We start from the raw sequence: 72,089 nt of genomic DNA, 5'->3' as shown, positions 1-72,089 counted from the left end.
TTAATTTCACCTGCCGCATCATATCTATGGAGCACATTTTCTGCCGTCGTGCTGCTACTTCGGGGGTGAATATGCCGCATCGCTACATTAGACTTTCGGGCAAGCACAAGGCTTGCTGCATTACCTTGTTATTTGTTGTTAAAGTTTGAATTGTTTTGTGAAAGCTGTGCATGTACCAGGGGTGGAGAATTCCATTGCTGATGCTTTGTCTCATTTTCAGTGGGACAGGTTCTGGAGGCTGGCCCCGGCTGATGGTTCCTTGTCCCGAACATCTGTGGAGACTGGCATTGCAATAGTAGGTGTCCTAGTGCAACAATCAGTGAGTGAGGATACCTGAGCAGCATACTCATTAGTTTGGAGGGAATGGTCCAGATTGGTGAGTTCCGTTGGGGGTTGCCTTTTGGATCAGGACAGATTTTTTACTGCTGTTATATTTTATTGGAAAGGAGTTCACCTTGGGTACATCTGTATCCAGAATGAACAGGAGGTTGGGCACTTCAACTTTCCTTTTCAAGCTGCATGGCCTGCATGATGTTACAAAAGACTTTATGGTGCAACAGGAAATTAAGGTGGTACTGCATACAAGGTGCCCGGTGTTGTTTGATTTGCTGCAGGTGCTGGTGGGGATTTTGCCCTTATTCACGGCAGCTTTTGCCTTAGCTTTTTTTAGGGCACTGCGAATTAGAAATTGGTGTACAAGAACAAAGGTGGTGTAGGTTGGTTGACGATAGTATCCAGCTCCATATCAGCAAATCGAAAACTGATCAGTTAGGAAAAGTTGTGGCTGTGACATTGTTCAAAGTAATTCCGGAGACAGTCTGTCCGGTTCTTGCTGTACAGTTGTACAGGTCAGGGGGTCTATACAGGGGCCTTCCTTGTCACGTTTTCAGTTTGTGCCCATTTTCAAGCATTGTTTGGCTAAGAGGGGAAGAACAGCTTCCCAGTTTAATACTAATTTCTTCCGTGTAGGGGCAGCTATGGAGGCACCTCGCTGGGATTTGAGTCATCAGGTGGTGAGACATATAGGGAGGTGGGAGTCAGACAGTTTTATAATTTTTGTCCGCCCCCATCTGCTGCAATGTCGTTTGTTGTTCTTTTCTTGTTTTTTTGTGCTTTTCTTTTGGGCTTTATGTTTTTTCTTTTCTAGTTGTTTTTTTCTTGTTGCAAGATTTACACAGGGCCTTGTGTGGATTTTGGGAGACTCTTATGTCTTCTAGGGGGTGATCCTGGTGAATGCATGGCCTGAAGTGAGACAACTCGGCATTCCACAGAGGGAGGCTGCCCTAAAATGGCTGAGTATTAGGGGCATGATGTGGGGTCATGTTCTCCCCAAATTCCATTATTGTTTTAGAGTTGACAGGCCCCCTGATGTTTTGGTGCTCCACGTGGGGGGAGGATGACATGGGGGTTAGGGCCACAAGGGATCTAGTAAGAGATGTCAAATTTGACATATTGCATTTGATGCGTGAATTCCCCAGTGTTGTCATTGAATGGTCCGACATTGTGGCCCAACGGATTTGGCACCATGCTGGCTCTGATGAGCGAATGAATAAAGCCAGGATTAATGTGAACATGGAGATATGGCAGTTTGTGTCTCATCTCTGGGGCTTTGTGATTCGGCAATAGGAACTGGAGGATCAGACCATCCGTTACTAGAGGGACGATGGTGTTTTTTCTGCACAGATGTCTGTTTTTTGGGCCTACAAGGGGGAGTGCAGAGGGCTCTTCAGGTGTGGAGGGACTCGCTTGAGTTAGATATCACTCATGCTCACATTGCGGGTCAGGGGGTCTTTGGGGGGTCAGTGAATAAAAATATTGTTAAAGAATTGAGGGCCCATCTAGTGTATGGCCCTTGCACCTGGTTGGTTGAAAGTCTAAAATGTGTGAGTCGAACATCCTTGAGCCAGATAAGGGCCGGCTGAAGACGTGCTCGATTATAGTCATAAAGTGTGCCTTAAGGACACCCAAAAAAACTCTTCTGGTTGCATTGTTGAATTTGCATTGTTGAAATTATTCTATTTCTGTCATTTATTCAAAAAATTCCTGCTGTGGTCGCTTAAACCCACGTCATGCAGTTTTGTGTCTTTATTATAAGTTTGAGGACCAAAGGTTGACAAATCCTCTAATGTATTTCTGGCGTGGTACAATCCAGTTTACTTGCATTATAGATTTGGTTTGTTTAGCCCTTAGATAGACTCTTCCCTTCTTCTTCATGTCCCCTCAGTAAGTTACCAGCCTGTTACAAGCTGTTACCAGCTTCATAGTGGGCACAAGGCTTAGAAGATTATTGTCTCTTTATATTTCAAATAATTGGTCAACATCCCATATACTGAATTTTAACAAGTAAAGCCACATTTGTCTTATCGAAGAGTTAAAATGATTGTAAAGTCCTGTTTTTTCTATTAAAATAACAAACATGTTATACGTACCTACTACTGTGGAGTGGTTTTGCACAGGGCAGCCCGGATCCTCCTCTTCTCGGGGCCCTGGCTGGAGCTCCTGGCCCCTCCCTCCTGTTGAGAGCCCCCACAGCAAGCTGCTTGCTGTGGGGGCACCCAAGCCAAGCTGCAGTTCTGTGTATCAATTCAGACACAGATTTGCCTCCCGGCCTGCCCCCTCTCTCTCCTGATTGGCTAACTGAGTTTGATTGACAGCAGTGGGAGCCAATGGCACCATTGCTGTGCCTCAGCCAATCAGGAGAAAGAGCCTCTGAAGGCTGAGGCACTCGTTGACATCGCTGGATAGAGAGGGGCCTCAGGTAAGTATTAGGGGGTGCTGGGGGGGGGGGGCTGCTGCACACAGAAGGCTTTTTATCTTAATACATAGAAAGCATTAAGATAAAAAACCTTCTTACTTTACAACCCCTTTAAAGTGGTTGTTAAGCCACTACCAAAAAATAATCGAATCCCCTCTGTAATATAACACTAAGTGCTCCTTTGTCTTATAGAAAAAATATGTGATCTGTCCCTTTATGAGAGCGTCTCCTGGTGATCAGCTGATCCTTCGGCTCTCTTCTCTGCCTGGCTGACAGTTCCAGTGGGCGGGCCCGAGAACTGCAGCTGACGTCAACTGGGGAGGAGGGGAAGAGAGGAGAGAGAGCCGAGCGGTCATGTGATCACTGGGAGCAGCTGTGATATAGGTACAGATCACATTTTTTTTCTATAAACCAGGCACAGAAGCACTTAGTGTGATATTACAGAGTGGATTTGATTACTTTATAATAAATATGAGAGCAGCAGGAGCAGAGGGGCGGGCGCTGACACAACAGACAGGCAGAGGGAAGGGAGGGAGGGGGACAGAGGAGACACAGGAGACAGAGAGAAGGGCTGGGGAGGAGGGGAAGAGAGGAGAGAGAGCCGAGCGGTCATGTGATCACTGGGAGCAGCTGTGATATAGGTACAGATCACATTTTTTTTCTATAAACCAGGCACAGAAGCACTTAGTGTGATATTACAGAGTGGATTTGATTACTTTATAATAAATATGAGAGCAGCAGGAGCAGAGGGGTGGGCGCTGACACAACAGACAGGCAGAGGGAAGGGAGGGAGGGGGACAGAGGAGACACAGGAGACAGAGAGAAGGGCTGTGGATGACGGAGGCACATAGACTGACCACGGTGTCAGGGCTCAGAAGCCATGATATACCATGGTCAGTGTGCAGAGGGGAAGGTGGAAACTGCCAGGATCAGCCAGGTTTTTTTTAGGTGTTACAGGGGGCCAAATGACACAGCACAAGCACAGTGCTGTATAACATGCTTTAAGTAAACAGTATCTGTTTTTTTATTTTGTTGTTTTTTTTAGGGTAACAAATGCTTTAGGCTGTCTGTGGAGAATGTTTATTCAGCAGGTGGCCATACTGGCTGGATGCCCAAAGGGTATAAAGGAGGTATGTCAATGCATAGAGTGGTGCTTGGAACAGAACAGTCATAGCAAGAGCATCGCCCGGACAGAAATAGAGGGAAAATCTTCCAAGTGGGACATGTGGTATAGTGATGGTTGTCTCAGTGACAACTCTTACTTTGGAGAGATTTTCTCTCACTTCTTGTGTCCAAATGACAGGAAGCAAAGGGAGATCCCACAATGGGACACAGATAGAAAAAAGAGCCCAACATCAAGTGAATGCAACCTAATCAGTGTGCTCGGCATGTCTTTCCTGTTTTCTCTTTTTCTACATTCTGCCTGCTCCACTTTAATACTAATAAAGTGGTTCTAAAGTAGAAGGTTTTTTTTTTATCCTAATGTATTCTATGCATTAATATAAAAAACCTTCAGTGTGCAGCACCTTCCCTCAGCCCCCTAATACTTACCTAAACCCCATCTCGATCCAGCGATGTTGCATGAGAGACTCGGCTGTCCAGGACTCTCCCTCCTGATTGGCTGAGACACACATCCAGTGAGCCAATGATGTGAGAGGGGGTGGGGTTGAGCCGTGGCTCCATGTCTGAATGGAAACACAGAGCACTGGCTCACCTCAAGTGCCCCCATAGCAAACTGATTGCTGTGGGGGCACCCGGCAGTAGGATCTGGGCTGCTGTGTGCAAAACCACTGCACAGAGCAGGTAAGTATAACATGTTTGTTATTTTTAAACAAAAAAAAAAACAAGACTTTAGTATCACTTTAATTTCCTGCTAACCCCCCCCCCCCTTTTCCCAATCCTACCCCCTCAAAGAAGGAAATCCCTCTGCGACCCTTTGGTACCCTATCTTACACTGAGTGTCACAGGACCTTCCCATCATTACTACAAGGTTTCTCTTAGGATTGTTCCATCTAGGACATGGTTTCTCAACCAGAGTTCTGTGGAACCCTAGGGTTCCTCCTGAGGTTGCTAGGGGTTCCTTGAGCAATGGGCAAGTTCTGCCTCTCAGATAAGTTTCCAATGACACCATTGTTCCTTTTAGCTATCTGTAAGGGGGTAATTCTTACCAATGATGACAAGAGTAAGGAGCATTCTTCCCACTGACTGTCACACTAATGTATCATGAGTTGTAGATTTTTCATTTTTAGCAGGGGTTTCCCAAGCCTAGAAATTTATTTCAAGGGTTCCTCTGTGTTGAAAAGGTTGAGAAAGGCTGATCTAGGGTATTGGTTTAAACAGATATTGTAATTTTTTTAATCAGGTGACTTGTATGTTTTTGTACTTTTTCATCTATATGGTGTAACAATTTGGGGTAACTTTGTATCTGTAAACATCTCTAAGAATTTACCAAAAAAAAAAAAAAAAGCCTAACAAGGGTTTTAACTGTTTCCAACTATATGCAAATATTTTTATATACTTTAATTTTAGATTTTGTCTGGAGCATATTTACCTATTCCTAACTTACCTTATCTTACCTACCCCAATAATTGGACAAAACTTTTTGTATTCAAATCCATTGACAGAATGTTTTGATCGCCTCAGAAAATGTAATTATGTCCATATGTGTACATATCATAGACAAATAGCATAGAAACGAAAGGAAGCATTTGGCGATCATACGTTTATAAAATAGCCAACCGTCTTTCTATCTAAATGCATTTGGTTCTCATCCAAATGAACTTCAAACGATAAGCGGTAGACACAGGAGGATTTAGAGAAGCGCTCCGGCAATTACAAATAAAGGAGTATTCAGGGATTTCTTGTATGTTTTTATTACTTTTTCCCCCTCCGCATCAGTTCTTCTACACAGAATTTCGAAGGTTGTAAAAAAAAAAAAGATCGTAAAAAAGATAAAGAGAAATAACAGGCCTACATTAAAGGGAACAGCAGCACCAAATGTGTTCTCCTGCACTTCTTACGGTCTGTGCATGTAAATATTATGGCTATCATAAATATGATATATATTGACGTCCCTGCGGAGATAGTGCTAACGTGAGAGCAAAACAACAGAATTATCATCATTGCAGAGGGAGAAGACGAATGTGGTTTACAGAGAACGGCCATTTTGTTTAACATATGTTGGCCCTGTTTATTACAGGGTACTAAGTTTTATTATTCTCTGCTTCCTATCCAAATCAACAGCTATAAAAGTAGTCATTCTAGTTAAAATATACAAGCCTACATGTGTTTTTGAAGTCTGGCTTAGAGTCAGCATAAGCCGGTTTTATCTTCTTGTTATGTTAAATGAGTCTATTGCCTGCTCACATGTGCAAGTGCAATTTTTACACATTTTTATTTTAATTTTTAAGGGGGACCCTAAACCCAAAAACAAAAATGTAATTTTTATTCCTATATGTGGCAGTTGCATTATTTATCTTTATTTTATTTTTTTTTTTATTTAAACTATTTTTTGGCAGTAACGCACTTCAGGAAACATGTATATTCAGATGCAGGCGGGCAACTGCAGACTTCATATTAATCTAACAACAGGTTTCCTTTTAATGCCAGACACTGAAAGATGAGTTTTACAGATCATTGTAGTTTGTAAATTGCTCTTTACCAGGAATTAGCGAAATTATGCTGACATTTTGGCCAAATTGGAAATGTTTTGACATCATTTTGCCATCAGGAAAAATGCAAGTAAAATTAAGGTAGTGCTATTGCCTTACATAAAAAGACATGCTGGAGCACTTGATTTGAAGTGCTAGGTGCTACCAATTCAATTGTGATGTCAGCCAACTCAAGTGACAATATATAGTATAATACTCCTCAAAAGGTAACTGCATAAAAAGTAATGTAAGAAGGTGAAGGGAGGAGCGCAGGAGCTGGGACAGCAAAGATATTCATATTAGACTCTACCAAAAGGTGATAGGGCTTTGACATGCAATATGGGGAGGGGGGTGTGCTAGGGGATTTACTAGTCAAATTTTCATGTTCAAAGGCAAATATTATAATATTATATATATATATATATATATATATATATATATATACTACTCAAAAAAATTAAAGGAACACTTTGAAAACACATCAGATATCAATGGTGAAAAATGTCATGCTGGCTATCTACTGTATACCGATATGGACTGAGTAAAGTGTGAGGAACGAAAAGATCATGCATCGTTTGATGGAAATGAAAATTATCAACCTACAGAGGGCGGAATTCAAAGACTCCCCAAAATCAAAGTGATAAAATGATGCAGTAGGCTAGTCAATTTTGCTGAAATTTCATTGCAGCAACTCAAAATGGTAGTCAGTACCTTGTTTGACCCCCCCACGTGCTTATATGCATGTCTGACAACGTCGGGGCATGTCCCTCAGAATTTAGCCATCTCCTCCTCCTTCCCCCGCCACCGGGCCAATTAGAAAGAGTGGCATGCTTTGCGTATGCACAGTAGGGAACCCCCATGTGCTTATATGCATGTTTGACAACGTCGGGGCATGTCCCTCGGAATTTAGCCCTCCCCTCCTCCTTCCCCCGCCACCGGGCCAATTAGAAAGCGCAGCATGCTTCGCGCATGCACAGTAGGGAACTGGCTGTGAGGCCTAAATGCTTCACTGTTTCCCTTACAACTAATGGCAGTGGCAGCACCCGGCAGCGGATCCGAAAATTGGCTGGGGTGCCGACATTGCGGGCTCCCTGGACAGGTAAGTGTCTATATATTAAAAATCAGCAGCTACAGTGTTTGTAGCTGCTGACTTTTATTTTTTTTTTTCCCAGCTGGAACAATTCTCCAACACAGTTTACAATTCTACAGGTATGATTAAACACAGTGAGTGAGTGTGTTCACTGTGTTCTTTTAAAAAAGGAAGGGGGTGGTAAATGACATATTTCCTAGCCCCCTTCCCCACTCTCCATCCATTCTGGGAGAGAAACATGGGGGGGTTGCCCAGGCAATAGGGGGAATCGGCACAGCACGCGGTGATAAGGGTGTGCCCAGGCACCCCCTGCTCATGCCTAAGACCACCATGTTGAGACCACTTCCCCATGTACACTAAGTCTATCCTTTACCATGTCACAGGACCCACAGCTGAGGTTTAGGGGAATCAATGTGCTTTTCTATAGTATACCAGTCTCCTCCAAGTGTCCCTAATATAGGCTTGCCAAGCCAGGCACACTACCAGATGGAGTATGCTTCCCCAGTTTTCCACTACTACTCAGAAATGCTGCTCCACCTCACTGAGAGCTTTCTGACAAGGAGGGACAGAATAGGAACACCGCTGCTGACTCCACTATACCTTGGATTTTAGGACTGTGATAAAGGTTTTGGATTAGTAAGCAGGTGCAGTCTACTTTATCCATTGTAGGTGGCACTCTCCCACAGTAGCACCACACCTGGAGCAGAAGTCAAGGGGAACACAGTTCCTCTATGTTTTCCTGGGTCACTGGGGAAGCACCAGATTGGATACTGACACCCCATGTGACTCAGCAGCCATCTTGTGTCAGGCAGAGCCTACTTAAGGCTCTGGAATCCAGGCTTGGCACCCTTTTCTGCGAGTGATAGAGTAGGAATATGCCTGGTAGGGATAAAACTAGCAATAGGGAAAGGTTTCTGACAAGGAGGAAACATGTAGGGTTGCTACTTCTTGGGACATCTTCCCACTTGGTGCACTGGATGGAAAGGCTGCATTTCACTCTCTTAACAGATGCTGTCCTCCCAGTTGACACCTGTCATCTTCACATCGTTGGAATTTGTGAGAGCGCCTGGTTGGGCAGGTGTCCCTCTGGGTTGGTGTAAGCTGTCATTACTCTACTTCTAAAACAAGTTTTCTACTACACTTGTCTATGTGAGTTACTGCTGCTGTAGACGCTGCACCATACCTAACATGCTGCTGCTCTAGTAATGTAACCCTTAACAGAGTGAAAGCCCTAGTGCTGGAAATACTCCAATGTGCCACTAACATTGCTGAGAACTTCTCTACCTATGTTGACTGTGTTACTGAGACCCAGACTGAGCCCAACTGTTGCCGCTGTTCTCCATGTGTTATGTGTTGCCTTCATCTAAATAATCAATAATTGTGCCACTTTATTGGATCTCTGTGAGCCATTATTCCTTATTGATTACAACTAACTGGCCTTGCCCACATGAGGTATGTTTAAATATGATTGTGCAATCCAATAGTGCAATCCAATGGAGTTTGATTGACTAGACTCAGTAATCAGCACTCAGTAATGAAACTGACCACAGATCCCTCTTTCCTATTCTTTGCAATACATGTCTGATTATGAGAGGTGTTGTTACTTAGCTTTGTCAACATTAGTGAAGGGTGAATATGCTCTGGTTCGATTCACAAGCAGGTTCAACAAACACATTCGAAAGTCCGCAAATTGTGAATGCTAATACCAACCAGACTGAAGCCAATGGGAGGAAAATCCTAAAAACTAATTTCTCTTTCCCTTTTAAGAGTAATAGGCAATAGGCAAGGGATTGTTTTTAAAGGGCCTGTTCTGTATGGTTGGCCACTGCCCTTGGGAACATGGGCCAATGCAAAAAAAAAGTCCTTTAGCATGGAGAAACTCATTTAATGGAGCTTAAAACAAAATTTGCACACATTTTAGGGAAAAAAGCATTTGCCACTAAATTACATTTCCTTTTGTGTGACTTTTTTTTTTTTTTTTAATGGCATGATTTTGGACCTCCCCAAATCAAACAAAGGGCATTAGGAACTGGGCACTACCCTGGAGGACTTGTACCAATGTGAAAAAAATAAATAAATAAAAACACCCTACAGTGTAAAACAGCTCTTTTTATAGGGCTTAAAGTGAAACATTGAAAATACAGCCCTAACCCACCAAATGAATTGGTGAACCTGTAGGATGTACAAGTGACATTTCAGAAAAAAAGCATTTGCCACTAAATTACGTTCTTCTGCCAGCTTGTATTTTTTTTTTTCAGAAAAACAGTACGGGGACCTGCCAAAATCAAACAGAGAATGGGGATCTCCGCCTGGGGGGGGGGGGGGGTGGGTTACGGGGTATGCATCAATGAAAACATTATATGCATGCATCAGCTCTTTTAATAGGGGGAAGTACAGTCAAACAATGAAAGTACAGGTACAAAATTCCCTTCATTTACTTAAATTAACTTGCCTGTAAAGTGCTGCACCTGTAGGATGTATGCAATTAAAAGTGACAATTTAGAAAGGGAAAAAAATAATAAATAGCCGCTATTTTTTTATTTCCATGTATGTTGGGAGTCAATTGATCTATGTGGAAGCAGCTGTCTCGTTGCAGCAGTCTGACATGCCCTCTGCAGAGTCAGTTCTCTAATCCGCAGGGAGTGTGAGCATGCCAACTACAGAGCTGTAGTTCTGACTCCACAGGGGTCATGGTCAACCTCTGCAGGGAGACCACTGTTTCTACACTAGGCAGGGGTTTTTCTTTAAATTGTTTGTTTTGATGCAGCTGGAATGCATTTAGTTGACTTTTAACTAAACCCAGTTTTAGCCATACCTTTGGTAAACTCTTGGTTAGACTATGGAAGTGTTAGAACCTTGGTGATATCTGCCACCTGGACAGGAAGTGAAAGTGAAATATCAACATAAAACAATATGATAAGAAACCACAAAGGTAACTCTGATTAGGAGATGCATAAGAAGGATTCCACAGTGTGCAAATATAGAAAAAAAACTTTAATAGGGAATAGTTCCCTACAATTTGGCATGAATTATGTCCAAACAATGGACTGTACCTCCCAAAAGACACACACAAATTAAAAACACAAGAAATTACAATGTTGTCACAAAAGGCACCATGGAAAGGGCCCCACCCACTCACTCATGCACTCATAGATCAAATAGGCTAACCAGGCCTACTAAACTGTTTCCAACGCTCAAATACCTGGGACTGGGGCTCATAAGCATACATGCCCAAGTGAAGGCTTGTGTATGACACAGTGAAAGCACTGGAAGTGCAATGCAATCACCAATAACTTCCAGATACACATTATTGGGCTTGGGAATAGGGAATGAATGTCCAAGTGGTCAACTGCTGGTAATTAATTGTCCTGAACAAGGAAGCAGTGCGTAGAAAATAGTGACACCCCTTATTTCTTGTTGTGACACCTGCCAAACATAAAGGAAACTTCCTCAACCAAGAAAAAGACAGCATTAAAACTTTATAGAGTTTTTAATCCACTCCCTCTCTACCCAAGTGTGATGCACCTGTAATGGGCTGAGGATTAGGCGAAGATGTGATCAGGCAGGCTGGCTGAGATCTAGATGCGAGGTACAAAGTCGGGATCTGGGAAAGTAGTAGGGAGGAGGGCAGAGGCCAAGATACGAACCAGCAGCAAGACACGAACCGGCAGCAAGACACGAACCGGCAGCAAGACACGAACCGGCAGCAGGACACGAACCGGCAGCAAGGTACAAAATCGGCAGGCAGAAAAATGTTCAGGAAACAGGCAAGAGTCATGGTGTAAATCCAGCACATAACACAGAGGCAGCTCAGACAGGAACGAACGCAAATCGGGCCCAGAGCACAGGAAGTGTGCCGTATTTAAAGCCTGAAATAATTGCAGACCTTCTACAACTGGTTGGCAGGTGGAGCTAAAGTGTCCATAAGGAGAGCTGCATAGTACAAAAAACCTGTAACACAAATCAAGACCTTCCAGAGGCTGAATGGCTTGGTCTGTGCACTTTTGCTCCAGGACCCATGTTCATACCCCAAACCGGAGCTGATCGGACAGGTATGTGACACCAAGACAATAAAGTTTAAGTCTCTAGTTGGGGGATGATACAAATGATTGTCCTTATGTGACCTGGTGTGCATAAAGGGGAAGGTGGAATGACGTACTCCATTCACTGGAAAGTTACTGTCCCGATAACTTAATTTATGCTACTTTCTTTGATGGATATCTTATGACTTTACACCCACACTCCAGTTTCTTCATTAGAGAATTTTTAGCTGCAAGAGGATACTATATTTAAATGCCGCTAATTAAAAACAACCAAGGGCGCCAAAAATGAACATCAACTGAGCCATTTACATTGCACAAGTGTGAAGAAAACCTTGGGGTTTTTCATGAAAGTTTCTTCACAGGCGAAAACATTTAATATTTGTTTTTGACAGATGTCCTGCCAAACAGCTGTCCCATATAAAGTTAAGACAAGCCAATTACTTTCTGATCCCCAGAAAAAAGAAGCATGTTGGGAACTCATTGCTATGCTCAGACAATTTATCTGGGTGCTCAAGCTGCACAATTGTTCTGATGTTGATTAAAAACACATTTCAGTGGGCGAGATAATTTCAGAAATTCTGTCATGGTAGTTGTGGTTTAATCTCCTTCGTGCCGGTGGGACTTGTAATAGAGCTTTCTCTGGTGGTTCATTGGTCTTTGAGGCATCGTGGAATTAGCTTTTGGTATATTTCACTGTATGAAAGCCAGCCATTGCTTATGATCATTAGACTACAGAAAATAGAAAATTGTTAAAGAAAATAAGTAAAAATTGAGGTCTGTGGATGACTATTAGAGAGAGGTAAAACAAAAGGACATATTCATTATAGTCATGATTATTATTATTTTTGGAGTAAACAGCAAGTATTTTTCTATAAGCCAAATACAACAAAGGAGGTAAATAAAAGGCTTAAAATCTCGTAAGTCAAAACCGTTTTTTCACTTTGGATTTAGTGGGGAAGGGTTAGTCTAGTTATTCTGGTGACAGTTGTTACTGGAAATGAAATTGGTGGAAATCCTAAATGTTACAGTTGTTACAAAAACAGAAACAGAGGAGTAGTCTTCCAATGGGGACACCTGCTTCAGTAACAAATGTTTTGAGAAATTCCCCTCTTTTTCTTGTGCCTCTGGGAGGAAAGGAAGGGAAATGTCCCCAGTGTGCCAAAGACAGCAACACAAATTTCAAAAGTTGTTTTAGCCATTCTTTTTTTTTTTTAAGTGCTTTGGAAGCCCCTTGTTGATGATGTGGACTCTTCCGAAGCATGGGGTCTGAATAATAGTCAATCTTTATTAGAGGTCCTGAAGGTGGAGATTGGCCTGGTTTACTTCACTGCAGACTGTCACCAGATTATGGTCCTCAGGTTCACCCCACCAAGGGGATTGCAGGAACAGAATGGCTATGATGTGGACACTAGGCAGCAGGCAGGAGAATAGTTAGGTCCAGGAAAGATCAAGAAAAGTGACAAGCAAGAGAGTGGTTAGATCCAGCCAGGCAAGTATTATATCTCTTTGCACAAAGGTAGCTCAGTGCCTGTTCATGGAACTCAGGAAGTCCTGGCAGGGATTTTGGAAGTCCTGGTAGTGATTCTGAGAGTAGGAGTTCTGGAAGTCCTGGCAGGAAATAAAGCCTTTTTTTTATGTTTTTAATAAGTAGGGAAGAGTTATAATTTCTATTAGGTTTTGGGACCTGTTGCTTTCTTGATCCAGGTTTATATCTGTTTGTGTCCACATTAGGGGGATTTTTCCTTACTAACTGTCAATCATTGACTTCCAATCATCCCTATGTGAGGGCCACCAACTGATATTTTGCATGGCTCTCAATCAACTGCCAGTCACTGACAGCCTAGGTTCCTACTAGACATGAGCAGAACAAAAAAAATTGTTTCATTTCGATTCGGTATTTTACATAAATGAGTTTAGTTAAATCTGTTCAATTTGTTTATTCATTTTTGGAATTTGTTTTGTTTATTCAAATTTAAAATTAGACTCAAATTCAATTTAAATTGAATTTGAATTTAATTCCATTTGAAATCAAATTTATTCTATTCAAAATTCAAATTTTGGTTATTAAATTTAAATTTGGTTATATTGTTTCTATTCCATTCTTTTCTATTGTTTTTTTTCTCTATTCTATACTTTTATATTGTTTAGTCTATTCTTTTCTTTTTTTTCTACTCTATTATTTTCTATTCTATTTGTATTTGAATTTATTTTTTGTAAAATTTGAATTTTGGAAAGTGATATTTTTCCTATTTTATTCTATTCTTTTTTTCTATTCTATTTGAATTCGAATCTGTTCTTTTTAAAATTCAAATTTCAGAAGATGAATATATTCTTTCTATTTTATTCTATTGTTTATTCTATTCTATTCTATTTTATTCCGTTTTTTTTATTTTCTATTCTAATCTTTTCTATTCTATTCCTTTTTTCCCTATTCTATTTTATTCTTTTCAGAAATTCAAGTTCGATTTGAAAACTTAAAAAACGAGCAAAATTCGAAAACTATTCAAATTTAGTTTAGTTATTTCTGATTTGTTTAAATATATCACTAATATATTTAGTAAATTCGGATACATCTGAATTTCAGAATAATGAAAAATGTGTTTGAATTTCAATTCGGAACAAAAGGAACCACACATATCTACTTAATACTGATGATCGAGAACCAGAACCAAAATCAGAGCAGGCTGAGGTCTTTATTGAGAAAAATATAAAAAAGACTTCAGACTGCAGATGAAAACTGCTACCTTCAGGCTGCAGTGGCATCTGCTGTAGAAAATGTTTAAGGTGGTTCTAAAGTCTAAATTTGCCCCACTATGTGTTTCCTCTCCACATTCCTAAACACTTATCTGACTCTTTGCATCCAGCACTGTCCCAGCTGCAGCACAGCTCATCTATTTTCCTGGTCTCACAGGAGGCTCTTTTAGCCATAGGCTCCTGCTGCTGTCAGTCAAACTCCAGTGAGGAGGGATGGGGAAGTGGCTTACGACCCTGTGTGAGTCTATAGACACACACAGCTTTGCCCGGAAACGCCCCCCTCCACTGGTGTGGTGCCCCCTTAGCACGTGGCTCGTAAGGGGGCACCTGTAGGAAGGAGTAGCAGAGTGCGCCAAATGGGGACTCCACAAAAAGATGTTAGGGACCTCTCTGCAATACCATTGCGCAGAGCAGGTATGTATAAAATCTCAAATTGTGTGTTCTTTTTTCGTTTATTTAGCAAATAATAAAAAACCCAGTGGTGAATAAATATACCATTGAAAAAAAAGCTCTATTTGTCATTCAAAGTGTGACAGCACTGAAAATTAGCATGGGCAGGAGAAGAAGTTAGGGACCTCTCTTCACCATTGCACAGGGCAGGTAAGAATAACATCTCAAAATGTGTGATCTTTTTCCATTTTTCGTTTATTTAGCAAAAATGTAAAAACCCAGTGATAAATATATACCTTTGAAAGAAAGCTCTTTTTGTCATTCAAAGTGCGACGGCACTGAAACCTGAAAATTGGCCTGGGCAGGAAGGGGGTGAAAGTGTCCGGTACTGAAATTGTCAAAGACTATTGTACTATAAAATAACTAAAAACAACCCTAATTTCACTTTCCTCATTGACTCTAAGGCCCCATGCACACAGGGCGTTTTTGCAGCTGCTGTTAGCAGCGTCAGACCTTTTTTTTTGCAGCTGCAGAATGCCCATCCATGTTATTCTATGGCCTCATGCACACATAGAGCTTTTAGGAGCTCCAAGTGGCATAGGCGTTTAAAAGCTGCAAAAAAAACACAGGACCAGTGCGTTCTGGAGCTGCAGCGTCAAGCTGTAAAAACGTCTGACGCTGCCAAAGGCTGAATAACGTTGCTTAATGTGCGTTAAGCCACGTTATACATTTTTTGTTTTCCGTTCAAAATCAATGGTTCCCTATGGGAGCCTATTGATTTGAATGGAAGGCGCATCGCAAGTCGGATCAGGATGATCTGACTTGCGGTGCGACTTGCACTGTGAGAATCTTGAGGGGGAACTCCACGCTGTTTTTTTCCCATTTTGGCATAGAGTTCCCCCTCAAGATTCTCACAGCGGAAGTCGCACCGCAAGTCGGATCATCCTGATCCAACTTGCGATGCGCCTTCCATTCAAATCAATAGGCTCCCATAGGGAACCATTGATTTTGAATGGAGGCAGAAAAAAACGCTGCTAAAAGCGACGTGGCCAAACGTGCAATAACGCCAATGGAAAAAGCTACTGAAAGCACGTTTAACAGCTACTTTTTCCTGGAGTTAGAAGTGGCTCTGCAGCTCGTTTTTTCTGACGCCCTGTGTGCATGGGGGCTAAAGCATTTTACCAATAGTCGTGATTTTCACAGAAATTTCAACGAAACAAAAACTCCCCAATTTGGACCATACCTACTGAGAACGTTTCAAAATCTAACAAACCAGTTTCTTAAAATGCAAAACAGTACTGATATTTGGAGTTCCCTGAAGATTGTGTTTATCTGATATTACTCACTCCCTGAACCTGTACATGACATTATGGACATTATAATTGAACAACGATAATAAAAAAGGTGAAGAGCATCAGCAAATCCAATACAATCATCAGACAAGATCAAGGTTTACAAGATCGAGGCTTATACTCAGGTGAAAGGTCAGGCAAGCTCCAATTTTGAAAGGTCATGATTCACAAGAGTCAATAGGCGAATCATTTTGTAATGCTATAATTTAACCTGTAGCGGGCCCTTATGACATCAATTATGAATAATATTGACAGAACCGAGTCACCTGTTGTAACTAGTGATGAGGTTTGGGTTCGTCACTACCATAGACGTGAGGTGAATGCTACATGTTTGAGATTTGTGTTCCTGCCAAATGTATGTGCAAATTTACCTGGAATAATGTATTTACATTTCGTTGCACTACATGGACGTTTAGCTATGGCCAACAGGCTTAGAAGTGCCAATATAGGGGCTTTCCGTTAAGCTTGTCCTCTAACTATAAAAGGGAGCAGAGAACGGCGATAGTGTCAGTGAACTATAAAGATGACAAGATTGCTAGCTTCTTGGGTAGTCAATCTAGTTTGCTGCCTTTTCATTATTTTTGGGGGCTTTTTTAATATAATTTTATTTTGTGGTTTACTAGATGTAAAAGGTCATATTTTACTGTTGTCCCATTCATAGAAAACATCTTTTTTTTTTTTTGCAAGGCTTCCCTTTTTTAAAAAATTGAGCATTTGTTTGAGGAGTAGTATTTTGGGGTTTTCATTTTTTGTAATTATTATTATTATTTTATGTTGATAGGGCCTTGTATAAAGTTTGGGGTTCTCATAACAGAGCATTCAGTTGTTACTGACCATCTGTCCTTCGAGCTTCTCTTTGCATCATGCTACTGAATAATGATAAGCAGAACTGCTCTGGGACCTGTTCAGCGGGGGTTGGACAGATTTAAAAAAAGTTTGGTTGCTGAACCTGAACCCCATTGAAATCAATAGGAGCTGAATCTATCAAAATAAAAATGCCAATGCCAATAGGCAAGGGGATGTCTAAAAATACCATGGGGGAGAGGGCACCACACTGGGGAACATGTATCAATGCAAAAAAATAAATTTTAAATTCAATGTAGCCAAGAGAAGTGACATTTGCAAAAGAAAAAAAATGTGTTTTATAATTTATTTGATTTTCAAGATTTTCCAAGACAGTATATAAGGAAAAACAATAACGATACAAAACCAAACAGCTATGTGTACAGAGATATTCCAGAAATGTACTAAGGGACAGCCATATAAAACATACGCAAAGGATAGGCAGCAAAATTGTAACACGGGAGATTACGTGGCCAGTAGAAAAATATAAAGGTGATTGTGCTGCCTACGAAGGAGGCTCCTCGGTTCTTGGTACCAGTTACAGACACCTCTGCAGAAGTGTGTGTGTATGGGGGAGTGGCAAACTGTTTATAACGAAGGCACTGGGGCGATCAAGGAGAAACAGAGGCAGCAAGTGCATAATGAAGAAAAACAAGTGAAACAAGGCAAGATGGAGAGGTGAGGTGCATGCCTGGGGTAGACAGAGAAGGCCAGGAAAAAGTGATGGGGGGGGGGAGTTGTGAGGATTTGTCTCATGTGGGCAAGCAGTCCAAAGGCTAAGAGGTTGTTGTGACTGGCTTCAGACTGACAGCAGAGTTTGGTCGATGTTCAGGTTGAAATTATAGGATATACAAGGGTCCATTAGAAATTTACCATGGGAGTCTTTGAGAAAAGAAGTGAGCTTCTCGTGGACCATGGTCCCCATTACCTTTGTTGGACCTCAGCAAAATTGAGGAAAAGTTGTAGCAAATGAGATCTTCCTCCTGCTTCAATTTTTCGGTTTTAGGAAAAATCAGCACACAGACCCCAAAAGTCCTCCAAAATACATAGCAGACCCCTAAGGGTCTTGTATGTGTTGTGGAAAGGAATCTGGCCTTTAATTGTATTGTGTCTTCATTCCAGATCGACAACTACAACAAATAGCCCTCTACGATTGGGACTATATAAGCAACAAAAAATGTGTCAAATATTAATTAAAAAATATAACGTTCATTGATGCAAAAAAGATTAAAACTAATATTTGTGTTGCAGGAAACTTTTTAGGGCTCTGTGTTCTGTTTTTTTGTTTTTATAGAAGGAGAAAAGAAGTGTTCTTTGCCAGCAATTTAAACACATTCTACAACAAGAAGGGGAAAAAAAATATGTAGAGTGCCCCTAGCATGCATACCAGACCCTCTGAGTCTGGTATGGGTTTTAAAGGTGATTCCAGGCAAAAAGCTAAAAAAAAAACAAAGGATGAGGTCCCCCTAAAAATCCATACCAGACCCTTAATCTAAGCATGCAGCCTAACTAGCCAGGAAAGGGTGGCAAGCATGTGCCCCCCAAAACCATACCAGGCCACATGCCCTCAACAATGAGGGTGCCTTTTCCCCCCCTGACAAAGCACCTTGTCCCCAAGTTAATGATTACATGGACTTCACCCTTACCTAGTGGTTATAGGGGTCTGTGGCCAGTGATCGTATCATAATCTGGAAGCCCCCTTTAAGTGTTAAGGGGTCCGCAGACACTGTCCCCCTACCACATGAATGAGAATGGGGTATATAGTACCCCTATTAATTTAGAAGAAAAAAAGATGTAACCTAGAAATAACGACACCCAAACATTTGACGAGTCCTCTATTAAAAAAAAAAAAAAAAATTCCCTAAAAATCCCATGTAAATCTATCGTCAATCACAATGTCCACTGACTCGCTGAAAAAAAACAACCTATCCACACAACCAATCCCTGACACTAACACTAGCCGAATGATAGCTCCCCCAGCTGTCATAGGCTATATCAAGATAGGTGGGATAGTGGTGACATCATTGCCCTCCTGTGTTCACAATGTATGAGGATGGCCTCTCAGTAAGGAATCTGGAAGCAATTGGAGATCAGTGGAATAGAGGTTTCTACTTCAGTGATTTCCACCATCCAGCTGGATCGACCAGGTATAATGTATACATAGTAACATTGGTTGAAGTTGGACCAGTATAACTACGTAAAAATATTCCATGCCTAGAATTCTTTTTTAGGGCATTCCTTATGCATGTTATTTAAAGAATTTTATGTTTTCAAAGTTACCCTTGAAGTTGCAAACCCTCTTTCTGTTGTATGGTATTTTTTTAAAAAAAATTTTGCATTGGTCCTTGTCCACCATGGGAATGGTAAGAGGGCCCTGCCCATAAGAGCTTAGAATCTAAATATAAGTTGAACTTTAATTTAGGGACCACGCTGTAAAATTCCTTAAGTGTGTCTGTATTTGAACCTTGGTACATCTTTCTTCAGATTCATTTTCAAACAATAGGCCACGTTAGTCCAAAAAAAAAAAACATAACCGTGTCAATCAACTCAAACAGCAAGATACTAAATTCAAGTTTGTGGTGCTCACCAGGCTCATTTTAGCTGTGACTTTAATGAAAAAAATCAGAGAGGCACCTGCACTTGTGACACGCAAAAATATTTTATTTACTTGAGGATAGAAATAATTTGTCTGCTTCCATGCTCAAGCATTTCAGCCCTGTGTGGACCTTGCTATGCATAAAGTGTTTGTAAAGTCACATTGTGACTTTACATGTATCCCCTCCAGTTTAGGCTGCCAACAACTGTGTATGTGTTTTTTTTAAAATGAAAAGGCTACATACCTTTTCTCACACCGCAGTTGTGAGGTCACGGGATCCCCCTCTGCCCTTCTTCCCCGATCTATGGAGAGAAGCGGGAGGGGCTGGGATTCCCCTGTGATGTAAGCCGGCCAGCAGAGGGGGATCACGTGCCTGCACAGCAGCCTTGTGGGAAAAGGTACTAAGCCTTTTCATTTAAAAAAAAACACATACCCTGTAGTTATTGGCAGCGTAATCCGGAGGGGATACATGTGTATTCGCTGCATATTGCAGCTGAATAGCAGTGGGAGGGGCGGGAAGGAGAGCCGCTCTCACGCTGACAGGCAGGAAGGGAGGGGGAGAGGGGAGAGACTCACAGCAAATAAGCGGGCTGATGGATGCACATAACCTGACCACGGTAATCATGGATCAGCAGCCATGATTACCATGGTCAGCACAGACAGGGGAACAGGAACATGCAGGATCAACCAGGTGTATAACAAGATAGGAAGGGACAAATTACACAGTGCAAGCACTGTGCTATAGAGCATGCCTTAAAGTAACTGGATCTTTGTTTTTGTTTTTTAGGGTTGCAACCACTTTAACTTTCAAAATATTTTATTAATATAAAGAGTAAGGTTACAAACAAGAGCAAAACAAGAACAGGTGGCATGCAAGTTGGGATTGCAGAATCAACTGGGTACAGGAATACAATGGGCTTCAAGGGGAGTGCAATCCAAATCAAAATAGATTTATAAGAAGCATCAAAATTAAATACCATCTTCAAAATGAGAAAAAGGCACAAAAGACTGTGAAAGGTAGAAAGAAGGAAAGAAGAAGAAAGAGGAAGAGAAAGGCAACGGAAGTGAAGGTAAAAAGATAGCGAGCGGAAGTTGCCTTAGAGGTTCCCGGACGGGGAGGATAAGTGTCCTGGATAGAGGGGCGTATTGGTATAGATCGCCCATGGTTCCCAAACCACTTCAAAGGTGTTCTTCCTATCTAGGAGAGTGCTGGCCAATTTTTTTTGAGTCATAATCCAAAATATTTTACGCTTGGTGGCTAAGATGGAAACCGATTCCCGTTTCCAGGTTACAACCACTTTAAGTATTCCTGCGTGCCACAAGTGCGCTTGCCATTCTGCTTTATTTGATTTAGGCCACATTAATGCTAAGAGTTGGGAAACATCCTGTGACCAATAGAAACCTATTGGGTTTCATTTTGATGAAATAATTTGAATGAGAGGTTGAATTTGATTGGCTGGGTCACGGCACTGTTCAGGTTAAGAAATATTCTCTTCTGCTTTAACAAATAATAACAAAAGTGTACACCTCTGTAGCTAGCCTAAATTGACTCTGTTACTAAAATAAAGCTCTACAATAAAGTAAAAAAAAAGCCATTGAGTACTCACTTCTCTCTCTCTGCCGTTCAGCCTGCCCCCTGGGAAGATGTCACTGATGATGAAACGCGTTGGGAATGTTACTGAAGACATCACGCTTGCTTAGCCGTTACTCACATCGTTCCTTTCTCATGAGCTGACAGTCTGCTAGTTTTTGACTAATTTGTGCTTGTTTACAACTTATCAAAGGTTTCTTATATATTTTAAATAAATGGACTTAAATGTTAGCAGGCTTCAATATGCTTGTTCATATTTTTTATTCTCGATCCATTTGGAGCTGCTGCTGAGCAGCCACCACCTATTTTAGATGTCGGGTTATTTTGTGCTTTTATGACCATTATAATTTATGGTCCACACTATCTGGTAAGAAGTATGCTAAGTGTCGGTGCTTGGTGGTGGATTTCATCAATCAACGTTACTTATACACCTTTTTGCACTTTATGGACACTCTTGTTTACTATTGAAAATTACTTTTTCATTGAAAGGACTTTTTATGTTCCCCTAACACTGGATTTTGCACCTATTTCTTCCTTCATCACTTTCATCACTTTCATATGACTGATTTTTTTCTTATTATTTTTTTAATTATATATTTTGCTCATATTTTATTCACTGTATGTTTAATTGTTTTCATGCCACTTTATTTACCCTAGGATTATTCATGATCGCACTTTTAGGATTTAGCGCTGCTTCTTATTTATATTGATCACTTACAACTGGTATCATAGTTGGTTAAGTGGTCTTTTCGTTCTTTTTACTTGACCTAGCACAGATTTTTTTCCTGTTTTATATTTGTCACTTCTCTCGTTGCCTGCACCTCTGATCTGCTCTGTCAGGACTAGAAATCGGCCTCTTAAGAGCCTGCAGAGTCAGACACTTCCAGGAGTGTTAATTTTCTGGTCCCCCGCCTATGCTGTGACTCCCCCCCACTGGCCCCTATGTCACTACAGGATACAATAGAGATGCAAGGGCCAGCAGGGGGCGAGCCACTCTACACAGTAAGGGACAAGCAACTTAACACTTCCGAAAGGGTTGGTTTCTGCAGGATCTTCAGCCAGCGGTTTTTCTTCACTACTGAAGGCCAGGATCCATGACACGACAGCAGAAAAGGTGAGTATTTAATGTTCTTTTTTTTTGCAGGAGCCTTTTATTATACAGTTCTGTTTTAGGGACAGAATGGCTTTAGCTGCATTTTTTAGATCGTGGTCAGTTGCAGCCTGTACACCTGAAAGCATTTTTTTATTCTATTATAAACTCAGTGGAAATCTTCACCATTCTGACTCTCTTGAATAACAATTAGGCACATAGCGAGGCCCCAGTTGGGACTAGTTCTGCCATTTCAGAGAACAGAGCAGGTTATTATCTGAACCAGACGAAGACTGTCATGTTTCTGGCAGACCAAAGCTCCCCGGCCAGTATCAGTTATCTGCTTCCTGTAGGTCACCTAATTGCCGTCGCTTTAAATCTTCTGTCAGCTGTTATTTCAATCGGCCTCACAAACGCCTCCCTACCTGGCCCTTTTTTTCCAGTGTCACTGCTTCCCTAACCATGAATCCTAGATTCATCTTATTCTCTGCATTGTGTGGGCTCTGAGGGATCAGTCCCAGGGCAAGTGATGCGGCAAGGCGCTCTTTGATTATAGATGACCTGCTGCATGTCAGATTAGGCCTCTACACCACTGTGAACTAAATGATACAATATAGTGGATGAATACCTCTTTCCAGTCATGCTCTCCAGCTTGCTTAATCTTTCTCAGATTCCATAACTGAGATTGCTCTGTTATCTGTTATATGAGACGCTGTATAAATTTAGGCAAGTCATGCTCGCTGATTTTATTTAAGTGGATGACAGAAAAAACAGGAGTGCTTTTCCAGACGTGAACTGGTGTCTTACCCCGCTGAATCAAATTTTTTTTTGTTACGGATTTGTTAATATACAAAAAAAAAAAAAAGTTCAAGTTATGAATAATATAATAGCACCATAAAAAGATTTAGCATATATGGCGTCATGTTTTGCAACATAATAGTCATGAAAGAGAGGTCAGCATCAAGAAAGATGATTGCACAGAAGTCATCATCTGCACTCAAGTTTGTTGCTAGATGCACAAGTCCTGGAAAATTTGCATTTTGTCCTCCCCACAAAAAAGAACACTGATACACAGCAGTCTACCGAATAGATAAGATAGTACTGCAAAGTCTATCATTGTCTAGATACATTTTACTTATACCAATATAATCTACAATTCTTATATGATGCATTTCTGGGGCCTAGGCAGCCAATTACTAGACCCAAGCAGTTCAACATGGGAGGAGTTTAAATGCCCACCTATACCTGGAATCACCTAGGTAGGCAAGGAGTAGCAGGTGAAGTTCTGGAAAGATGACTATCTGTTGGTTAGGGTGGCTTTACATAGACTCTTTCATTTTTCCATAAATGGGCACAGTGACAGTATCTCTTTGTCCCTGCCCCAATATGAACCAATTTAGAAAAAGGCAAAGCATTCTCTGAATGGCTGACCTCCCGTGTTCATGTTACAGCATGGCACCCACTTGGTGCAGGACCTGGGAGCAAGTGGAAATCACTGGAGCAGCAGTGACTACTTCGCTGATTTGAAGCTTGAAGGGCCATCGGCTTAGAAAAAATTAGATACCACAGTTAATAAGTGATATAAGCAGCAACTTTGCTGTGAGATATTAACACAAAGCAAGTTTGGATTATATGTCAAAAGAACCACACTAAAAACTGTGATACTCAAAGAAATATTAAAGGTGTCCATGCAATTTTCCCTATTTAAGGGAATAGCCACACAAAAATAAAGTCCATATGCAGAAGGAGAAATAATGTGAAAAGTTGGTGTGCAAAGGTAGAATACACTTCATAAATGTTCAAAAATAACAGCGTGAACAGTGAACAGTGAACGTTTTTGACGTCACGTGTGACGAAATGTGTGAGGAGGGGCGATGTGCTGATGTCATTGCGTGTTCCTGGAAGTGCGGGTTGTTTTTGCTATATGTGGGCCGGCATGAATTTCAAAATGCTATATCTATTTCCTTGATGAAAGTGCAACCTAAATTATTATTAAAGTTACCTAAAGGGTTTTAAACTAGGCGGAGGTTTCTCTTTTATCCTTATGATGATTCTATGGAGATGATGCTGAGATAGCCAATACAGTCTAAACACCTGTCTTCGAGGGAATCCTTTTGGAATACTTTGGGAAAACCCTGGCTGGGTTGTTTGGCCGCATGCTCTGCTGACCTCTCTTTAATTAGAGGGTTCTATGAAGTCGGTAAGACTGCTCCTTTTATTAGGGTGGTGATGTCACGATTTGGATGCCTCAATGGTGGTGATGGAGGTTCAATGTTCACACAGTTGTTTTTGAATATTTATGAAGAGGATTCTAACTTTGCACACCAACTTTGCACATTATAGCTTTTTCTGCATTTGGACTTTATTTTGTGTGGATATTCCCTTAAATAGGGAAAATTGCATGGTATATGCATAGTTACTTTAATCCGAGCTGGACTAATGTACATATGTATAAATTAGCTACACCTGGAATTCTACTTTAGGCTACCTGAACATTTTTGGCAAACAATATTCACAAACATGAGAACAAACAACATATAGACACCATCTCTAGTGGAAACTGAAAAAGAAATTACATTTAAAATTGCCACTCATTTGCCAATGTGCTAATTAAACTGGAACTCGGGAATAATAATGGGAAAAGCAATTTGTAATGAAATGTCCCATTGTACATGTGAAATGTTTGTTGTGATAATTTTGTTTCTATGAACTTTGTAAAATAAAAGGCTAACTAGGACAAGAAATCCTTAGATCCAATCCACAAAAGGTAGCAGTACAGCTTTCTTCACAAAGTAGACAAAGGGAACCAAAATGAAACTTAGAAAATGCGGTATACATCAAGTCATGGTGCTGTGCATATGTCACTAGGAATAGATTACCTGCCATGACACACGCTACAACAAAATAGAGGAGTGTTTCACTAATATCAGAAAGTGCTTGAGTGGTTGTCACACTTTGAGAAAATCATCAAGGCCTGTCCAGTAAGATGAATGTAGAAATGATCGGATAAAGGGCTTGGATCTAGGAAGCACAAACCTAATTGCAAAAAAATATTTTTAGGGGGGATTGGCTGGCATTGTTTTTTAGTATTAAGCCAAGCTGAAGGGCATATTTAGGATCACAGTGTATTTCCCCACCTACTGTATATCCCTAAGAGTTTAAAAAAAAGCTACACGATATGACCAAAAGTTTGTGGACACCAGTGGCGGAGCTAGACTTTTAAAACAGGGGTGGCAAAGGGGTGGCAAAGGGGTGGCAAGGTATTATTTTGGGGGGTCAATATACATGTGTGTGTGTATATATATATTAGGGCTGGGCGATAAATCGATTTAATTGGTCGATTTTTTGGTTAGAAACGTTTTTTTGGAAACTCGAGTTTTTTTTTATAATACTTTTTTCTCCCTTGCAGCCGAACTCCGCACCGCCGCGCCTGGATGTGACGTCAGCTGCGGGGCGGGCGGTGCATCTGTACAGGCCGGGGCTGCGGCGCGCTGATAGGTAAAGTCTCCCCGGCCTGGATGTGACGTCAGCTGCCGGGAGAGGAAGCGGGCGGTGCGTCTGTACAGACCCACTTCCATTTGTTTGGAACAAGCAGGACGCATTAGTTGCAGTCTTGTGCACTGCTCTACATTCACTACAGATGTCATCGTCCATCTTGGGTGCAAGCAGGAGAGACTGTGGCTATCTTCCTGCATACAATATGGGGCCATGATGGAGAATGAACATTTGCTATCAAGTCTGCATGAACTTTCATTCAAACAGAAGAAGCTCCTCAGTCAGTCTGCAAATACACATTTCTCACTCTGACATTTGATATATCTGACTTTATAAGTTCAAATTGGGCTATAGTATAAATTAGAAGAGTTTGTCCATTCCAGTGACCACCACCAGTCATTTCTCACTCTGACATGTGATATATCTGACACTCAGTGACTTTATCATTTCACATTGGCCCAGCCGCCCATCATGAGCTATAGTATTAATTAGAAGACTATCATCCATTCCAGAGACCACCTGACCAGTGACCACCAGTCATTGACTGGTGGTCAGGTGGTCTCTGGTCTGGAAGAATGGATGATAGTCTTCTAATTTACTATTAGCTCATGATGGGCGGCTGGGCCAATGTGAAATGATAAAGTCACTGAGTGTCAGATATATCACATGTCAGAGTGAGAAATGACTGGCAGTCATTTCTCACTCTGACATTTGATCTGACAGTGACACTCAGTGACTTTATCATTTCACATTGGCCCAGCCGCCCATCATGAGCTAATAGTAGTAAATTAGAAGACTATCATCCATTCCAGAATCCAGAGCGAGAGACCTGAGACCACCAGAGAGACTTACCTAATGGACGATTACAGCAGCAGGAGGAGGTCAGGTTTAGGTTGTACTAACTGCAGCTGCTGGTAGACAAGACTCGAGGTCACGCCACGGTGAAGAAGAAATCCTCCATGGTCCAGTCAGTGTCCACCCACCACGTGACATGCCGGCCCGGCCCGCCCCCGCAGCTAGTACTCACACACACACACAGGCTGGCCAACCAATCACATGCGTGAGTAGCGGCACAGCGAAACAATCAGGTGTGCAGGCACGCTTGATTGGTTAGCTGTGCAGCGGCTCACACGGCGGCGCCCGCTGCTGTTGCTGCTCACCGCGCTGCGCGCTCTGCCTCTGATTAACAGTCAGTCTCCTCCTCATCTGAGTCATCCATCTCCTCTCGGTCTCGAGAAGAACTAGCTAGCTGCGGCCGGCGGCCGCCCACTCGTTATAGGAGCGCAGCACGAGCGAGCGGGGTGGCAACAGGGGCTTTTGTCTGGGGTGTCAAATGCCACCCCAGCTAGCCCTCTGGCTCCGCCACTGGTGGACACCTGACTATTACACCTATAGACACCTATGATGGGCATCCTATTCCAAAACCAGTGATTATTAATATTGATTCAGCCCTCCTCCCCTACAGATTTCTACTAGACAGCAAGATCAGTGTCTCAGGATGGCACCTGGCCCATCGTCCACAGATGGCTGCAGGATGGAAGGGAGATCACTGCTACACTGGTTGAGTTCCCTTTCCCCTCCACCTCCACTACTTGTAGCCTGGCAAAACAAGGCAAAGGAGGGATGGAATCAACCTCTCCCTGTCACAAAGCAACATGGACACAAACTGCACAGCTCAGGACATCCAAACCCAACATTCCATTTATGCTTTTCCAACTGCAGACCAGCCAATATCAGAACATACCATGAAAAACACGCTCCTCTCTTTGAGGCATACTTTACATGGTGATCTGTCTGCAATACTCATGAAGGCTCTCATACCATCCCTAAATGACCTAGAGCCCTGTACTGATAGGGCCCCCAGGTCCCCAAAACATAAATGTGTACCGGACATAGCACCCAGAGATGTACTGGCCCTCATTCACTATTACTATGTTAAGGACCATGTAATGGGGCAGCAAAGCAAAACCCAGGTATGTCAGATAAATTCATTACATTTTTCCTTGGGTGCTGACCTTTCGCAGCAAAAACACTTTCCCCTGTAGCACCCTCCTAGATAGGCGCTAGAAGAGTGAGTATAGTTTTGGATCTTTTCTGCTTACCAAAGGGATTGCCAAATAAAACCATATTGTTCTCTGCTTACCAGAGAGCAGGCAGAGAGCAGCAGTTAGTGAAGTCTGCTCATGGTACTCCAGTGGAACTCAGCTTGTCTGAAGTGTTTTACACTGGTCCAATAGGGAGGCATATTGGACAGTGGGAGGAAACCTGACAAATGAATGCACAGGCATTTATGGTGATTGGCAAGAAAGTGTCTCGGTACATTCTGGGATACTGTATAAATGCCAAGGGCACATCTGCTTGGGATCTTTCAGCTTGAGAGCAGGGTCCCGGAGGGAGGGGGTGGCTGCCCCTCCTCTGAAGAAGCTGCCATGCGGCCTTGGGTGGTCGACCGGAGGGTCAGAGAGGAGCAGAACCCAGATGTCCTGTAGAGCTGACTGGAAGGGAGACACTGGAAAGGATCAGATTCTGCTTACAGTGAGTACAGATCTGTGTCATGGAGCATGTTTGGAGAGGGCCACCCCTTCTGCTAGAAGAGTCAGTGGATGGGTTTCAGTCAAGGGGATGCTAGAGAGTGTCCCGAAGATAATGTATTTGCATCAAGTCTGCTGCTAAAGAGCAAAAGGACGTACAGTATTTCTTCCATACAAGTGGCAGTATGGTTATAGCAGTGTGTCTGCTCCCACAAATAACCTGGTGAGGCCAAGTGGGAGTTGTCCTTATCTGCTGTGAATAGTTCAAGTTGGAGTATCCCACTATTCCCTTCTCCCATCCAAGTTCCACAATAAATACCAAAAACCAAAACCTTTGGATGTTTTTTTTGAGTAATAAGCAACTGGGAGTAAGGATGAGTGAGTTAACTGTCCCCTGGTGACTGTCTGCAGGTAATTTAGAGGAGGCCAAAGAAGTAATCTCACAGCAAGCCCTACAGGGACAGTGCTACACCCCAATAACCAAGCTTCTGAGAAATAGTAAAATCCTATACAAATGGGGTTTTCCTATGAAGATTCTTTAGAGGTGGAAGGAAAAAATTATCACCATCCACAGTCTGTAAAAGGGCAAACTCTTTAAAGAATAGAAACATATCCTACTGGATATTCAATCACTTCTTCTGCCACAGCCTGGGCATTTAGAATCCGAATGGTCTGCTCCTAATTAATGAAAAAGAATAGAAAATGAGCTGAGCGTCCACTGTGTCCCCAAGTGCCTTTAAGGAAGGTTGGGCTCCCTCCAGGCTCACCTGCCCCCTATCTATCCATTAGAGTGCATGTGCTTCCACTGTGGAGACTCTCATAGATTTACAGGAGTTAGGACTGCAGGTAATACAGGGTGCCGTGAAGTGGCCTTGCAGGTTACACATGCCTTTGAAAATGTGTGCTAACCAAACCCCTGTTTTTAACACATACTGTTGGACAGGTTCATTTGATTGGTTAGCAAACTGGTTGGTGAATTGAGCTGGGAATTCTCTGTTTTTGTCTCACATGTGTTGCCCTTCCATGTGCTCTTTGCTATGAAGGGCAGTTATAGGTGGGGGCAAGGGACATTTTGTTTGTTTCCTACATAATGATGTCTTCCTATGCAAATTAAAGGTAAGTTTCCTCTCTCCATATTACTCAGGGCACAAAGAACCAGTTTACAAGATTCTTGCTGCCTCTGTTTGTTTATCTGTTACAACCCCCAAATTATCGTAGAAGCTCTAGCTGCCCATTGCACCTGCCTTTTTTGCAGGTTGTTCCTAATTATGCTTTTGTTTTTTCTTGTTGTTACCTTCCCTATTTCAGTTCTACTCCTTCAATAGCTGCACTTTCAAATCTACCTGCCCTAGTTTACCCAGCATCCTATGTACAGCACTTGAAGAGCAGACACCAGCCACTTCCTTCCTCTCCGCCAATGAAGATGGACTGTCAACGCTATAGACTACTTTTTGGCTCTGCATGGCCCCTACTTCTGAAGTATCCCCTTTTTATACACTGTTATTTACATTATGGCTTTTATGACTTTTAAATTAATCTTAATTGACACCAAAGGGCTTAATGGCCCCTAAAACATGCCTCCCTTCTGAGAGAAACTCCATCCCTTAGGGGTGATTACATCTTTGTGCAACAGTTTCACTTTGCACTTTACTATGTTTAAATGCATTAAGGAAATACCTAACCCACACTGAAAATACCTTATTCTAATTTGTGAACTTAACCACAGCCTTTATTCTTCTAGGAAAGCGTCCATTTTGGAATGTGGGAATTTGTGCCCATTCAGCCAAAAGTGCATTTGTGGGGTCAGAAACTGACATAGGACCGGACGACCTGGCTTGTGATCAAAGTTTCAAATCAATTCAAAGATGTTCAGTAAAGTTGAGATCAGGGCTGTGTTCAGACCAATGAAGTTCCATTACACCAAACTCATCAAACCATTATCTTTATGGAGCTGCCTTTGCGCACAGGGCACAGTCATACTGGGACAGCGAAGGGCCTTCCTTAAAACTTACCACAAGGTTGGAAGCCAACAATTGTCTTATAGCATTAACAGCAACCTTCATCAGAATCCAATAATTTGAATGTGTGTTCACATACTTTTGCCCATATAGTATAGATGTGATGGCAAGGTGTCCATAAACTCTTTAATTGTAAAAATAAATAGCCAGGAGACGGAGAGTCAGGTCACGTGCAGAGAGAACTCCATGGGACACAACAGGCTACAGAGCACAGTGTGGAGTAAACAATGCGGTTGCCAACAAAGACTTGGCAGGGGTATCCACTCTGTGCTATGAATATGTCCCTTAGGGAAACAAATGAGAGTGTTACTGAGTTAAGGTGGCTTTTTTTTTTACCCTAACAGAGACAGGCAACAGGCAAGTAAACTAGCAACTCCATAGGAATGGAAAAGGAATTAGTTATCTCTAAGCAATCCTGTAGTTGGTAAGTTGAGGGGCAGAATTGCTTGTCCAACATGGCCCTTGGGTCATACTGGTAGGGACTCAACAGGTCAACTGTAAGGTGCGTTACTATACCTTACAGTAAGGTTTCTGTATACCATCCTTGAGCTCCACTTTTTGTAAAACTCTGTGACCCAACTTTTCAGCAGTGAGCTTGGCAGAAAATACTTCACAATACATGTTATCGACAGACAGAAAATCAGGATATATATATATATATATATATATATATATATATATATATATATATATATATATATTTCTAGCTTTCTAACAGGCAAGGCATTTGGGATGCATTAAAGGTTTCAAGAAACATAACTACCTGGTAATTAATCACATAGCAACCAGAATAGCAGAATTAGCAAGCTCCAGTGAGTCAGAAAAGCACTTCTCTTTTCCTCTTAATGCACCAGTGAAAGTGTCGTCATTACAGGTGTGTCATATAGAATAAAATGTTCATGCTGATTAGTATCTTATTGTATGCTAGGCATTTGTGTGACTGTAAGCATATTTTAAAACTCTCTAGAGAGCAGAGAAAGCTAAATTGCCAAGTCATTTCTGAGAGGGGGAGCAGGATGAACTGAATTGAATTGCCAGGTTACTGCTGGGAGAGGAAAGCAAGTGAACTGAGCTGCTGAGTCATTGCTAGAATGGAGAGCAGGGTAAACTGAGCTGCCAAGTCACTATTAGGAGGGGTAGAAGGGAAACAACTGACTTAACCCCCCTGGTGGTAATCCCGAGCGTGACTCGGGGTGGATTTTTTAGTCCAGGATCAGTATCCCCGAGTCACGGGGTAGATGTGCAGAGAGCGCAGCGGTGTCTCTTACCTTCTCCTGGCGATCCAGCGATGATCTCTCATTGCTGTGACCGCCAGCTGAGAGTCCCGCTGCTCCTCTGTCCTCCGTCAGTGTGATGACTTCCTAGTTCCCTGCAGCAGCAATGCTGCATGGGAGCGGAACTAGGGAGGGAAATTAAAAAAAAAAAAGAAAAAAGGTTGCACAAAACACAAACACATAACACATTTTATATATATATATATATATATATATATATATATATATATATATGTGTATATGTATATGTATATATATATATATATACCGGTATATATATATATATATATATATATATATATATATACCGGTATATATATATATATATATATATATATATATATGTGTATATATGTATATATGCACACACACACACACATATATATATATATATGTATATATATATAAATTATATTATTGATTCAATTATAATTCATGCGTTATATATTATATTACATATATATATATATATATACACACATATATATATATATATATATACACACACATATATATATATATATATACACACACATATATATATATATATATATATATATATATATAAAATATATAATGCATGAATTATAATCTAATCAATAATATAATTTTATTATATATATTATATATTAAATAATAAAATTATATTATTGATTCGATTATAATTCATGCGTTTGTGTTTCAAATTTATCACATCTGGGATGTCTACTAGACTCTTGTTTTGGTCAGGTCAGTAATTACTAAGAATTGTAGGCCTATAATACATAACGCCAAATTTCCATGAAAAAAATTGTACCGCTTTTGGTATGTAATTCCTGACATAATCATACCGCCAGGGAGGTTAAACAACTTCAGTGCTTTTGAACTTCCGAAGAATAAATTGTTCCACAGTGCCTGCAGCTACAGAGGTCAGTGAGGGATTATTTTAAAACACATTTGCTGTATACTTACACTAGAGATTTGAAGGCTGAAAGAATGCAAAAGGGTAAACTGAGCTGCTGAGTCATTATTGGAAGAGGGAGCAGGGTAAACGGCATTACCAAGTTACTGTTGGGAGGGGTAGCAGGGTGTGCTGAGCTGCCATATCACTGCTGTGAGATGGGAGAAGGGTGAGCTTTTTTTTTTTTTTTTTTTTTTTTTTGCACGAGTAGCTTATTGTGGACTTTTATTCATTCACAAACTGTGTGGTATATTTCACCTGGTATAGAGGATGTAGTGCTTCAGGAGGTATCGCATTGCAAACAATTTTTCATATTTTAACTTTTTATTTTTTGTGTAGCTGCACTTTTTTTTATTTTTATTTTATTTTTTTACACCTGTTAGGGTGAGTCAATGCTAGGAGGAGCAGCAGGGTGAGCTGAGCTGCCCAGTCACTGCTGGGAGAAAGAGCAAGGTGAAATGAGCTGTCAAGTCACCGCTGAGAGAGGAAAAAAGGGAGATTTGAGCTGCCAAGTCACTGCTAGGAGGAGGAGAAAGGGAAAAAAAAACAACCTAAACAATTTTGGTGCTTCTGAATGTTAAAGAATAAATTGTTCCGCAGTGTCTACAGCTACTTACTGCAGGTAAATGATGGCTTTTTGTAAAGTGGTAGTAAACTGCGGCAGTTTAAAAGAAAAAAAAAAAAACACCTGTAAGGCAATTGCATAATGTGCTAGTATGCATCGTGTACTAGCACATTATGAAATACTTAGTTTAGAATGAAGCCCTCCAGTGGCGCGCTGTCACCGCTGAGAGGGCTTCCATCTTCCCCCAGTCTTTCTTCTGGGTTCACAGGCTCGGAATGTATGCCAGACCTTCAAAGCACATGGGTCGGTGAAGTCACCACCTGCATCCAGGGTGAATATCTCCTAAACAGTGCACATTTAGGGGACATTAACTTTACCTACAGGTAAGCCTATAATAAATCACAAAGTGGACTTTACTACTGCTTTAAAACACATTTGCTGCTTAATAAGAAAATGTAATATCCGAATGCCTGTAGTAGCCATAGGTTCACTTTAAGCACACCTGCTGTCAAGAATTGCTTGAAAAACACATTAGCAGGCACACAACACCAGCAATATGCTGCATGTGCAATAAATGCCACCACTACAGATGATTACTACTTCTCACTAGTAATGCTTTGACGACACCCCAGTTAGAAGATTGCTAGAAGTAATATCTCCATTTTCTTCCTTGTTTCTTGATGGTGTTTCTTATAGCTCATGGCAGGGGTATATAAAACATGATTCTTAGAGATGACAGCCTATGGGACAGCTACATAAAATTTCTGCTGTTCCATGTTTTCAACATTCTGCATTGAAGATTAACTAAAGGAAAATGAATAGCGCATTAGACCAGTGGAAAATCCTGCAGCCAGTGAAAACCACTGAAGTTCGTTAAAGCTATGTGGTAAACAGCAGAACGTAAATCATGATAAACCACACCATAAAGAAATGTAAGAATTCAATCCCAGTTGGCTGGATTGCAATACATAATGTATACCCTCTGTGTTGAGCTGGGCACAAGTCATTTTTAAAGCAACACTCCATCTTTCTAGAAACTTATATTTTGCAGAAGGGCAGCAAAACAAACAACTTTGTAAACAGCATTTATTGTATTTATTGCATGGCTTGTTCTATGTGTAGCACCCTCCTAGATAGGTGCTAGGTAATGGCATTGTTTTGCTCCACCTGCTTATCAGGGGAGCCTGATCAGTAGTTTTGCCTGTTGCATGTGTCTATGTGTGATTCACTTGGTCTGAGGGAGTGGCTCCACTGTATCCAATAGGGGATACAGTGAATACAGTATCCAATAGGGGAGCCTGTTGGACAGTGGAGGAAACCTAGCCAGTGACACACAGGCTTTGTAACTGTCCCAGTGGGTTGGTACAGAGAGTGGTACATCCTGGGATAGGTTATAAAGCCAAGGGCACATGTGACAGGGTGTCTTTGGGGTGGAAGCCAGGTCCCAGGAGGAGGGTGATGGTTGGTCTCTCCTTCTGTCAGTAAGGAAGGTGGTCACAGGCAGTCGGCCTAGTGCACCAAGTGTGCGATGCTGAGCCAGGAGGTCCAGGATACTGACAGCGGAGCTGAAGGCAGAGCAACCCAGGGAAAAACAGTGTCCATGAGTACCGCAAAGCTTACCAGGGGGTCTACCCAGGAAGGGGACCACTCCAATGGAGAGTCAGTGGACAAGGGGCTAGCATGCACGGGAAGTGAGAAAGAGGGGTGCCAAGTCAGGACCCTGAAGAGAAATCCAGTCAGGAACCTATATTCTAATTCATTTCAGTGGCAAGGTGAAGCAGCGGCCTTGCCTCACTCTTACAGATAGTGTCCTCAGCAATTGTGTATAATTTAAGTTGGAGTATCCCACTCATCCCTTCTCCTATCCAAGTTCCAAAAGAAAACACAAAAACCAAATCCCCTGGACTGTTCATTGTCTGAGCCAAGTCTTAAAGTGATAAGTTTTATGGACTGCTGCAATGGGTAACCTAGGGCAATCCACACTCAGCAGCTCCCAAGGGGGCAGTGCTACATATGTCATTTGGACAGAACTGCAAAATCTGGTGAAGATACAGCATCTCATCACTGGAGAACCTGGGAGACCAAGCCATTGTGACTTTGTGACTGGCAACTATGATAAACTGAAAAAATTATTTTGCGTGAAGTTGTCTTTTAAAGTACTGTTCTTTCAGTGATGACGTCTTTTAAATATACCTTCCATACCCTCCTCAGTGTTGCTCGCCCACCAAAACTACCTTCATTGCCACTCCCAACTGTTTTCATCATGCAGTCCTGCCTGGGTCTGCTTTGTCACCTTGTCACACACTCAGCTAGTAGAGGAGGCTGTGCTGAAACATGTTGCATAGGCACAGTACTCATTTGTAATAATGAAGTCCAGGGCAATGATGTCACTGGTGCCAATGCAGACGGGAAATGGCTGGAAGAAGCTAGTTGAGATCAGGTGATGCAAAAAAAGTCAAAAACAGTATTTCATTTACATAAATGTAAAGTTACCCCTGGAGGTTCCACTGCATTAGTTGCTTCTTCTGCCATTTCTCCAGAGGCAACCTGCTATAAAATGACCCAAAATGCACCAATACACCTGTAGTATAAAGCCCTGCAAGAAAGAGATTTTCTTAAGGCAGTAAAACAGCAATAAACAACAGAACAAAAGTTCAGGTACAAGCATTGCTATTAGGAACATTGGTTTTAGAGAAGAAGTCCCACACACATTTGTAAAGCTTTCGTTAATCCCTTAGGGTCTCATTAGAGCGTGGTTGGACAATTTGCCCTCGGCTGTCTGACAACAAGGAGATGGCCACAAGACTAGGGATGATCGAACGGTTCGGGTCGACCATCGGTTCGACCCGAACATTGGGTGTTCAAGGTTCGGCCGAATTTAGAACTTTTTGCTGAAAAATTTCGGAATTCGGCAACCAGAACCGACCAAAATGCAATGGGCCAGGAAATGGGCTTTAAAAGCCTGTGATTGGACCAGAACCATTAGCAAAAGCCAATTGAGGGGGCAGGAGAATGCTAGGAATGTGATTGGAGTGACTAGGGAGTCCATAGTCCAATCATTAGTGAATACGCCCCCCAGTATATAAGATAGCCCCCGCCCAATTCCTAGCATTGGAAATTGGTAGGGTATATAGGCGCTGCCAGTGAGAATATATGGGAGAGACAATGATCCTTATAGACACCAAGCAAATTCTTGGTCGCTTTCAAGACTGCATTCTAACTATATTTGCTTGGTGTCTATAAGGATCATTGTCTCTCCCATATATTCTCACTGGCAGCGCCAATATACCCTACCAATTTCCAATATTTAGATATAGTTTTATACTATATTTTGGGGTAGGCTGCAGCCAACTAGTTTTTTAATTAATTTATCCACTTTGCGCGGAATTTTTTTCACATTAAATTCCTAGCATTGTTATACAGGGACATGGAAGAGAGTGGAAGCAGTTCTGTTAATTTTACTTTAAAAGTGTCATTTAGCATTTATTAGTGTGAGGAAAGGGATATCTAGTGTAGTTAGGGTGCTCTTTTACACTTTAGTTAGATGCAAAAATTTAGTTTCTGTAGGGAAAGTGTGAAGAGTCAGGGTGACCGTAATGTAGTGTAGGGTGAACTGACTGCTATGGCAGGGTGACCAAACCCTTCCATATCAGGGTGACCATAATGAAGTGTAGGGTGAACTGACACTGACTGCTATGGCAGGGTGACCAAACTCTTCCATATCAGGGTGACCGCTATAGAGAAAAGATAGTTTCTCTGAAGTCACTTTCGCTGCAGTAATATGGCTTCGCCCCTGTCAGCTTGCTTTTTGGCTGCAGGCATCTATAGGGATTTTTTGAGCACATGTTTGGAGTCAGGCATGACATCTGAACATGTGTATAGGGGGTATATATACACACCCATGTATGTATATATACACCTGCACATATATAGGTGTGAAAGGAGCAGAAAACACTACTTGCGCTAATGAAATAATTAACACCAATATAGTTACGCTCCTATCACACCTATATATGTGTATGTGTAAAATACATATAAGTATGTGTGTATATATACCACTATACACAAGTTCAGATGTTTTGCCTGCCTCCAAAGAACCCAAGAAAATGCCCAAAAAAACGCTAGCGTAAAAAAAAAACCGCCCAGGTGTGTTGCTGCAGGCATTTTTTTAGGGTTTTTGGAGGCAGGCAAAACATCTGAACTTGTGTATAGTGGTATATATACACACATACTTATATGTATTTTACACTTAGACATATATAGGTGTTATAGGAGTGGAGCCATATTAGTGTAAATGATTTAATTAGCGCAAGCATATATTTCTGCTACTATCACACCTATATATGTCTAGGTGTATATATACATATAAGTATGTGTGTGTATATATACCCATATACAGAAGTTCAGATGTTTTGCCTGCCTCCAAAGAACCCAAAAAAATGCCCAAAAAAACGCTAGCGCCAAAAAAAAAAAAACGCCCAGGTGTGTTGTTGCAGGAATTTTTGGGGGGTTTTTGGAGGCAGGCAAAACATCTGAACTTGTGTATACAGGTATATATACACACATACTTATATGTATATATACACCTAGACATATATAGGTGTGATAGTAGCAGAAATATATGCTTGCGCTAATGAAATCATTTACACTAATATGGCTCCGCTCCTATAACACCTATATATGTGTAAGTGTAAAATACATATAAGTATGTGTGTACATATACCACTATACACAAGTTCAGATGTTTTGCCTGCCTCCAAAAACCCCCAAAAAATGCCTGCAACAACACACCTGGGCATTTTTTTTTTTGGCGCTAGCATTTTTTTGGGCATTTTTTGGGGTTCTTTGGAGGCAGGCAAAACATCTGAACTTGTGTATAGTGGTATATATACACACACATACTTATATGTATTTTACACTTAGACATATATAGGTGTGATAGGAGCGGAGCCATATTAGTGTAAATGATTTAATTAGCGCAAGCATATATTTCTGCTACTATCACACCTATATATGTCTAGGTGTATATATACATATAAGTATGTGTGTATATATACCCGTATACACAAGTTCAGATGTTTTGCCTGCCTCAAAAGACCCCAAAAAATGCCCAAAAAAACGCTTGCTACTAAACCGGCAAGGTGTGAAAAGCGAGAAGCCACTAACCTGTTCTATAAGTGTCCTAATACAAATGATCTTTTTTTATGGTTCTGGACATGCTACAGAGCTGAAACTTCACAGGTACACCTTTTAGACCCCCCAGATACTAAATCCAAAGAAAGTTTTTTTTTTAAATTTTTTTTTCTTTATTTTTTTCAATAATTGGCTCTCTATCAAAAATGAAAATTTTTAAGAACTTTTTTTTGTGTGATTAATAGTCCCTGGGGTATGACCCAGAAGCCTATGCACTTTTTAGGGGCATTTATTGGGTTTTAGGGCTTCAAAATGGTGTTTTTTGATTACTGAAGTTCGGGTCCCATTGATTTCAATGGGGTTCTGAAATCCGGGCCGAACTTTCGGGAAGTTCAGATGTTCTGGCCCCACCGAACTTTTGAAAAGTTCGATCATCCCTACACAAGACCACTCACTACATATTTGATGTTGGTCAGTACCCTGAAGGCTAGGCAAGCCATACACATGGGCTTCCCTCCCAAGCCAGCATCAGATGGATTAGAGGCCTTCTCCATTCTTGGAGTTTCCAGTCTCTCTGAGGCTCATGCTTTCTGTCTGTTTGTGGTTGTGGTTCTGCCCTATATTTTTCTGCCATAGTAGCTCCCCACAGCAAGTCTCTCTATCTCTATCTCTGTCTCTGAAGTCAGCAGTCTCACCCTCAGCAGCTCTGGATGCAATGCTCTGCAGCTCTGGATGCCCTTTTTCTGTGGCTCTGCCGTATATTTCTCTGCCACAGTAGCACAGCACAGCACAGTACAGAAGCATGTGGTCCTCTCATCTGATGTGTGGCATATCAACAGCAAAGTTCACCACACATACAGCAGTCTTCTCTCCTCTCAGCAACTCTCCTCAGCAACATAGGTAGAGATGCAGGGCTGCTGTCGGGGGTCCTCTGTCATAGGGTCTCATCCCAGCCTTCTCTGCACAGCACACTGCCCATTCTCCTCTCTGGGTCTCTAAGTCAGTCTACTCCCCACACTCCTGGGACTGGTGGGCAGGGGTAAGATCTGGCCCCAGTGGCAGCCAATTGGTGTCCTCCTTTCATCTTCCCTTGCTCCTTCCAGTCACACTGTCCTATCAGGGAAAGGGAGAGAAGAACAGCTGTAGTGTGGCCACAAGGAAGCCTTGGGATAAACTGCACCCACTCCTTTACCCCCTGGTCATCTAAGTAACAAGAGCTAATAATCTACTACAGGGGTGTCCAAACTATGGCCCTCCAGCTGCTGCGGAACTACACGTCCCATGAGGCATTGTAAATCTCTGACATTCACAGACATGACTAGCCATGATGGGAATTGTAGTTCCTGAACAGCTGGAGGGCCGTAGTTTGGACACCCCTGATCTACTAGAATAGATAACTTCCTCTCTCTCACTATAAAAGATTGTCTCATAGCACAAATTATCAGTGTGTGTTGAAGCTGATAAGAATAGCTAACAATGCTGAGAACTGCAACCATGAATGACTGTGATCTGAGTTGTCATCGGATGGTTTTGTTTACAGACACAGTGTACAGAGCTGTTCTGAGTGGCTCCCTACCTTGTAATCACAAATGTAAACACTTCAGTGCTTAAATCTGGGAGCCTGCCCTTTCCACTTACTTCCCTGGAAAGAGTGGAAGTGAGGATTTTTCAATTAGGGGAATAACTAAATGGATAAACAGCAGCGGCAGATTCATGGTGAAGGTTTTCAACTGACTGTCAGTGCCATCTTAAGAGCATTAAAGGGCCCCGGGCAATGCAGTGCACTGGGGCCCTGCCTACACAATCACCCACGAGAATAAAAATGCAAATTATCGATAAGGAAATATTTATTAGTACAGAAGTGCCAGGCTAATGACAGTTTCCAAGTTCGGTGGCTGGGATTAGTGAACACACACACAGACGGGAGTCAGACTCATCTGTCTTGTGTGCGCCTGTTCCCGTTGAGGCATACAGGAATTCCTGCAGTTGTGGGCTCCCCCTCCACAGCCCAAGTGGCCTGACAGCAGCGCAGGACCGACAGGCACTTGCCACCTGCCAAGTTCAGCGGTGGGATGCACACGGGAATCGGGACTAATGCTTGGCTGGGGCTGGGTCGCTGGGCAAGTGGGGCCCTGCTGACTGTGAGAGCTTTTTTTTAACCAATTCACCCCCTCCTCTCTTGAAAATCTCATCTCCAGCCTGTCTCTATGTGATCTGTATAATAATTTCTTAAAGTGATATTAAAGTCTTGCTTTTTTTTTTTTGTTTAAAAATAACAAACATGTTATACTTACCTGCTCTGTGCAGTTAGTTTTGCACAGAGCAGCCACAATTCTTCTCTTCTCAGGTCTTTCACTTGCGCTCTTGGCCCCTCCCATTTTCCGAGTGCCCCCACTGCAAGCAGCTTTCTATGGGTTCACCTGAGCCAAGCTGCTTCTCTGTGTGTCCATTCAGATATGGAGCTCCAGCTTGTCCCGCCCCCCTGTCTCTCTCTGCATTGGGTCACCGACTTTGATGGAGTGCAGTGGGAGCCAATGGCGCCCGCTGCTCTCTCAGCCAATGAGGTGGAAGAGTCCCCGGACTTCTTGGCTCTCGTGCAAAATGTCTGGATTCAGATGGGGCTCAGGTAAGAATTAGGGGGTCTAAGGGGGCTGCCGCACGCAGAAGGTTTTTTTTATCTTTATGCATAGACTGCCTTTAGAACCACTTTAACCTCTCTTGTCCTGCACAATACCACCCTCATTTCCATTTTCTCACTGTGTGTAATGTATACAACAACCCCTTCACCTTCTCCTTCCTTTGTGACCTGTACATTTACTGATGCACTGCATCTAGTGCACCATTACCCAGGTCCATGTTTTACCCACCACAGTACCAGCATGGTTCTTCATTTCCACTAAAGTAGAACTATAGACTAAACTTTTTTTTATTTCATATTGGATGGAGTAATGCAGGGTTATAACCCCTGTCAGATGTTTTTCACCATCTATGTCCCATCATGGAGATTTCCTTTTACTTCCTGTCCCATAGCCAAACAGGAAGTGAGAGGAAATCCATGCAAATGAAGGGAATTTCTTGGGGACCCCTAGGTCACCAGAACTAGTGTTCCCATTGGAAGATTTTCCCTCTATTACTTTTCTGGGGACAACCCAAAATGAGGGATTTTATTTAACTTTCAATGCTAATGGTAAACAGGACAAATAAAGTGGGTGGATCTCCCTAATGGGGACATAGACAGCAATAAAAACTGACAAGAAAGTGCTAATACACAGCGCAAAAAAAGGTTATGAATAATTGCGATAGTAGGAATAGTGGTAAAATCCCCCCTAAAGTGGAGTGCTCCTTGCTGGAGCGCTTCCTTCACCTTTTATGGACTTTTATGTGGAACTATTATTTATTATTCATTATTGTCACCCACTATATTAAGAATATCAAGTGTTGTATTTATTTATTTATGTGTTTGATATTTAGCCCATTTGCACATATCATTGCACATTATTTTGCACTTTGCACTTTTATCTATTTTTTGTATGCACTTTAGTGGGAATATTACCACTATTCCTACTATCACAATTATTCACAACCTTTTTTGCGCTGTGTATTAGCACTTTCTTTTTAAAAATTGTTTCGAATTTTTTGAACAGCAGCACTTTGGGTTGTTTTTTCTATTTATTTATCCATAGCGCAGTATACCTATTTGATTTTATAAAAACTGACAAGAGTTCTAATCCCTCTCCCCTCTAACCAAAACAAAAAAAATAAGTTTTGCCCTTAGTTATCCTTTAACTGTGGCAAAAAATACTTTGCAAAAAGGGGTCATTTTAGGAGTTTTCGTTCTGTCTTGGCATTTTTGTTTGGTATGTTTTAAAACCCAAAGTAATAGAAATGTTTTTTTTTTTTTTTTTTTTTTTACAAAATTATGGGTCAATTTCCTTTTATATGGTAAATAAATTAAAACTGGTTATGGTTATTAAATGCCACCAAGAGAAAACTATCTATTTATAAAAAAAATATATAAAAAAGTTCACTAGTTTCACTAAAACACAATGTTGCATGACTGAATAATTTTTAGTTAAACTATTACAGAACTGAAAACAGAAAAAAATGGCCTGGTAATGAAAGGGTATTATAGGCTGGTACTCAAGTGGTTACATTTGCCATTGGTATATTTCCCTGATGGTTGTGTCCAGCTTCCTATGCTTTGACAATGGCTTGCTTATTAGCGCCACAAATAACCCAAATTGAATAACAAGGCTCATGCCCCATAGACTTCAATGGGATTTGCTGCAAAGTTTGCATTTTCTGAATTTTAAGCATTACAGGCATATCCCACTTTTAAGTACACAATGGGACCAGAGCATGTATGTAAAATGAAAATGTACTTAAAGTGAAGCAATACCTTTTTTCATTTCTCAATGCATGTAAATACACTAGCTCCATAGGAAATATTGGTCAGCTTGACATGGCACTGCTCCCAAACCATAAGTGTCAAGGACACCAAGGGGATCCAGGACTATGACATGGTAGATTACCTAGGCAAGCTGGCCGGCCACAAATAGGATATGTTGTAGTGCTGGGTCCCCTCTCGGTGCTCCCTAAGTTTGGTATCCCTGTCACTTATGGTTTGGGAGCAGTGCCATGTCAAGCTGACCAAGATTTCCCATAAACGCCAATGTTAAAAACTGGGAGAAGTGCCATGCCAAGCTGACCAGACTGTGTCTGTACTCGCGAGTGTAGGTATATAGTGAGTGTACTTAAAACGGGGTATGCCTGTATTCACAAAACCGCTCCCAAATTGAACCTGGGCCTGATTGATTATTAATGTTACAGTCTATTCTTTGAGTAATCTCCAATCACTCCATTCTGACTTTAGGAGCCTATGGTGTCTACTACAGTATCCAATTCAATAAGACAACATTGAAGAAACATGCATTTGAACATTATTTTGTGTAATAATTATTCCCATTTTTATCACCTTCTCAGTTCTTTATATTCTGCGTCACTGGAATGAGCCAGTGTCTAATTACCATCAGTATAAAAAAAAAATCCTCGTGGTTTCCATTTACCAGCTCAGCTCACCCAATTACTTTCTCTAGCATATAATAAACTTACTGTCCTGTTTGTCATAATGATTTGGGGAGTGTGTAGGCAAAGCAAATGGAAACAGTGTAAGTTATTTCCCATTTCTGGCGCAATACAGAACAATGCCAATGTTAAACTTTATGGAGTTGTAAAATTATTCCACTGTGACATTTTTATTCTTTTTTTACTAGATGGAAAGTCTAGTATTCATTGTGTTGTTCAGCCAGCAGTATCTATTTTTGTATTTTTTTTTTTTTATCACGTAAAAAAAATGATAAAAAGTACTTATGGGTTCCACCTATAAATATATTCCAAAACAAACGTCATTGGTTATTTTTGTTTCTTTGTTAAAGGAAATATCTTGTTTTTCCAGTTATAACTGATTTAGCAGCAGCAATCAGGCTAGACAAACAAACCAGCTCTATTCATTAAGACTAATTCCACTGTTTTTACTGGCCTACACAGTGATCATAATGGCACAAATCTTCCACCCCCACAAAAAAAAAAAATGTAATGAGTCTAAAGACAATATTTTAAATCATTGTGTTGATTAACTACTTTAAGACCGGAAGGATTTGCCCCCCCTTCCTGACCAGGCCCTATTTTGGGATTCGGCACTGCATTATTTTAATGGACAATTGCGCGGTCGTGGCACGATGTACCCAAATAAAATTGATGTCCTTTTTTTCCCACAAATAGAGCTTTCTTTGGGTGGTATTTGATCACCTCTGCGATTTTTATTTTTTTGCGCTAAAAAACAAAAAAAGAGTGACAATTTTGAGAAAAAAACAATATTTTTCACATTCTGCTATATGACCTTTTTTAACATTTTAGGCCAATTTGTCTTCTGCTACATATTTTTTGGTAAATAAAATCGCAATAAGAGTATTTTGATTGGTTTGCACAAAAGTTATCACGCCTGCTAACTACGGAAAAGATTTATGTCATTTTTCTTTTTTTTGAACTAGTAATGGCGGCGATCTGCGTTTTTTCTGCGGGACTGCGACATTGCAGCGGACAAATCGGACCCCTAACTGACATTTTTGACACTTTTGGGGGTAGCAGTGACATTACTACAGTAATCAGTGCTAAAAATATGCACTGTTACTGTAATAATGACACTGGCAGGGAAGGGGTTAAACCATGACCATAAATCACTCCCCTAGGCTCACCATGTGAGCCTAGGGGAGTGATTCTAACTGGGGGGGGGGGGGTGGCTTCTGAAATGACCATAGAGACATGTGATCCTATATAGAAGGATTACATGAGATCTGTGATCATTTCAGGGAGAAGAACAGTCAGCTGTGTTTACAATAGCGGGGAGCGATCGCGTGTGTCAGGCGGCAATCAGAGCCGCCTGACCCGTGCATCAGCTTCCCCGCTGCTGAGGGGGGGCGGGAGCGAGCCGCCGCGCGCTCGCCCCCTAGCTTCCTGCACACAGCTGACGTAGGTCTACATCGTTTTGCGCAGGAGAGCCACCCTGCCGTAGTAAACAGGCGGCGGGTGGTCGGGAAGCGGTTAATAAAGGAAAAGTTGATCTTCAGGAGCAAGTTACGTGTTCCACCCGTTGTTGTCTTCTCCCCGCACCCGCTGTACCAATTTAAAAAAAGTGCAGACATGTGCCCATATGGCTTCTCCCCACACCCACTGTCTCAGTTTGAAAAAAGTGCAAACATGAGGGGCTCTGCCCACATGGCTGCATAGTTTATTAATAGAGTTCTGTGAAAGAAAAGACTACAAGTTCCAACAGCCTTTGCAGCTGGTGGCTTATAGTGGTCAATAAACTGCGAGGGAGCTGGTGAGCATCCTCATAGCTCATTGATTCTTTCTTGACTGGAGTAACGGTCTGCTCATATCAGAGGGCAGACAGCTACACTGATAGTGTGCAGGAGCCTGACATTGCACCCTTAATCTGCTGATCACAGGTGGAAAGCTGTACAGGCTTCTAAGAAAAAAATACAAAATGCATATTTTTACCTGCAAAAAATGTGAATATTTTTTTTTTTTACAAAGGTGAACTTATCCTTTAAAGTATGTTGCTACCAGAGTTGCCTTTTTTACGCCTTGCGGCAGTGCTAGGCCCTGTCACTGTATGAGTATAGCCAAATGGTGTACATGATTCTCAAAGTTACAGTTTAACCGGTTGCCGACTGCGCACAGTATATTTACTGCGGCAGTCGGCCCCGGCCAGGCAGAGTGACGTAGGTCTACGTCGCTCGCCTGTCACTCCTTCTAGAGCCAATAGCGGGCGGGCGCGTGCCCGCTGAGGCGCGCGCCCGCCTCGGCTCGTTCACGGAGGAGTGCGGGAGTGTGACTGGCGGACCCGATGTCCGCCGGTCACACTACGGTCGCCGGTACAGCGGGAGAAAGACAGAGCGGCTTATGTAAACAAGCCGCCTGTCAGTTCTCCCTGTGTAAAAGTGAAGATCAGACAGATCTACTATGTAGAACTGTTGATCTTTGTTTTTACACTAGTAGACCTGTCCCTGCACAGTTAGAATCACGCCCCTAGGACACACTTAACCCCTCCCTGTCCAATACTGTTAACCCCTTCCCTGCCAGTGTCATTTTTGCAGTAACAGTGCATATATATAGCACTGATTACTGCAGTAATGTCACTGGTACCCCCAAAAGTGTCAAAAATGTCAGTCAAGGGTCCGATCTGTCCGCCGCAATGTCGCAGTACCGCAAAAAAAAATCGCAGATTGCCGCCATTACTCGTTAAAAAAAAAAACACCAAAAATGACAAAAATCTTTCCCTTTGTTAGTAAACGCGATAACTTTTGCGCAAACCAATCAAAATACGCTTTTTGCGATTTTTTTTTACCAAACATAGGTAGCGTAAAACAAATTGGCCGAAAATTTTAAAAAATTTTGATTTTTACATTTTTTTTGGGGGGAATTTCATATAAAAAAAAGTGAAAAATATTGTTGTTTTTGCAAAAATTACGCTCTTTTTTTGTTTATAGCGCGTGATCAAAAAATCGCACAGGTGATCAAATACCACCAAAAGAAAGCTCTGTTTGTGGGAAAAAAAGGACGTGAAATTCGTTTAGGTACAGCGTCGCACGACCGCGCAATTGTCCGTTAAAGTCACGCAGTAAAAAATCGCAAAAAAAACCCTGGTCTTTTAGCAGGAAAATCCTCCGGTGGTAAAGTGGTTAACCACTTTATTTTTTTTCCCACAAATAGAGCTTTCTTTTGGTGGTATTTGATCACCTGTGTGATTTTTATTTTTTGCGTTATAAACAAGAAAAAGCGACAATTTTGAAAAAAAAAAACAATATTTTTCACATTCTGCTATATGACATTCTCAAAAAAAAAAAGTAAAAATCTAAATTTTTTAACATTTTAAGCGTATAAAATCGCAAAAAAATCGCAGATTGCTGCCATTACTAGTAAACAAAAAACAATAAAAATTACATAAATCTTTTCCGTAGTTAGTAGACGCGATAACTTTTGAGCAAACCAATCAAAATACGCTTATAGATTTACCACCTGAGAAGAAAAAGAGCCTCATCCACAAATACCACAAAAGACTTCAAGCTGTCATTGATGTTAAAGGGGGCAATACACGGTATAAGGAACTGGGGTACTTTTGATCAGGGTCATTTGGGTAGTTTCTGTTGTCATTATGATTTAATAAGAGTAAACACAGTTGATTGATAATAAATGGCTTCAGCCAAAACACTAACCATGAGTGAAAGAAAAGTTTTTGTGTTATCATTCAAATTCTCGGAAAAATGGCCAAGAAATCATGAATTCTGCCAGGGTGTGTAAACTTATGAGCACAACTGTACATTTGTTACATACGCTATATTGTTTTTTCAAATTACTTTTCCTTTTCAATCTGCAGCTCTGTAATTTTCTGTAAAATGTAATGCAATATGGCAACTTGAAGGAATTGTGTACACAGTTGAGATGTAATTTCCCACTTGTGTAATTGGTATGCTGATTTTACCAGAAATCTTCACTAAGATGCAAGTCAGATTTTAGGCATCCTCTGCAACAAAAATATCATTTTTGGTGAGATACTCTCATTAGCTTAATCACTTCTAAAGGGATGCAGATACTGCATTTTCCCTCATTAGAACACCTCAACTGCATCAACTAATTAATAATGAACAAGTCACTCCCATTCAGATTCACTGTGACATACTGAAACAAACAATTTTTTCTTTAAAGCCGAAACAGGTAGGAATCTGCAACAAAGTTTGTTCAAATCCCTGCGCTGTACGTTGACGGGGATTACAGGAAGAGAGAGGGGGTGACAGGGAGAGAGGGGGTGACAGAGAGAGAGGGGGGTGACAGGGAGAGAGTGGGATGACAGGGAGAGAGAGGGGGGTGACAGGGAGAGAGGGGGATGACAGGGAGAGAATGCTTCTGGTACCTGAGAGGCCAGCCAGGCCTTCCGTTGCTGCAGTACATTCATGCCTGGAGGAGTCAACTGATGATGATGTCGTGTGGGAGGAGGCGGAGCCCTATGATGAGGGGAGCTGCCTATTGCATGGAGCTCCTACACTGACTGTCGCCGCCTGCCTCAGTGCACAGCGAGCATTGGATTGGAGCGGGGGAGGGGAGCAGGCTGCCGGCCACCGGGGGCACAGGCTGAGCAGAGGAGCGGTAATTCACTGCTACACTGCTAAGGTTTTTGCGCCCCCCCCCCCCCCTCGGCCGTTCTGGCCAGCCCCTCGGTATGCCCCTGAATGACAGAAGAGCCGCCTGCCTATGTAAACAAAGCAGGCGACTCTTCTGTCAGAGAGGCAGGAAAAGATCGTGTAAATCAGCTAAGCTGAATTACCAATCTCTATCTACCTCTGTCCAACCCATCCCCCCACACAGTCAGTAAGCACAATAGGGAACACATTTAACCCCTTGATCATCCCCAGTGTTAACCCCTTCCCTGCCAGTGTCATTTATACAGTAACTGTGCATATTATTTAACACTGATTACTGTATTAATGTCACTGGTCCCCAAAAAATGTCAAAAATGTCAGGGGTCTGATCTGTCCGCCGCAATGTTGCAGTTCCGATAAAAATCACTGATCGCCACCATTAGTAATTAGTGTTGAGCGAACACGGACTGTATTATTCGTGTTCGTACCGAATAATTGGATTTTTTGTACCCGAACACGGACACGGACACTTTACTGTATGTTTGGGTAAAAATCCGTGTTCGGTCGTTTTATTTCCGGGTTTTGCATGCTTTGGCGCTCTTTTCATGGCGGGCTTTCAACAGCCAATCAACAATCGTTTAACTGGTGTGCCTTAAGCCATCCCAGCCATGCCTGCAAATGTCTCAGTAGCTGTGATTGGCCGTCTGAAGCATGTGACCAAGTCTTTATAAGTTCCAGGCAGCCGCAGCGTCTTCATTCTGCTGCTTAGATCAGGGACAGAGCACACATCAACGTGCTGGCTGCTGATTAGGGAAAGACAGGCAGGAAAAAAACATTTGTGTCCGGATAGAATTGAGGGACAGGTCGGAGTGTTTAGGCAGGGCGAGTTGTAGGCATTTTAGGGATAGAGTCTGCTGAATTATAGGGTCAGTGTCTTCTACAAAGTACATTCGATATTGCTGTGTGGGGGGTGGGGTGACTCTGCACTCAATCCTGATCTACGATCTCTTCTCAATCCTGTTAGGGAGAGGCTGCTGCTGAATTTTAGGGAAACTGTGTTCTACAAACTACAATCGATATTGCTGTGTGGTGTGGGATAGGAGATAGGCAGGTGTCAGTGATCCACATCCATTTTTCTGTGTGTGAGCTGCAGTGAACACAATCTTTTTGGGCTGCAGTGAACACAATCTTTTTGGGGTGCAGTGAACAACGTCCTTTTTGGGGTGCAGTGAACAAAATCTTTTTGGGGTGCAGTGAACAAAATCCTTTTTGGGGTGCAGTGAACAACATCCTTTTTGGGGTGCAGTGAACACAATCTTTTTGGGGTGCAGTGAACAAAATCCTTTGTGGGGTGCAGTGAACACAATCTTTGTGGGGTGCAGTGAACACAATCTTTTTGGGGTGCAGTGAACAACATCCTTTTTGGGGTGCAGTGAACACAATCTTTGTGGGGTGCAGTGAACACAATCTTTTTGGGGTGCAGTGAACAAAATCCTTTTTGGGGTGCAGTGAACACAATCTTTGTGGGGTGCAGTGAACACAATCTTTTTGGGGTGGAGTGAACAAAATCCTTTTTGGGGTGAAGTGAACAACATCCTTTTTGGGGTGCAGTGAACAAAATCCTTTTTGGGGTGCAGTGAACACAATCTTTTTGGGGTGCAGTGAACAAAATCCTTTTTGGGGTGCAGTGAACAAAATCCTTTTTGGGGTGCAGTGAACACAATCTTTTTGGGGTGCAGTGAACAAAATCCTTTGTGGGGTGCAGTGAACACAATCTTTGTGGGGTGCAGTGAACAAAACCTTTGTGGGGTGCAGTGAACACAATGTTTGGGGGGTACAGTGAACACAATCTTTTTGGGGTGCAGTGAACAAAATCCTTTGTGGGGTGCAGTGAACACAATCTTTGGGGGGTACAGTGAACACAATCTTTTTGGGGTGCAGTGAACAAAATCCTTTGTGGGGTGCAGTGAACACAATCTTTGTGGGGTGCAGTGAACAAAATCCTTTTTGGGGTGCAGTGAACAACATCCTTTTTGGGGTGAAGTGAACACAATCTTTTTGGGATGCAGTGAACAAAATCCTTTGTGGGGTGCAGTGAACAGAATCTTTGTGGGGTACAGTGAACAGAATCTTTGTGGGGTGCAGTGAACACAATCTTTGGGGGGTACAGTGAACACAATCTTTTTGGGGTGCAGTGAACAAAATCCTTTGTGGGGTGCAGTGAACACAATCTTTGGGGGGTACAGTGAACACAATCTTTTTGGGGTGCAGTGAACAAAATCCTTTGTGGGGTTCAGTGAACACAATCTTTGTGGAGTGCAGTGAACACAATCTTTTTGGGGTGCAGTGAACAAAATCCTTTTTGGGCTGCAGTGAACAACATCCTTTTTGGGGTGCAGTGAACACAATCTTTTTGGGGTGCAGTGAACAAAATCCTTTGTTGGGTGCAGTGAACACAATCTTTGTGGGGTACAGTGAACAGAATCTTTGTGGGGTGCAGTGAACACAATCTTTGGGGGGTACAGTGAACACAATCTTTTTGGGGTGCAGTGAACAAAATCCTTTGTGGGGTGCAGTGAACACAATCTTTGGGGGGTACAGTGAACACAATCTTTTTGGGGTGCAGTGAACAAAATCCTTTGTGGGGTGCAGTGAACACAATCTTTGTGGGGTGCAGTGAACACAATCTTTTTGGGGTGCAGTGAACAAAATCATTTTTGGGGTGCAGTGAACAACATCCTTTTTGGGGTGCAGTGAACACAATCTTTTTGGGGTGCAGTGAACAAAATCCTTTGTGGGGTGCAGTGAACACAATCTTTGTGGGGTACAGGGAACAGAATCTTTGTGGGGTGCAGTGAACACAATCTTTGGGGGGTACAGTGAACACAATCTTTTTGGGGTGCAGTGAACAAAATCCTTTTAGGGTGCAGTGAACACAATCTTTGTAGGGTGCAGTGAACAAAATCCTTTTTGAGGTGCAGTGAACACAATCTTTGTGGGGTGCAGTGAACACAATCTTTGTGGGGTACAGTGAACACAATCTCATACTTCTGAAGATTTGAGGGTGCTGCCTGTTCCATACTCCTCCTCCTACTGCTCAACCATCCTTTTAGGGGTACAAACAATAGTAATTGGGGCCTAGTGTGGTGGTGTACGTGTGAGATACATACACTTTCTTTTTGATCATATTTTCTATTCCGCTATTCAATTAAAACCTTTGGGGATCAATTAAATTGCGTGATAGTCTGTGTCGGTACGTGTGAGATCCACCTTTCCAAGTTTTTGGGGTTCATCTCATACTTCTGAAGATTTGAGGGTGCTGCCTGTTCCATACTCCTCCTCCTACTGCTCAACCATCCTTTTAGGGGTACAAACAATAGTAATTGGGGTCTAGTGTGGTGGTGTACGTGTGAGATACATACACTTTCTTTTTGATCATATTTTCTATTCCGCTATTCAATTAAAACCTTTGGGGATCAATTAAATTGCGTGATAGTCTGTGTCGGTACGTGTGAGATCCACCTTTCCAAGTTTTTGGGGTTCATCTCATACTTCTGAAGATTTGAGGGTGCTGCCTGTTCCATACTCCTCCTCCTACTGCTCAACCATCCTTTTAGGGGTACAAACAATAGTAATTGGGGCCTAGTGTGGTGGTGTACGTGTGAGATACATACACTTTCTTTTTGATCATATTTTCTATTCCGCTATTCAATTAAAACCTTTGGGGATCAATTAAATTGCGTGATAGTCTGTGTCGGTACGTGTGAGATCCACCTTTCCAAGTTTTTGGGGTTCATCTCATACTTCTGAAGATTTGAGGGTGCTGCCTGTTCCATACTCCTCCTCCTACTGCTCAACCATCCTTTTAGGGGTACAAACAATAGTAATTGGGGCCTAGTGTGGTGGTGTACGTGTGAGATACATACACTTACTTTTTGATCATATTTTCTATTCCGCTATTCAATTAAAACCTTTGGGGATCAATTAAATTGCGTGATAGTCTGTGTCGGTACGTGTGAGATCCACCTTTCCAAGTTTTTGGGGTTCATCTCATACTTCTGAAGATTTGAGGGTGCTGCCTGTTCCATACTCCTCCTCCTACTGCTCAACCATCCTTTTAGGGGTACAAACAATAGTAATTGGGGCCTAGTGTGGTGGTGTACGTGTGAGATACATACACTTTCTTTTTGATCATATTTTCTATTCCGCTATTCAATTAAAACCTTTGGGGATCAATTAAATTGCGTGATAGGCTGTGTCGGTACGTGTGAGATCCACCTTTCCAAGTTTTTGGGGTTCATCTCATACTTCTGAAGATTTGAGGGTGCTGCCTGTTCCATACTCCTCCTCCTACTGCTCAACCATCCTTTTAGGGGTACAAACAATAGTAATTGGGGCCTAGTGTGGTGGTGTACGTGTGAGATACATACACTTACTTTTTGATCATATTTTCTATTCCGCTATTCAATTAAAACCTTTGGGGATCAATTAAATTGCGTGATAGTCTGTGTCGGTACGTGTGAGATCCACCTTTCCAAGTTTTTGGGGTTCATCTCATACTTCTGAAGATTTGAGGGTGCTGCCTATTCCATGCTCCTCCTCCTACTGCTCAACCATCCTTTTAGGGGTACAAACAATAGTAATTGGGGCCTAGTGTGGTGGTGTACGTGTGAGATACATACACTTTCTTTTTGATCATATTTTCTATTCCGCTATTCAATTAAATCCTTTGGGGATCAATTAAATTGCGTGATAGTCTGTGTCGGTACGTGTGAGATCCACCTTTCCAAGTTTTTGGGGTTCATCTCATACTTCTGAAGATTTGAGGGTGCTGCCTGTTCCATACTCCTCCTCCTACTCCTCAACCATCCTTTTAGGGGTACAAACAATAGTAATTGGGGCCTAGTGTGGTGGTGTACGTGTGAGATACATACACTTTCTTTTTGATCATATTTTCTATTCCGCTATTCAATTAAAACCTTTGGGGATCAATTAAATTGCGTGATAGTCTGTGTCGGTACGTGTGAGATCCACCTTTCCAAGTTTTTGGGGTTCATCTCATACTTCTGAAGATTTGAGGGTGCTGCCTGTTCCATACTCCTCCTCCTACTGCTCAACCATCCTTTTAGGGGTACAAACAATAGTAATTGGGGTCTAGTGTGGTGGTGTACGTGTGAGATACATACACTTTCTTTTTGATCATATTTTCTATTCCGCTATTCAATTAAAACCTTTGGGGATCAATTAAATTGCGTGATAGTCTGTGTCGGTACGTGTGAGATCCACCTTTCCAAGTTTTTGGGGTTCATCTCATACTTCTGAAGATTTGAGGGTGCTGCCTGTTCCATACTCCTCCTCCTACTGCTCAACCATCCTTTTAGGGGTACAAACAATAGTAATTGGGGCCTAGTGTGGTGGTGTACGTGTGAGATACATACACTTTCTTTTTGATCATATTTTCTATTCCGCTATTCAATTAAAACCTTTGGGGTTCAATTAAATTGCGTGATAGTCTGTGTCGGTACGTGTGAGATCCACCTTTCCAAGTTTTTGGGGTTCATCTCATACTTCTGAAGATTTGAGGGTGCTGCCTGCTCCATACTCCTCCTCCTACTGCTCAACCATCCTTTTAGGGGTACAAACAATAGTAATTGGGGTCTAGTGTGGTGGTGTACGTGTGAGATACATACACTTTCTTTTTGATCATATTTTCTATTCCGCTATTCAATTAAAACCTTTGGGGATCAATTAAATTGCGTGATAGTCTGTGTCGGTACGTGTGAGATCCACCTTTCCAAGTTTTTGGGGTTCATCTCATACTTCTGAAGATTTGAGGGTGCTGCCTGTTCCATACTCCTCCTCCTACTGCTCAACCATCCTTTTAGGGGTACAAACAATAGTAATTGGGGCCTAGTGTGGTGGTGTACGTGTGAGATACATACACTTTCTTTTTGATCATATTTTCTATTCCGCTATTCAATTAAAACCTTTAAGGATCAATTAAATTGCGTGATAGTCTGTGTCGGTACGTGTGAGATCCACCTTTCCAAGTTTTTGGGGTTCATCTCATACTTCTAAAGATTTGAGGGTGCTGCCTGTTCCATACTCCTCCTCCTACTGCTCAACCATCCTTTTAGGGGTACAAACAATAGTAATTGGGGCCTAGTGTGGTGGTGAACGTGTGAGATACATACACTTTCTTTTTGATCATATTTTCTATTCCGCTATTCAATTAAAACCTTTGGGGATCAATTAAATTGCGTGATAGTCTGTGTCGGTACGTGTGAGATCCACCTTTCCAAGTTTTTGGGGTTCATCTCATACTTCTGAAGATTTGAGGGTGCTGCCTGTTCCATACTCCTCCTCCTACTCCTCAACCATCCTTTTAGGGGTACAAACAATAGTAATTGGGGCCTAGTGTGGTGGTGTACGTGTGAGATACATACACTTTCTTTTTGATCATATTTTCTATTCCGCTATTCAATTAAAACCTTTGGGGATCAATTAAATTGCGTGATAGTCTGTGTCGGTACGTGTGAGATCCACCTTTCCAAGTTTTTGGGGTTCATCTCATACTTCTGAAGATTTGAGGGTGCTGCCTGTTCCATACTCCTCCTCCTACTGCTCAACCATCCTTTTAGGGGTACAAACAATAGTAATTGGGGCCTAGTGTGGTGGTGTACGTGTGAGATACATACACTTTCTTTTTGATCATATTTTCTATTCCGCTATTCAATTAAAACCTTTGGGGATCAATTAAATTGCGTGATAGTCTGTGTCGGTACGTGTGAGATCCACCTTTCCAAATTTTTGGGGTTCATCTCATACTTCTGAAGATTTGAGGGTGCTGCCTGTTCCATACTCCTCCTCCTACTCCTCAACCATCCTTTTAGGGGTACAAACAATAGTAATTGGGGCCTAGTGTGGTGGTGTACGTGTGAGATACATACACTTTCTTTTTGATCATATTTTCTATTCCGCTTTTCAATTAAAACCTTTGGGGATCAATTAAATTGCGTGATAGTCTGTGTCGGTACGTGTGAGATCCACCTTTCCAAGTTTTTGGGGTTCATCTCATACTTCTGAAGATTTGAGGGTGCTGCCTGTTCCATACTCCTCCTCCTACTCCTCAACCATCCTTTTAGGGGTACAAACAATAGTAATTGGGGCCTAGTGTGGTGGTGTACGTGTGAGATACATACACTTTCTTTTTGATCATATTTTCTATTCCGCTATTCAATTAAAACCTTTGGGGATCAATTAAATTGCGTGATAGTCTGTGTCGGTACGTGTGAGATCCACCTTTCCAAGTTTTTGGGGTTCATCTCATACTTCTGAAGATTTGAGGGTGCTGCCTGTTCCATACTCCTCCTACTGCTCAACCATCCTTTTAGGGGTACAAACAATAGTAATTGGGGCCTAGTGTGGTGGTGTACGTGTGAGATACATACACTTACTTTTTGATCATATTTTCTATTCCGCTATTCAATTAAAACCTTTGGGGATCAATTAAATTGCGTGATAGTCTGTGTCGGTACGTGTGAGATCCACCTTTCCAAGTTTTTGGGGTTCATCTCATACTTCTGAAGATTTGAGGGTGCTGCCTGTTCCATACTCCTCCTCCTACTGCTCAACCATCCTTTTAGGGGTACAAACAATAGTAATTGGGGCCTAGTGTGGTGGTGTACGTGTGAGATACATACACTTTCTTTTTGATCATATTTTCTATTCCGCTATTCAATTAAAACCTTTGGGGATCAATTAAATTGCGTGATAGTCTGTGTCGGTACGTGTGAGATTCACCTTTCCAAGTTTTTGGGGTTCATCTCATACTTCTGAAGATTTGAGGGTGCTGCCTGTTCCATACTCCTCCTCCTACTGCTCAACCATCCTTTTAGGGGTACAAACAATAGTAATTGGGGCCTAGTGTGGTGGTGTACGTGTGAGATACATACACTTTCTTTTTGATCATATTTTCTATTCCGCTATTCAATTAAAACCTTTGGGGATCAATTAAATTGCGTGATAGTCTGTGTCGGTACGTGTGAGATCCACCTTTCCAAGTTTTTGGGGTTCATCTCATACTTCTGAAGATTTGAGGGTGCTGCCTGTTCCATACTCCTCCTCCTACTGCTCAACCATCCTTTTAGGGGTACAAACAATAGTAATTGGGGCCTAGTGTGGTGGTGTACGTGTGAGATACATACACTTACTTTTTGATCATATTTTCTATTCCGCTATTCAATTAAAACCTTTGGGGATCAATTAAATTGCGTGATAGTCTGTGTCGGTACGTGTGAGATCCACCTTTCCAAGTTTTTGGGGTTCATCTCATACTTCTGAAGATTTGAGGGTGCTGCCTGTTCCATACTCCTCCTCCTACTCCTCAACCATCCTTTTAGGGGTACAAACAATAGTAATTGGGGCCTAGTGTGGTGGTGTACGTGTGAGATACATACACTTTCTTTTTGATCATATTTTCTATTCCGCTATTCAATTAAAACCTTTGGGGATCAATTAAATTGCGTGATAGTCTGTGTCGGTACGTGTGAGATCCACCTTTCCAAGTTTTTGGGGTTCATCTTATACTTCTGAAGATTTGAGGGTGCTGCCTGTTCCATACTCCTCCTCCTACTGCTCAACCATCCTTTTAGGGGTACAAACAATAGTAATTGGGGCCTAGTGTGGTGGTGTACGTGTGAGATACATACACTTTCTTTTTGATCATATTTTCTATTCCGCTATTCAATTAAAACCTTTGGGGATCAATTAAATTGCGTGATAGTCTGTGTCGGTACGTGTGAGATTCACCTTTCCAAGTTTTTGGGGTTCATCTCATACTTCTGAAGATTTGAGGGTGCTGCCTGTTCCATACTCCTCCTCCTACTGCTCAACCATCCTTTTAGGGGTACAAACAATAGTAATTGGGGCCTAGTGTGGTGGTGTACGTGTGAGATACATACACTTTCTTTTTGATCATATTTTCTATTCCGCTATTCAATTAAAACCTTTGGGGATCAATTAAATTGCGTGATAGTCTGTGTCGGTACGTGTGAGATCCACCTTTCCAAGTTTTTGGGGTTCATCTCATACTTCTGAAGATTTGAGGGTGCTGCCTGTTCCATACTCCTCCTCCTACTGCTCAACCATCCTTTTAGGGGTACAAACAATAGTAATTGGGGCCTAGTGTGGTGGTGTACGTGTGAGATACATACACTTACTTTTTGATCATATTTTCTATTCCGCTATTCAATTAAAACCTTTGGGGATCAATTAAATTGCGTGATAGTCTGTGTCGGTACGTGTGAGATCCACCTTTCCAAGTTTTTGGGGTTCATCTCATACTTCTGAAGATTTGAGGGTGCTGCCTGTTCCATACTCCTCCTCCTACTGCTCAACCATCCTTTTAGGGGTACAAACAATAGTAATTGGGGCCTAGTGTGGTGGTGTACGTGTGAGATACATACACTTTCTTTTTGATCATATTTTCTATTCCGCTATTCAATTAAAACCTTTGGGGATCAATTAAATTGCGTGATAGGCTGTGTCGGTACGTGTGAGATCCACCTTTCCAAGTTTTTGGGGTTCATCTCATACTTCTGAAGATTTGAGGGTGCTGCCTGTTCCATACTCCTCCTCCTACTGCTCAACCATCCTTTTAGGGGTACAAACAATAGTAATTGGGGCCTAGTGTGGTGGTGTACGTGTGAGATACATACACTTACTTTTTGATCATATTTTCTATTCCGCTATTCAATTAAAACCTTTGGGGATCAATTAAATTGCGTGATAGTCTGTGTCGGTACGTGTGAGATCCACCTTTCCAAGTTTTTGGGGTTCATCTCATACTTCTGAAGATTTAAGGGTGCTGCCTATTCCATGCTCCTCCTCCTACTGCTCAACCATCCTTTTAGGGGTACAAACAATAGTAATTGGGGCCTAGTGTGGTGGTGTACGTGTGAGATACATACACTTTCTTTTTGATCATATTTTCTATTCCGCTATTCAATTAAATCCTTTGGGGATCAATTAAATTGCGTGATAGTCTGTGTCGGTACGTGTGAGATCCACCTTTCCAAGTTTTTGGGGTTCATCTCATACTTCTGAAGATTTGAGGGTGCTGCCTGTTCCATACTCCTCCTCCTACTCCTCAACCATCCTTTTAGGGGTACAAACAATAGTAATTGGGGCCTAGTGTGGTGGTGTACGTGTGAGATACATACACTTTCTTTTTGATCATATTTTCTATTCCGCTATTCAATTAAAACCTTTGGGGATCAATTAAATTGCGTGATAGTCTGTGTCGGTACGTGTGAGATCCACCTTTCCAAGTTTTTGGGGTTCATCTCATACTTCTGAAGATTTGAGGGTGCTGCCTGTTCCATACTCCTCCTCCTACTGCTCAACCATCCTTTTAGGGGTACAAACAATAGTAATTGGGGTCTAGTGTGGTGGTGTACGTGTGAGATACATACACTTTCTTTTTGATCATATTTTCTATTCCGCTATTCAATTAAAACCTTTGGGGATCAATTAAATTGCGTGATAGTCTGTGTCGGTACGTGTGAGATCCACCTTTCCAAGTTTTTGGGGTTCATCTCATACTTCTGAAGATTTGAGGGTGCTGCCTGTTCCATACTCCTCCTCCTACTGCTCAACCATCCTTTTAGGGGTACAAACAATAGTAATTGGGGCCTAGTGTGGTGGTGTACGTGTGAGATACATACACTTTCTTTTTGATCATATTTTCTATTCCGCTATTCAATTAAAACCTTTGGGGTTCAATTAAATTGCGTGATAGTCTGTGTCGGTACGTGTGAGATCCACCTTTCCAAGTTTTTGGGGTTCATCTCATACTTCTGAAGATTTGAGGGTGCTGCCTGTTCCATACTACTCCTCCTACTGCTCAACCATCCTTTTAGGGGTACAAACAATAGTAATTGGGGTCTAGTGTGGTGGTGTACGTGTGAGATACATACACTTTCTTTTTGATCATATTTTCTATTCCGCTATTCAATTAAAACCTTTGGGGATCAATTAAATTGCGTGATAGTCTGTGTCGGTACGTGTGAGATCCACCTTTCCAAGTTTTTGGGGTTCATCTCATACTTCTGAAGATTTGAGGGTGCTGCCTGTTCCATACTCCTCCTCCTACTGCTCAACCATCCTTTTAGGGGTACAAACAATAGTAATTGGGGCCTAGTGTGGTGGTGTACGTGTGAGATACATACACTTTCTTTTTGATCATATTTTCTATTCCGCTATTCAATTAAAACCTTTAAGGATCAATTAAATTGCGTGATAGTCTGTGTCGGTACGTGTGAGATCCACCTTTCCAAGTTTTTGGGGTTCATCTCATACTTCTAAAGATTTGAGGGTGCTGCCTGTTCCATACTCCTCCTCCTACTGCTCAACCATCCTTTTAGGGGTACAAACAATAGTAATTGGGGCCTAGTGTGGTGGTGTACGTGTGAGATACATACACTTTCTTTTTGATCATATTTTCTATTCCGCTATTCAATTAAAACCTTTGGGGATCAATTAAATTGCGTGATAGTCTGTGTCGGTACGTGTGAGATCCACCTTTCCAAGTTTTTGGGGTTCATCTCATACTTCTGAAGATTTGAGGGTGCTGCCTGTTCCATACTCCTCCTCCTACTCCTCAACCATCCTTTTAGGGGTACAAACAATAGTAATTGGGGCCTAGTGTGGTGGTGTACGTGTGAGATACATACACTTTCTTTTTGATCATATTTTCTATTCCGCTATTCAATTAAAACCTTTGGGGATCAATTAAATTGCGTGATAGTCTGTGTCGGTACGTGTGAGATCCACCTTTCCAAGTTTTTGGGGTTCATCTCATACTTCTGAAGATTTGAGGGTGCTGCCTGTTCCATACTCCTCCTCCTACTGCTCAACCATCCTTTTAGGGGTACAAACAATAGTATTTGGGGCCTAGTGTGGTGGTGTACGTGTGAGATACATACACTTTCTTTTTGATCATATTTTCTATTCCGCTATTCAATTAAAACCTTTGGGGATCAATTAAATTGCGTGATAGTCTGTGTCGGTATGTGTGAGATCCACCTTTCCAAATTTTTGGGGTTCATCTCATACTTCTGAAGATTTGAGGGTGCTGCCTGTTCCATACTCCTCCTCCTACTCCTCAACCATCCTTTTAGGGGTACAAACAATAGTAATTGGGGCCTAGTGTGGTGGTGTACGTGTGAGATACATACACTTTCTTTTTGATCATATTTTCTATTCCGCTTTTCAATTAAAACCTTTGGGGATCAATTAAATTGCGTGATAGTCTGTGTCGGTACGTGTGAGATCCACCTTTCCAAGTTTTTGGGGTTCATCTCATACTTCTGAAGATTTGAGGGTGCTGCCTGTTCCATACTCCTCCTCCTACTGCTCAACCATCCTTTTAGGGGTACAAACAATAGTAATTGGGGCCTAGTGTGGTGGTGTACGTGTGAGATACATACACTTTCTTTTTGATCATATTTTCTATTCCGCTATTCAATTAAAACCTTTGGGGATCAATTAAATTGCGTGATAGTCTGTGTCGGTACGTGTGAGATCCACCTTTCCAAGTTTTTGGGGTTCATCTCATACTTCTGAAGATTTGAGGGTGCTGCCTGTTCCATACTCCTCCTCCTACTGCTCAACCATCCTTTTAGGGGTACAAACAATAGTAATTGGGGCCTAGTGTGGTGGTGTACGTGTGAGATACATACACTTACTTTTTGATCATATTTTCTATTCCGCTATTCAATTAAAACCTTTGGGGATCAATTAAATTGCGTGATAGTCTGTGTCGGTACGTGTGAGATCCACCTTTCCAAGTTTTTGGGGTTCATCTCATACTTCTGAAGATTTGAGGGTGCTGCCTGTTCCATACTCCTCCTCCTACTGCTCAACCATCCTTTTAGGGGTACAAACAATAGTAATTGGGGCCTAGTGTGGTGGTGTACGTGTGAGATACATACACTTTCTTTTTGATCATATTTTCTATTCCGCTATTCAATTAAAACCTTTGGGGATCAATTAAATTGCGTGATAGTCTGTGTCGGTACGTGTGAGATCCACCTTTCCAAGTTTTTGGGGTTCATCTCATACTTCTGAAGATTTGAGGGTGCTGCCTGTTCCATACTCCTCCTCCTACTGCTCAACCATCCTTTTAGGGGTACAAACAATAGTAATTGGGGCCTAGTGTGGTGGTGTACGTGTGAGATACATACACTTACTTTTTGATCATATTTTCTATTCTGCTATTCAATTAAAACCTTTGGGGATCAATTAAATTGCGTGATAGTCTGTGTCGGTACGTGTGAGATCCACCTTTCCAAGTTTTTGGGGTTCATCTCATACTTCTGAAGATTTGAGGGTGCTGCCTATTCCATGCTCCTCCTCCTACTGCTCAACCATCCTTTTAGGGGTACAAACAATAGTAATTGGGGCCTAGTGTGGTGGTGTACGTGTGAGATACATACACTTTCTTTTTGATCATATTTTCTATTCCGCTATTCAATTAAAACCTTTGGGGATCAATTAAATTGCGTGATAGTCTGTGTCGGTACGTGTGAGATCCACCTTTCCAAATTTTTGGGGTTCATCTCATACTTCTGAAGATTTGAGGGTGCTGCCTGTTCCATACTCCTCCTCCTACTCCTCAACCATCCTTTTAGGGGTACAAACAATAGTAATTGGGGCCTAGTGTGGTGGTGTACGTGTGAGATACATACACTTTCTTTTTGATCATATTTTCTATTCCGCTTTTCAATTAAAACCTTTGGGGATCAATTAAATTGCGTGATAGTCTGTGTCGGTACGTGTGAGATCCACCTTTCCAAGTTTTTGGGGTTCATCTCATACTTCTGAAGATTTGAGGGTGCTGCCTGTTCCATACTCCTCCTCCTACTGCTCAACCATCCTTTTAGGGGTACAAACAATAGTAATTGGGGCCTAGTGTGGTGGTGTACGTGTGAGATACATACACTTTCTTTTTGATCATATTTTCTATTCCGCTATTCAATTAAAACCTTTGGGGATCAATTAAATTGCGTGATAGTCTGTGTCGGTACGTGTGAGATCCACCTTTCCAAGTTTTTGGGGTTCATCTCATACTTCTGAAGATTTGAGGGTGCTGCCTGTTCCATACTCCTCCTCCTACTGCTCAACCATCCTTTTAGGGGTACAAACAATAGTAATTGGGGCCTAGTGTGGTGGTGTACGTGTGAGATACATACACTTACTTTTTGATCATATTTTCTATTCCGCTATTCAATTAAAACCTTTGGGGATCAATTAAATTGCGTGATAATCTGTGTCGGTACGTGTGAGATCCACCTTTCCAAGTTTTTGGGGTTCATCTCATACTTCTGAAGATTTGAGGGTGCTGCCTGTTCCATACTCCTCCTCCTACTGCTCAACCATCCTTTTAGGGGTACAAACAATAGTAATTGGGGCCTAGTGTGGTGGTGTACGTGTGAGATACATACACTTTCTTTTTGATCATATTTTCTATTCCGCTATTCAATTAAAACCTTTGGGGATCAATTAAATTGCGTGATAGTCTGTGTCGGTACGTGTGAGATCCACCTTTCCAAGTTTTTGGGGTTCATCTCATACTTCTGAAGATTTGAGGGTGCTGCCTGTTCCATACTCCTCCTCCTACTGCTCAACCATCCTTTTAGGGGTACAAACAATAGTAATTGGGGCCTAGTGTGGTGGTGTACGTGTGAGATACATACACTTACTTTTTGATCATATTTTCTATTCCGCTATTCAATTAAAACCTTTGGGGATCAATTAAATTGCGTGATAGTCTGTGTCGGTACGTGTGAGATCCACCTTTCCAAGTTTTTGGGGTTCATCTCATACTTCTGAAGATTTGAGGGTGCTGCCTATTCCATGCTCCTCCTCCTACTGCTCAACCATCCTTTTAGGGGTACAAACAATAGTAATTGGGGCCTAGTGTGGTGGTGTACGTGTGAGATACATACACTTTCTTTTTGATCATATTTTCTATTCCGCTATTCAATTAAATCCTTTGGGGATCAATTAAATTGCGTGATAGTCTGTGTCGGTACGTGTGAGATCCACCTTTCCAAGTTTTTGGGGTTCATCTCATACTTCTGAAGATTTGAGGGTGCTGCCTGTTCCATACTCCTCCTCCTACTCCTCAACCATCCTTTTAGGGGTACAAACAATAGTAATTGGGGCCTAGTGTGGTGGTGTACGTGTGAGATACATACACTTTCTTTTTGATCATATTTTCTATTCCGCTATTCAATTAAAACCTTTGGGGATCAATTAAATTGCGTGATAGTCTGTGTCGGTACGTGTGAGATCCACCTTTCCAAGTTTTTGGGGTTCATCTCATACTTCTGAAGATTTGAGGGTGCTGCCTGTTCCATACTCCTCCTCCTACTGCTCAACCATCCTTTTAGGGGTACAAACAATAGTAATTGGGGCCTAGTGTGGTGGTGTACGTGTGAGATACATACACTTACTTTTTGATCATATTTTCTATTCCCGCTATTCAATTAAAACCTTTGGGGATCAATTAAATTGCGTGATAGTCTGTGTCGGTACGTGTGAGATCCACCTTTCCAAGTTTTTGGGGTTCATCTCATACTTCTGAAGATTTGAGGGTGCTGCCTGTTCCATACTCCTCCTCCTACTCCTCAACCATCCTTTTAGGGGTACAAACAATAGTAATTGGGGCCTAGTGTGGTGGTGTACGTGTGAGATACATACACTTTCTTTTTGATCATATTTTCTATTCCGCTATTCAATTAAAACCTTTGGGGATCAATTAAATTGCGTGATAGTCTGTGTCGGTACGTGTGAGATCCACCTTTCCAAGTTTTTGGGGTTCATCTCATACTTCTGAAGATTTGAGGGTGCTGCCTGTTCCATACTCCTCCTCCTACTGCTCAACCATCCTTTTAGGGGTACAAACAATAGTAATTGGGGCCTAGTGTGGTGGTGTACGTGTGAGATACATACACTTTCTTTTTGATCATATTTTCTATTCCGCTATTCAATTAAAACCTTTGGGGATCAATTAAATTGCGTGATAGTCTGTGTCGGTACGTGTGAGATCCACCTTTCCAAGTTTTTGGGGTTCATCTCATACTTCTGAAGATTTGAGGGTGCTGCCTGTTCCATACTCCTCCTCCTACTGCTCAACCATCCTTTTAGGGGTACAAACAATAGTAATTGGGGTCTAGTGTGGTGGTGTACGTGTGAGATACATACACTTTCTTTTTGATCATATTTTCTATTCCGCTATTCAATTAAAACCTTTGGGGATCAATTAAATTGCGTGATAGTCTGTGTCGGTACGTGTGAGATCCACCTTTCCAAGTTTTTGGGGTTCATCTCATACTTCTGAAGATTTGAGGGTGCTGCCTGTTCCATACTCCTCCTCCTACTGCTCAACCATCCTTTTAGGGGTACAAACAATAGTAATTGGGGCCTAGTGTGGTGGTGTATGTGTGAGATACATACACTTACTTTTTGATCATATTTTCTATTCCCGCTATTCAATTAAAACCTTTGGGGATCAATTAAATTGCGTGATAGTCTGTGTCGGTACGTGTGAGATCCACCTTTCCAAGTTTTTGGGGTTCATCTCATACTTCTGAAGATTTGAGGGTGCTGCCTATTCCATGCTCCTCCTCCTACTGCTCAACCATCCTTTTAGGGGTACAAACAATAGTAATTGGGGCCTAGTGTGGTGGTGTACGTGTGAGATACATACACTTTCTTTTTGATCATATTTTCTATTCCGCTATTCAATTAAATCCTTTGGGGATCAATTAAATTGCGTGATAGTCTGTGTCGGTACGTGTGAGATCCACCTTTCCAAGTTTTTGGGGTTCATCTCATACTTCTGAAGATTTGAGGGTGCTGCCTGTTCCATACTCCTCCTCCTACTCCTCAACCATCCTTTTAGGGGTACAAACAATAGTAATTGGGGCCTAGTGTGGTGGTGTACGTGTGAGATACATACACTTTCTTTTTGATCATATTTTCTATTCCGCTATTCAATTAAAACCTTTGGGGATCAATTAAATTGCGTGATAGTCTGTGTCGGTACGTGTGAGATCCACCTTTCCAAGTTTTTGGGGTTCATCTCATACTTCTGAAGATTTGAGGGTGCTGCCTGTTCCATACTCCTCCTCCTACTGCTCAACCATCCTTTTAGGGGTACAAACAATAGTAATTGGGGCCTAGTGTGGTGGTGTACGTGTGAGATACATACACTTACTTTTTGATCATATTTTCTATTCCCGCTATTCAATTAAAACCTTTGGGGATCAATTAAATTGCGTGATAGTCTGTGTCGGTACGTGTGAGATCCACCTTTCCAAGTTTTTGGGGTTCATCTCATACTTCTGAAGATTTGAGGGTGCTGCCTGTTCCATACTCCTCCTCCTACTCCTCAACCATCCTTTTAGGGGTACAAACAATAGTAATTGGGGCCTAGTGTGGTGGTGTACGTGTGAGATACATACACTTTCTTTTTGATCATATTTTCTATTCCGCTATTCAATTAAAACCTTTGGGGATCAATTAAATTGCGTGATAGTCTGTGTCGGTACGTGTGAGATCCACCTTTCCAAGTTTTTGGGGTTCATCTCATACTTCTGAAGATTTGAGGGTGCTGCCTGTTCCATACTCCTCCTCCTACTGCTCAACCATCCTTTTAGGGGTACAAACAATAGTAATTGGGGCCTAGTGTGGTGGTGTACGTGTGAGATACATACACTTACTTTTTGATCATATTTTCTATTCCCGCTATTCAATTAAAACCTTTGGGGATCAATTAAATTGCGTGATAGTCTGTGTCGGTACGTGTGAGATCCACCTTTCCAAGTTTTTGGGGTTCATCTCATACTTCTGAAGATTTGAGGGTGCTGCCTGTTCCATACTCCTCCTCCTACTCCTCAACCATCCTTTTAGGGGTACAAACAATAGTAATTGGGGCCTTGTGTGGTGGTGTACGTGTGAGATACATACACTTTCTTTTTGATCATATTTTCTATTCCGCTATTCAATTAAAACCTTTGGGGATCAATTAAATTGCGTGATAGTCTGTGTCGGTACGTGTGAGATCCACCTTTCCAAGTTTTTGGGGTTCATCTCATACTTCTGAAGATTTGAGGGTGCTGCCTGTTCCATACTCCTCCTCCTACTGCTCAACCATCCTTTTAGGGGTACAAACAATAGTAATTGGGGCCTAGTGTGGTGGTGTACGTGTGAGATACATACACTTTCTTTTTGATCATATTTTCTATTCCGCTATTCAATTAAAACCTTTGGGGATCAATTAAATTGCGTGATAGTCTGTGTCGGTACGTGTGAGATCCACCTTTCCAAGTTTTTGGGGTTCATCTCATACTTCTGAAGATTTGAGGGTGCTGCCTGTTCCATACTCCTCCTCCTACTGCTCAACCATCCTTTTAGGGGTACAAACAATAGTAATTGGGGTCTAGTGTGGTGGTGTACGTGTGAGATACATACACTTTCTTTTTGATCATATTTTCTATTCCGCTATTCAATTAAAACCTTTGGGGATCAATTAAATTGCGTGATAGTCTGTGTCGGTACGTGTGAGATCCACCTTTCCAAGTTTTTGGGGTTCATCTCATACTTCTGAAGATTTGAGGGTGCTGCCTGTTCCATACTCCTCCTCCTACTGCTCAACCATCCTTTTAGGGGTACAAACAATAGTAATTGGGGCCTAGTGTGGTGGTGTACGTGTGAGATACATACACTTTCTTTTTGATCATATTTTCTATTCCGCTATTCAATTAAAACCTTTGGGGATCAATTAAATTGCGTGATAGTCTGTGTCGGTACGTGTGAGATCCACCTTTCCAAGTTTTTGGGGTTCATCTCATACTTCTAAAGATTTGAGGGTGCTGCCTGTTCCATACTCCTCCTCCTACTGCTCAACCATCCTTTTAGGGGTACAAACAATAGTAATTGGGGCCTAGTGTGGTGGTGTACGTGTGAGATACATACACTTTCTTTTTGATCATATTTTCTATTCCGCTATTCAATTAAAACCTTTGGGGATCAATTAAATTGCGTGATAGTCTGTGTCGGTACGTGTGAGATCCACCTTTCCAAGTTTTTGGGGTTCATCTCATACTTCTGAAGATTTGAGGGTGCTGCCTGTTCCATACTCCTCCTCCTACTCCTCAACCATCCTTTTAGGGGTACAAACAATAGTAATTGGGGCCTAGTGTGGTGGTGTACGTGTGAGATACATACACTTTCTTTTTGATCATATTTTCTATTCCGCTATTCAATTAAAACCTTTGGGGATCAATTAAATTGCGTGATAGTCTGTGTCGGTACGTGTGAGATCCACCTTTCCAAGTTTTTGGGGTTCATCTCATACTTCTGAAGATTTGAGGGTGCTGCCTGTTCCATACTCCTCCTCCTACTGCTCAACCATCCCTTTAGGGGTACAAACAATAGTAATTGGGGCCTAGTGTGGTGGTGTACGTGTGAGATACATACACTTTCTTTTTGATCATATTTTCTATTCCGCTATTCAATTAAAACCTTTGGGGATCAATTAAATTGCGTGATAGTCTGTGTCGGTACGTGTGAGATCCACCTTTCCAAGTTTTTGGGGTTCATCTCATACTTCTGAAGATTTGAGGGTGCTGCCTGTTCCATACTCCTCCTCCTACTCCTCAACCATCCTTTTAGGGGTACAAACAATAGTAATTGGGGCCTAGTGTGGTGGTGTACGTGTGAGATACATACACTTTCTTTTTGATCATATTTTCTATTCCGCTTTTCAATTAAAACCTTTGGGGATCAATTAAATTGCGTGATAGTCTGTGTCGGTACGTGTGAGATCCACCTTTCCAAGTTTTTGGGGTTCATCTCATACTTCTGAAGATTTGGGGGTGCTGCCTGTTCCATACTCCTCCTCCTACTGCTCAACCATCATTTTAGGGGTACAAACAATAGTAATTGGGGCCTAGTGTGGTGGTGTACGTGTGAGATACATACTCTTTCTTTTTGATCATATTTTCTATTCCGCTATTCAATTAAAACCTTTGAGGATCAATTAAATTGCGTGATAGTCTGTGTCGGTACGTGTGAGATCCACCTTTCCAAGTTTTTGGGGTTCATCTCATACTTCTGAAGATTTGGGGGTGCTGCCTGTTCCATACTCCTCCTCCTACTGCTCAACCATCCTTTTAGGGGTACAAACAATAGTAATTGGGGCCTAGTGTGGTGGTGTACGTGTGAGATACATACACTTTCTTTTTGATCATATTTTCTATTCCGCTATTCAATTAAAACCTTTGGGGATCAATTAAATTGCGTGATAGTCTGTGTCGGTACGTGTGAGATCCACCTTTCCAAGTTTTTGGGGTTCATCTCATACTTCTGAAGATTTGAGGGTGCTGCCTGTTCCATACTCCTCCTCCTACTCCTCAACCATCCTTTTAGGGGTACAAACAATAGTAATTGGGGCCTAGTGTGGTGGTGTACGTGTGAGATACATACACTTTCTTTTTGATCATATTTTCTATTCCGCCATTAAATTATAACCTTTGGGGATCAATTAAATTGCGTGATAGTCTGTGTCGGTACGTGTGAGATCCACCTTTCCAAGTTTTTGGGGTTCATCTCATACTTCTGAAGATTTGAGGGTGCTGCCTGTTCCATACTCCTCCTCCTACTGCTCAACCATCCTTTTAGGGGTACAAACAATAGTAATTGGGGCCTAGTGTGGTGGTGTACGTGTGAGATACATACACTTTCTTTTTGATCATATTTTCTATTCCGCTATTCAATTAAAACCTTTGGGGATCAATTAAATTGCGTGATAGTCTGTGTCGGTACGTGTGAGATCCACCTTTCCAAGTTTTTGGGGTTCATCTCATACTTCTGAAGATTTGAGGGTGCTGCCTGTTCCATACTCCTCCTCCTACTGCTCAACCATCCTTTTAGGGGTACAAACAATAGTAATTGGGGCCTAGTGTGGTGGTGTACGTGTGAGATACATACACTTTCTTTTTGATCATATTTTCTATTCCGCTATTCAATTAAAACCTTTGGGGATCAATTAAATTGCGTGATAGTCTGTGTCGGTACGTGTGAGATCCACCTTTCCAAGTTTTTGGGGTTCATCTCATACTTCTGAAGATTTGAGGGTGCTGCCTGTTCCATACTCCTCCTCCTACTGCTCAACCATCCTTTTAGGGGTACAAACAATAGTAATTGGGGCCTAGTGTGGTGGTGTACGTGTGAGATACATACACTTTCTTTTTGATCATATTTTCTATTCCGCTATTCAATTAAAACCTTTGGGGATCAATTAAATTGCGTGATAGTCTGTGTCGGTACGTGTGAGATCCACCTTTCCAAGTTTTTGGGACTCATCTCACACTTCTGAAGATTTGAGGGTGCTGCCTGTTCCATACTCCTCCTCCTACTCCTCAACCATCCTTTTAGGGGTACAAACAATAGTAATTGGGGCCTAGTGTGGTGGTGTACGTGTGAGATACATACACTTTCTTTTTGATCATATTTTCTATTCCGCTATTCAATTAAAACCTTTGGGGATCAATTAAATTGCGTGATAGTCTGTGTCGGTACGTGTGAGATCCACCTTTCCAAGTTTTTGGGGTTCATCTCATACTTCTGAAGATTTGAGGGTGCTGCCTGTTCCATACTCCTCCTCCTACTCCTCAACCATCCTTTTAGGGGTACAAACAATAGTAATTGGGGCCTAGTGTGGTGGTGTACGTGTGAGATACATACACTTTCTTTTTGATCATATTTTCTATTCCGCTATTAAATTAAAACCTTTGGGGATCAATTAAATTGCGTGATAGTCTGTGTCGGTACGTGTGAGATCCACCTTTCCAAGTTTTTGGGGTTCATCTCATACTTCTGAAGATTTGAGGGTGCTGCCTGTTCCATACTCCTCCTCCTACTGCTCAACCATCCTTTTAGGGGTACAAACAATAGTAATTGGGGCCTAGTGTGGTGGTGTACGTGTGAGATACATACACTTTCTTTTTGATCATATTTTCTATTCCGCTATTCAATTAAAACCTTTGGGGATCAATTAAATTGCGTGATAGTCTGTGTCGGTACGTGTGAGATCCACCTTTCCAAGTTTTTGGGGTTCATCTCATACTTCTGAAGATTTGAGGGTGCTGCCTGTTCCATACTCCTCCTCCTACTGCTCAACCATCCTTTTAGGGGTACAAACAATAGTAATTGGGGCCTAGTGTGGTGGTGTACGTGTGAGATACATACACTTTCTTTTTGATCATATTTTCTATTCCGCTATTCAATTAAAACTTTTGGGGATCAATTAAATTGCGTGATAGTCTGTGTCGGTACGTGTGAGATCCACCTTTCCAAGTTTTTGGGACTCATCTCATACTTCTGAAGATTTGAGGGTGCTGCCTGTTCCATACTCCTCCTCCTACTCCTCAACCATCCTTTTAGGGGTACAAACAATAGTAATTGGGGCCTAGTGTGGTGGTGTACGTGTGAGATACATACACTTTCTTTTTGATCATATTTTCTATTCCGCTATTCAATTAAAACCTTTGGGGATCAATTAAATTGCGTGATAGTCTGTGTCGGTACGTGTGAGATCCACCTTTCCAAGTTTTTGGGGTTCATCTCATACTTCTGAAGATTTGAGGGTGCTGCCTGTTCCATACTCCTCCTCCTACTGCTCAACCATCCTTTTAGGGGTACAAACAATAGTAATTGGGGCCTAGTGTGGTGGTGTACGTGTGAGATACATACACTTTCTTTTTGATCATATTTTCTATTCCGCTATTCAATTAAAACCTTTGGGGATCAATTAAATTGCGTGATAGTCTGTGTCGGTACGTGTGAGATCCACCTTTCCAAGTTTTTGGGGTTCATCTCATACTTCTGAAGATTTGAGGGTGCTGCCTGTTCCATACTCCTCCTCCTACTCCTCAACCATCCTTTTAGGGGTACAAACAATAGTAATTGGGGCCTAGTGTGGTGGTGTACGTGTGAGATACATACACTTTCTTTTTGATCATATTTTCTATTCCGCTATTCAATTAAAACCTTTGGGGATCAATTAAATTGCGTGATAGTCTGTGTCGATACGTGTGAGATCCACCTTTCCAAGTTTTTGGGGTTCATCTCATACTTCTGAAGATTTGAGGGTGCTGCCTGTTCCATACTCCTCCTCCTACTGCTCAACCATCCTTTTAGGGGTACAAACAATAGTAATTGGGGCCTAGTGTGGTGGTGTACGTGTGAGATACATACACTTTCTTTTTGATCATATTTTCTATTCCGCTATTCAATTAAAACCTTTGGGGATCAATTAAATTGCGTGATAGTCTGTGTCGGTACGTGTGAGATCCACCTTTCCAAGTTTTTGGGGTTCATCTCATACTTCTGAAGATTTGAGGGTGCTGCCTGTTCCATACTCCTCCTCCTACTCCTCAACCATCCTTTTAGGGGTACAAACAATAGTAATTGGGGCCTAGTGTGGTGGTGTACGTGTGAGATACATACACTTTCTTTTTGATCATATTTTCTATTCCGCTATTCAATTAAAACCTTTGGGGATCAATTAAATTGCGTGATAGTCTGTGTCGGTACGTGTGAGATCCACCTTTCCAAGTTTTTGGGGTTCATCTCATACTTCTGAAGATTTGAGGGTGCTGCCTGTTCCATACTCCTCCTCCTACTGCTCAACCATCCTTTTAGGGGTACAAACAATAGTAATTGGGGCCTAGTGTGGTGGTGTACGTGTGAGATACATACACTTTCTTTTTGATCATATTTTCTATTCCGCTATTCAATTAAAACCTTTGGGGATCAATTAAATTGCGTGATAGTCTGTGTCGGTACGTGTGAGATCCACCTTTCCAAGTTTTTGAGGTTCATCTCATACTTCTGAAGATTTGAGGGTGCTGCCTGTTCCATACTCCTCCTCCTACTCCTCAACCATCCTTTTAGGGGTACAAACAATAGTAATTGGGGCCTAGTGTGGTGGTGTACGTGTGAGATACATACACTTTCTTTTTGATCATATTTTCTATTCCGCTTTTCAATTAAAACCTTTGGGGATCAATTAAATTGCGTGATAGTCTGTGTCGGTACGTGTGAGATCCACCTTTCCAAGTTTTTGGGGTTCATCTCATACTTCTGAAGATTTGGGGGTGCTGCCTGTTCCATACTCCTCCTCCTACTGCTCAACCATCCTTTTA

The sequence above is a fragment of the Pelophylax lessonae genome, assembly GCF_965119305.1.
Source record: "Pelophylax lessonae genome assembly, chromosome: 13".
Classification (NCBI taxonomy): domain Eukaryota; kingdom Metazoa; phylum Chordata; class Amphibia; order Anura; family Ranidae; genus Pelophylax; species Pelophylax lessonae.
The sequence above is the reverse complement of the archived record's forward strand: the minus strand, read 5'-3'. Positions refer to the sequence as shown.